Source organism: Melozone crissalis, unplaced genomic scaffold (genome assembly GCF_028551555.1).
Source record: "Melozone crissalis strain CALT ecotype California unplaced genomic scaffold, PUWL_Pcris_2 ptg000042l_1, whole genome shotgun sequence".
NCBI classification, from domain to species: Eukaryota; Metazoa; Chordata; class Aves; order Passeriformes; family Passerellidae; genus Melozone; species Melozone crissalis.
The window spans coordinates 8,652,757-8,724,845 of NW_026535820.1; the positions used below are offsets into that span (position 1 = coordinate 8,652,757).

Here is a 72,089-nt window from a genome sequence, read left to right on the forward strand (position 1 = left end):
AACATGTTCATAATCAAAAAATGACAAAGGAAGGCAGCCCACAGTCTGAAGGAAAGAAAAGGCAAATAAGAGCTTTCTGAAGCAAAGAGAAGGCAAACAAGAACCCCATTGTTTAGATATATTTAACTGACATGAAGATACATGTAGGTAGTGCATGGTTTTCTTTCAGAACTGGGGATCAACTGCCTTCACAATACTAGTAAAAACCAAAAGAACAGCATTCTAGTACACTTGTGTAAAAATTTTATGCAAGCAGAAGGATGCCATTTTTAACAATGGATGTTACTTTGGAATGTCTCAATAAAACATTTTTTGACAATGCTCATCATAACTGCAGACAAAAAGTTTCCCATAAATACCTGAGAACAGAACACACTGCTACTTTAAACTCATATTTCTTCAGCTAGCATTCTCCTTTCTTCCCACTGCTCCTTTTTATCTGCCTAGTCTGACAGTTAGAAAAAGTACTAAAAGGACAAAACACCAATTATTATTTCAGTTATGTCTTCCTGGGTAGCCCTTAAATCTCACTTTTAATATCCTAATTTTTCTAAATAAAGTAATGCAAAATTATTATTGAAAGTCTATCTTTGAAAATTCAGTATTCTAATCAGGACTATACCAGAAAACAGCAAGACATAAACATTTCTTATGGCTATTGGAAGAAAGGGCAGACCACTCAGGAAGACTACAAGGATATTGTGAAGTTATGCTAGGAGAAAATTGGAAAGGCCAAAGCCTAACTAGAATGAAATCTATTAAGTCAGTAAAATGACAAAAAAGAAAAAGCTTAAAAAATGTTTTTAAAAATACATCGTCAACAAAAGGAGGGCTAGGGAGTATCTCCATCTTTATTCTATGCAAGGGGAAACATAGCAGCAAAGGATGAGAAACAGACTGAGATTCTTAATGCCTTCTTTGCCTCAGTCTTTAGTAGTAAAAACTAGTTATCCTCAGGGTATTCAGCCCTCTAAACTGGAAGACAGAGATGGGGAGCAGAATGAAGTCTCCATAATCCAAGGGGAAACGGCCAGTAACCTGCTACACCACTTAAACACACAAAAGTGCACTGAATAAAATCTGGCTGGATAAAACTGATGAAAAACTCTCTGGCCAGGCCCAGAAAGTGGTGGTGAATCGAGTTAAATCCAGCTGGTGGCTGGTCTCTACTGGTGCTCCCCAAGGTTCAGCAGCCAGGCCAGTCCTGTTTAATGCCTTTATCGATAAACTGCATGAGGGGCACTATGCAGCACTACAAGCTGGGGCAGAGTGGCTGGAAAGCAACCCAGCAGAATAGGACCTGGGAGTGTTGGTGAACCGCTGGCTGAAGGCAAGCTATTTTGTGCTCAGGTGGCCAAAGGCATCCTGGCCTGTATCAGCAATAGTGCAGCCAGCAGGACCAGGGCAATGATTGTCCCCCTGTACTTGGCACTGATGAGGCCACACCTTGAATTCTGTGCTCACTTTTGAGCCCCTCTCTAAAAGGAAGACACGGAGAAGGGGAGCAGAGCTGAGGAAGAATCTCTAGCAGAAATCCTGTGAGGAGCGGTTGACAGAACCGGGATTGTTTAGCCTGGAGAAAAGGAGGCTCAGTGGATACTTTCTCGCTCTCTACAACTCCCTGAAAGGAGGTTGTAGCCTATTCTACCAGGTCCAAGCAATCAGACAAGAGAGAATGGTCTCCAGTTTCAACAGGGAGTTTTAGACTAGATATTTGGAAAAAGTTATTTCCTAAAAGGTTGTCAAGCATTGAAACAAGCTACCCAGGGAACAGATGGAATTATCACCCCTGAAGCCTTTAAAGAAAATGGATGTGGCACTTGGGGACATGGTTTGCTGAACAAGGCAGTGCTGGGTTAATGGTCAGACTCAATGATCTTAGAGGTCTTTTCCAAACTGGACCAGTCTGTGATTTTATGATTCTGTAATTCTATAAATATTTCACACAAGACAAAAACTAGCATTATTTTTATTAACAACAAGGTAAACCACTGACAATTTAATTAAGGGAGTACAGAAGACAAAGAAACAAGATATGGGTGTGGCAGAAAGGGAAAAGCCAAAAGCAACTAATTACCATTGGTTTCAAGAAAGGCTAGGGTTTGGAAAATCATAAAGCCTACAGTTCCATGGACATTGGGGCTGCAAAAGGCATGCCAAGGGGGGGTGGCATTGCACCAAAGCAAATTTTGAGGGCTTTTGCCAGGACTGCTAAACCACCCTAGATTTTTAGATTGCCCTCTTCATATACACTGTCTATGGGAAGACCTGGGGTTTATTACTTCCTTTCTAGGTAACCACCCTCAGACATTCAAAGAGCACAAGCTCTTTTCTTGAGGACATTCACACTCTTTTGTGAAGCAATACTGGAGCTGCAGTAAGAAGTACAGGAGGCAGCTTCACAACACAGGACTTTATGGACAATATTTAGGAGCTTTCAAGTGTTCTTAACCCTCACTTTGAGCCCGTGACACAACATGACATCCAGTTCCTTAGGACACAACTTCTAACATGAGAAAAATCAAATTTGCCATCCAAAAGAGCAGTTCAACACTGAACCTGCAGGCTATGCCCAATACACTCTGTTTGCTTTGCTGGGTTAGTTTTCAGACGGATGAGCTCCCCAGTCTGCACGGAGGAGATGGAAACACAGCTGGGGACACATTGCAGAGAGATCAGGCAGATTTTGGCTTGTACCCCTGTATCCCTGTGGGCAGCACCACACAGGGATATAAACCTGCTTTAACTGGCTTGGTTTGCAGAAGAGCTCCATGATTAGCTGCCCTGGAACAACTAGAGGCAGAGGCGTGCAAGGCCAGAAATGAGCAGTCATGTGTGGCAACAGAGAAGCAAAACCTGCCTTCAGCTGTGATTGCCCCCAAACTGCTGAGTAGCTGGCAGCATTCAGTGTCAATTCTGTAGCTTTCTGCAGTGCTGGAAGCAAGAGAATATACTGGCTTGTTTTGGGTGGACAGAAAATCTGTGACCGCTCTGGTGGGAGGTGCCTCTGTTAACCAGCATGGTGTTAAAATGAACTTCTGCCTAGCTGAGATGGTCTTGCAATCACAACCCTTTCTGAAAGGCTCTGTTAGAGTCCATCAGCCATTAAGCCCCTCAGGCAATACATCAGACTTTTAAAGAAGACTCTCCACAAAGCTTTGAAATACAGTTTTTCACTGCCTTGAACTTACATGTCATCAATTCCTTTATAAATGGAATGGATATCTCACACTGATAAATATTTCCAACTCATATGCAAATGCTGTTCTAATTTGATACCATTTTTACTTACTTTATGTACTTTTAACTTTTGCATACAAGACCAGAAATTACTATCACGTCATTTACTATTACTCTTTTTCTTGGACGCTTAATCTTTACTCCATGCTAAGCTAAGTAATTTACTTGATCAAAGTGTAGGCTGTACTTGACAGCTGTCATAAAATCCCTTAATATTCCTGCAGTTTGATGTCTTCTCCACTACTTTATTGTCAGCACAGCAGTTTCCTTGCTGTCACCAGCAGCTTTTTCTGCTTTCCTTGATTTTTATGGCAATCTCCCAGACTGCTCTGTACAGCTTCAGTGCAGTTCACAAGTGCTGGGCATTTCGTAAACTGTGGTTTAGAGTCTCCACAGCCTTGGTGTTCAGTTACCAGTGAAATTACATTTAACTCCCAAGCTGTTTACAATTCAAACAAAAGGATTTCTCTGTACAGCATCCAAACCCGACAAAGTTACAAGCATTTAAGCTTTTTGCACAAAGATCAAATATAAAAACATCTCCCTCCTCATATTTCCTTTGGTTGCAGTCCTCTGCACACCATATAGCTTAGCTTGTATCTACAGAGCCTCTTTTTATGTATCCCATAAGCTTTTACTGATAAGCTCGCTCTTCTAATCCTCTAAGGGCTCCATACAAATTCAGTTTTTTCCCTTCTAAACTTCTTAATTTCTTACTTATTCAGAAGATATTTCTACACTTGACTCCTTAAAGACTTTTTTTTTTTCAGAATAGCTGTTAAGCCTTGTACCTAACTGGCCTATTAACAAATCTATCCAAAAAAGCTAAATTCCACTCTTTCCCATTTTCCTGAACCAGGCTTGACTGTACTCACAAGATGGTGTAAGGTCTTGAAGGAGCACATTAAAAAATCTTCAGTTAGCTAAGTGCCAATCTGATTTATAAACCATGTGTCCATTAAAATTTGTTCCAAACATTTCGGCTAAATGCCTTTCTATCAGATCAAGCAGTAGGTGCCTGTATCAAAATTTCCCAGACCCCCTCCACCGATCCTTTTAGGTATCTTCCCACTCCTTGACTCCTGAGCTCACAGCACCTGGCTGCAGCTGCTCTTCTGCAAATCCAGGCTTGGACCACGCTCCTTTCCAGAGCCTCACCATAGACAGCTCTCTTCCCATCACACTTTGCATCTGTTTTCACCTTGGATGCTCTCTCCTGGATCAGGCTCTTCCGTTTTCCCTTAGGCCTTCTACTGTAACAGAGGTACTGCATTCTGTAATCTTGGCATTGCCACGAAGCCAGATCCGGGCTTGGCACAGAACCAGACTTGCAGCAAGCAGCATTCCCTGGAAACAGCTTAGAGCACTGAGAAACTCGTGAGAGCGAGCAGGCAGGAGGGCAAAGCAGTGTCTCCTGACAATCAGGCAGCATTGCTGTATTGCTGTATTGCTGCTGGCAGAATACCTCAGTATCCATGCTAAGCTGACCTGCAGGAATGCAGGAAACAGGCTCTGCACAGCTCATACTTGGGGACCATGTACACCCATGACAGCTCTAGTTCTGGCGGTGTGACCTCCTGCAAGCTCCAGGACCTGGATTCTCTACTAGTGAGGAACACAGATGTAATTCCCACCTGGACTGCAGATTATAGTCCCTTCCTACATTTATGTTTGACAGAATCACACACTTATTAGGGTTAGAAAGGACCTCTGGAGAACATCTATTCCAACTCCTTCTGCCAAAGCAGAGTCACCTAGAGCAGGTAACACAGGCACAAGTCCAAGTGAGCAAATGTCTCCAGAAAGGGATATTCCTGGGCAGCTTTTTCCACTGCTCTGCCATCCCCAGTGTAAAAAAGTCAAGGTGTAATTTTGTGTATTTAAATTTATGGCCATTGCTCCTTGTCCTGTCACACTCTTTTCACCCACTTTTGGGATACTTATAAATAAGATCCCTTCTCAGTCTTCTCCTTTCTAGACTAAACAGGCCCAGCTCCAGAAGTCTTTCCTCATCTGAGAGATGCTCCAAACCCATAATCATCTTTGTGGACCTCCAATGTAGTGTGTCCAGTAGCTCCTTGTCTTTCCTGAACTTTGGAGGCCAGAACTGAACACAGTAATCCAGGTGTGGCCTCGCTAGGGCCCAGTAGAGGGGGAGGATCACCTCTGTTGACCTGCTGGCCACACTTATCCCAGTGCACCCAGGATATTATTTGTCCTCCTGGCCACAAGAGCACTGCTGGCTCATGGTCCGCTTGCCGTCTACTAAGAGTCCCAGTTCCCTGCAGAGCTGACCTACTGGAGAGCACTTTGAAGAGAATTTGAGAAATTTGTTGAATTTCACTAGTTTCTCTCTGTCCAACTTCCCTGCCAATCAAAATTCTGCTGAATGGCAGCCTAACCTTCATGTGTATTTGGAGCCATCCTTTCTCCACAAAAGAAAAGGAAGCATCCATGAAAAAGGAGCACACTGTGGCAAGAAAACTTTTGAGAAAAGCTGGACTATAGGTACCTAGGAACTCTTCACTGGGATGCACTCTAAAATAGAGACATTTCTTTTTTTTTGCCTTGTTAAGTCCACCTTCCTGCTGCACACATTTTGTAACATTCAGCTTTTATTTTACATAAAATAACATTTTATTTTACATTAAATAAAGGCTTTAATAATACTCTTAGGTTCAGTATATCTTTGCACGATCCTCCCAAGGCTCTCAGCCCTGCATGGTCAGACAGGATATAAAAATGAGTTATCCATAACTGCCACTGCTGCTGCAAACAGGATTGGATGAGGTGGTAGCACAAACAAAATAACCAGAAAGGAACAGGAAATATGAGAAAAGGGAGAGAACTAAGGAAGAACCTGATTGCATAAACCAAACTGCAACTGTGCACAGCTGCCCACACACACACTGCTCCAATCAAATGCCCTGTGCAAAGGAGAGCTATCCCTTGCTGTGAAAGACCTTGGATGGGACTCTGTCATGGACTGCCTCCCAGCACTGACAGGGAAATGTAGTTGCTGCAGCTGGTGCTGGCACTTCCACAGCAGGTTCCCCTCAGGTCCTTCGGTACCACCCGACATCCATCTACTGTCTGTGGGGTTTTCAGAAGCACAGACACAGCAGATCTTCATGTGCTGCAGAGCAAACTCAGCTCTGAACCTGAGGGACTCCTTGTCTTTTCCACAAACACACTGCAACTGCAGGCACAAAAACTGAGCACTCAGGAAGGTTGCCCATGAATGGTTTCATAAAGTGCCAGAGTCACAGAGAAACAAGTGCTGCAGCACAGCACTTCTGTGGCTGCTGACACACCCTGTTAACCGGCTTGTGTGGCTGGAGCTGTGCAAGATGTGGGCATTGCCTGTTTTCCACGAGTCAGCAATGATGCTGGCAAAGCAGGCATGACAATGTACTGCACTGTAAAGTACTGCTGACAAAACACTGCTAGCCTGGACAAGGATGGAGCTCACTAGTTCATACGTTCTTACCATAGGCTCTAAAAGTCAGACACCAAACTCCCTCTGCTCTGGCACACTCCCCATTTTCAAAAGGAATATTTCCATTAAAATTTGTCCTTAGCTCTCATGTAAAGGGATAAATCTGCTTTTGCTAATAACACAGATGTATTTTTTTTCACAAGCTGATTTTATGTCTACAGCATGGTCTCTGGAAACTCATCTTTCAGGTTGAAGCAATAAAGAAACCTTGCCTGAACTATCTTTATACCATCTGCCAAGAGCACTTTGCAAAGATCTCTGGGGTGCTCTGGAGCCTAGGTGAAGCCAACAGCACCCTGGATAACATAGCACCCTGAATAAATATGAAGAACCTGACTTATGGATCTTGGGAAAACAACATGGAAAACGGCCAGACTGCAACCTTTATAATGATAAAGGTAATTACAGAGTAAGATTGCTACAGAGAAACAGGCTGGAAGCATATTGTCTGTTGGTTGTGTGATTGCATTCAGTAATGAACAGTCTCTTGTAAAACCTGGCACAGATGTACATAGAGTATCACAGAAATAAGGAGCCCTCTCTCCACCATCTTCTTCAGTTTACATTACTGTTAATATTTTCTATGTTTACTGCAGGCATAAAAATCTAAGTAGCAAGTAATAAATCCATTCATTTTCTACACCTCTGTAAGATCTTTGCAAACTTCAGTGGGACAAAAAGCCTAGTATTTCACTTTCTTTCCATTAAGAAACCAGTTAATAAAGTTGCAGGTTTTCTTCCTTCTTCTGGGTTTCCTCCCCCACTGTGGAGTTCAAAGTTCCTGTTTACTGAACACATACAAAAACTGTTACTGATAGCATCAGGCAGCATTTGCTGCCTAGCTATATTTCTCATTACTGACACAAGACTACCCTGTCTAAGATTAACCCTGTATTGCTGCACAGCTTCTTACCAGTCATTATTATATGAAATGTTGAACAGTAAAATCAATGTTAAGGAAAATGATCAGTGTATCCTTTCAAGCTCCCATTCTGCCAGAGAAGCAACTGCAGACAAACCCCCCCCCCAATAAAAAAACACACCAAAAAAACCAAAAAGCCCCAAAAAACAAAACAAAACAAAAAAACACAACAAAAATAAATTCAACAATTTGCACCTTAAAAGGAATGGGAAGCTGGAAATCATGGATCTTTTAGTTTTTGCCTAATAGCACATAAAGTTTAACCTCAGCATGGTTGGAGTAAAACCCAACTCCTGAATACAAATGAAATGCTTTCTCATCCTATGATCCTTTAACTTTCACTCCCTGCACATGCACTTGCACTTCAGGGAGGGGGCAATCCTGCAGGACACTGGATATGTAACCATGTACATGTAGATGCCACTACAATGGAAATGCAGAGGAGACTATAGGGCAATTTCAGTTTGCAAGGCTGGTCTCAATTTTGGTCTTTATAGTTTTCGCATTCTTGGTTATGTAAGTTTAACACTTTAAAAAAAATAAAATACCCAAAAAACCTGTTATACTGCATGATCCCTAGTAATCACTTCTTCCCACAGTCACTGCCAAGATCTGTTTCTACAACCTGTGTATCAACAGACAAGAACGCTGCTTGAATTAAAAGCATTCAAACAATGCTGAATTAACACAGTTATTTTGTTTGTAATTTACTGAAAACTAATAAAAGGAATCAGAAATGAGACCAGAAAGAAATCAGAGACTCTTCCTAGTTCCCACTCCAGATGTCCATCCTGGCTATGAAGTTTCACACTCCCCCAAAGCAACTGAGGTGCAAAGAAAAAGTATAAATTAAGCCAGGTAGGCTTTTATCACATCACTTGGCTGAGGAGATAGTTGGATTTACTTCATTTTACTGAATGAGAGGAATTCGTCGAGGAACAGAGGGGTAGAGAGTCAGAACGTCACTATGACAGAAACAAGAATTTCTCAGCAATGATGCTGAGCACCGCTAACAGTGCACCTTCAGAAATTTAGCAGCAGTTTATGCCAACAGCAATTTCCATCAGAAAACTCCCTCCCAGCGTGCCGGGCGGGCTCCGGCTCGGGCTCGGGGTCCTGCCCCGCGGGCGGAGCACCTCCCTCGGCTCCGCCGCTGCGGGCTCCTGGCGCATCTGCTGCCTAGAGGGAGATGAGGGAAAAACCAGCCCAACCCACAGAGCTCAGGAGAACCGGCGGGCGATGACCGTGTGTGCTGCCATGGATGAGCTCGGCAGGTAGCGGCGGGACCCGCCGTGCTCCTGCCGGGAAGCGCAGCGCCCGGGGGCAGCGGGACATGCCCAGTGCGCGGGGCGGGCTCCGCCTCCGCCTGACCCGGATACAGACGGCGCTGCTCCCGGCCGCGAGCGTGGAGCCGGCCCGGCGCCGCCGCAGCAGCAGCAGCCGCGGAGCGGAGCGCCCCGGCCGTGCCATGGGACTGTGGTGACCGCCCGGCCCCGCCGTCCGCCGCCCCGCGGCCATGGCCCCCATGGGCATCCGCCTCTCGCCGCTCGGCATGGCCGTGTTCTGTCTGCTGGGGCTGGGCGTCCTCTACCACCTCTACTCCGGCTTCCTGGCCGGCCGCTTCGCCTTCTTCATGCTGAGCGAGCCGGCGGCCGGCGGGCCCGAGGCGCCCCACGGCTCTGCGCCCGGCGGCGCCGTGGACCTGCGGGAGCTGCTGGCCGTGTCCGTGCTGGCCGCCGTCAGGGGCGGGGAGGAGGTGAAGCGGGTCCGCGAGGGCAACGTCCTCAACGCCAAGGCGAAGGGGAAGACGCGGGAGGGGGCCGAGGAGCAGCTGACCACCGGCGACCTCCTCTCCAACCGCAGGATGTTCTACCTGCTGAAGGGCGCCTTCCCCGCCGTGCAGGTGGGTGCCAGGCGCCCTCCGTGGGGCGGGGGCTGCTGAGGGCCCGCTGTGGAGCCCCGGCGCTGGGAGCCCGCTGTGGAACCCCGGTGTGGGGCTGCTCCGCACCGGCGGCTCTCCGGTCTGTAACAGCCGGCGGGAAGCGCTGCCCTCGTTTGCGCTTTTCCTTCCCCTCCCGCTGAATTTGTGGCAGTTCCACCTCACGCTCCTCGCCGTGGGTGTTGGGTTGCAGGGGAAAGAGTTGCAGCGTGTTGCAAGCGAAGCCACGCTGGTGAAACAGTATCAAACACTGCGGGCATGGAGGGGTGCGGGGAACACCGGGTCGCGCTGTTGCGGATCGTGAGCTCTGTGCTTAGGGATGCAGGTAATTGTGCAGCGCAAATTCCGCCTGCGGTTAAGATGCGGAGATTAGGAACGCCGTTGCTTTGGTAGTTATCCGTCCTGCCAGTTGTCCTTGCTGCCATCAGTTGTGGGGAGAGCCAGGGGCGGGAGCAGCGACTGAGAATTCGAGGTTTAGGAACATAGCGCTACAATAGCCGAGTGATTAGCGCTCGTGGCTGGGGGACAGCTGATAAGCGTAGCTGTGTCAATACTGTGGATCACTGCCTACCTGAGCAAAATGAGTTTGCTTTGCTTTCAGAGGTGCACACCCCTTCCTGCTCTCCTTCGCTCCTGAAGTCTCTGGGTCTATCTCTTAAGGTCACACCCCAAGCTTTGAACTATATTTCGAGGATTTTTGGGGTTTGTTGGCATTGTTTCTGCTTCCACTTCAGTCAATGGGAACTTCTGTCTTTTGGTGTTAAATTCCTTAGCTTTTCATGGCCATTTGAAATGGGTAGAAAGCCCTAAATTTGGATCTCAGAAGTGGTGATTTCTGGAGGGGTTGGGAGAAAAAGTAGCTAAGTCCAGTTTTTGGTTATTGAGTTACTATTCAATTTTCAGTAGCTGTTTTGAAAGTTTCACGGAAAAATATGTAGGTTTTTGTTTGTTGGCTTTTTTGGGTTTTTTGTTTCTTTGTTTTGGTGGGGTTTTAAAGTGTTGTAAAGAACTTATTGAATATGAAATCTAGAGGAAACAATAAATTCTTCAATGTTTGAAATAAACTTGAGATGTGACTAATCTTCCTTTACAGAAAGATTATGCAGGTTTTGTTTTGAAGGTTTCCTAGATTTTGTCTGTTGGTGACAAGGCACCTTCACAGGCCCAGTGTTAAAGGAAGAAAAAATATTGATCCCTGTTCTCTTGCATTATTCAGTGCCCTCAGAGATCTTGGCTTTACAGCTTAGCTGGCTTGAAACCTCTATGCTTTCTCCCCTTTCACCGATGGAGGGACTTAATTAATCTAGATGTAAGAGTTGTCTGTGCTTCTAGAGAAGGCTGTGGGTTCTGTCTGGGCTTGAAGAACACAGTGGACTGTGTATTGCCTGCTCTGTGGTCACATGTAAACTTGCTCTGGAGCCTGGTATTCCTAGCAGTGACAGTCTGACTAGTGTCTTTCTGGCAGAGGGTGTTAACTTTGAACATCTACTTTTTAAATACTTGGGTACTCCCTTTTATTTTTCTCACAGGTGATGTGTGCTGCTAGTCTTTAAGAATAGATGGTACTTTCAAAAGTGCAGATGTGTTCTCAAAGGCAGTATAAAACTGAAAATATGTGCACAGGTCTGTGGAACTAAAATACCAGGCATATGTCTTTTCTTTTTCCTTAGACTGACTGAGCTTGAGCACTGAAGTTATCTAGGATGAGTGTACTTGACAAATTTTTCAGGTGATTTGGAGCTATTCAGTCTGACAGATCAGCTGTGGGACATTAAGTATTCTAAGAACATGATGGGGATAATAACAGCTTACATCATGTGGTGTTTAAAAAATACTCACTAGGCTGTGTATACACTGATAAGCCCATGATGAAAATGTATTCATAAACATTTGCCCAAGCTAAAATCAAAGATTTATTTTACTACTGTGTACATACTATGTGTGCTTCTCAGGTGTGGAGGCAAGGTATCCTCTCAATCTACTAATCCTTCAAGTGTAACTTCAGAGCAACCCATCTAAAACTGCAGCTCTTTCATGGAACAGAGCTGCTGAGTCTTGGTGTGAATATAAGGATTACAGAGGATTTTCTGAGGCAGTATAAATTGCATCATGTAAGAAATATCTTCTTTATATCTGTAATCTTATCCCCCTTGTACAGAGTGACACTCCAGCATAAAAGATGCTGCTGAAGTCAAGTAAACCTCCTCTTCTCTCCTTGCTAGAGAAGATGGTGCTAATAAAAGCTGTCAAACAAAAACAGCAATAATTCCAAGAGTAAGCTTATGCAAAATGCCAATTTTCTCACATCCTGAAGTTCTTGAGTTTAACAGGAGAACCTCAGTGTTTAAATTGTTGCCAAATGCTGCATCCAGGAAGAAGATGAACAAGCACAAAAACTAGGTGCTAAAATATGCCTGTAAAGCGAAGAAAATGGAGTTATTCAGTCTGGACAAGAGAAGGCTCCTGTGAGACATTACAGAGCCTTTCAGTGCCTGCAGGGGGCTGTAGGAGACCTGGAGAGGAGTTTTGTACAAGGACATGTGTTGACAGGACAAGGAAGAATGACTTTCAGTTGGAAGAGAGCAGGTTTAGATTGGACATTAGGACAAAATTTTTTACTGTGGGAGTGGTGAGGCACTGGACCAGGCTGCCCAGAGAAGTTGTGGATGACTGCTCCCTGGAAGTGTTCAGGATCAGGCAGGATAAAGCCTTGAGCAACCTGGTTTAGTGGAAGGTATCCCAACCCATGGCAGGGGGTTGGAGAGAGGTCTGGAAGGTACCTTCCAGCCCAAACCATTCTATTTCTCTGTGATTCTCTAGGAATAACTGTGGCTTTCCAATATTTCAAAATAACCAAGGGGAGTAGTCATTCAACTGAAATAAACTTAAGTCAGTGAACAGTGTTGCATTCCTTGTTTTGTGCTGCTGGACATAAAAAGGGAAAACATGCAAACAGTTTTTGTGAAGCAGACCTGAATCTCATGAAGTGTGGTTATTAAGAGAAGATAGAAGAGTTAGGCTTCTCACATGCAGAAGCTGAAATAAATCTGGAAGAAGCCTTATCATACTAAGAGGTGGGATTTATAAAAAAAGCCCTTTCAAAATCTGAGGGGAAAAAATCCCACAGAAAATGTTTGCCTTTGTTCTCTTGAGTAAAGGTATTGTCTCTACAGAGGAAGAGGAACTCCACTCCTGACATCAACTGCTCTGTTTGATATAAATAGATGCATTTGCATCTGTTCAGACTTCTCAAGGCTGTAGGAGTGGCTCAACACAGTTTTAAGACTGTGTAGATTTAGTTTAGATTTAGAGGTGGTGTTTTTATATCCCTCAGAAACAGGCCTGAGAAAAATAAGGGGCAAGTCACTTACTGCTACCTTGGGTATTACCCAGTGTTGTGTGATTGCACTCAACAGCAGTAAATATTTGCATGTGTATTCCATGAAGCATCTTTGTGCAGTTGATTTTAAAATATACTCAGTGCTAAAACAGATGCATTGCTTTCTCTTGGTGAAGTTCTCAACTGCAGTTACAGGCTTGAGGTGTTACTGCTCCTGCATTACCAACATGTTGTCCTCATTCATTTGTCATGCTAAGAAAGAGTTAAAGGTCTCATCCAGCTATAATCATCCCCTCTGCTGCTTTCATTTTTTATTTATTTTGTTTATCATTTCTGGGTTGCTTCTTTCCTGGTTGGTTCTCCATGCAGCCTTATTTATTCTTGTGCTGGCACAGTGGTGGTGTGATAAGGACTGGGGTGGGAATTAGGTGAGGAGATTAAGGAGATGCTTGACCCAGCCCTGCTGCTGGGATGGGAGTGGACTGGGGAAGCATTCTTTCCAAATTCAATGCTGGTGTGTTCTGCTTAGAAGAGGTTCTGTGAAGAAATGATCTCATGATAGCAGGGTTTCAGCAGCATTACCTGCTAAAAGATCTCTCTCAGATCATGCCTTAGGGTCTTACTCTTTTAATGTGGCCTGTCCAGGGATCAATGTCAGGATCTTGATAACTGATTGTATCCTGAGTAAAAATTTCAAATAAAAGTTATTTAAAAGAAAGGTTATTTAGGAATACCCTGGTTCAGTTCCCACTACAGCCCATCTCCAGCACATCTGAAGGAGCAGCCCTGCTTGATCACAAAGGGAGGAATGACTGACAGACTGTTCCTTAAACTTGCACTTTGACCAGATTACCTCTTATCCTCTGACTGAAAAAGCCAATTTTAAAGTGACCCACACAATTCTGCTAGAGTTATTTTCACAGGATGCAGAATTCAGTCTTTTATTCTGCCCTACGTTTTCATTTTGAGCTCTTTTGGCTTCTTTTTGTTCCAAAGTTGCACCAGCTATATCTGTTGTTTTCTAGTGTAAATACTGAATAGAGTTTCATCTTGTCCCCTCCCTTTTCTTATATTGTGACTGTGGTCTGATAGCACCTCCGTCCCAGTCTTTTTCTTTGAGCATCTTTTTTTGAATCTTGTCACTATTCTAAATCCAAATGTTCTTATGTCTCTTTCCCAGTTATGACTGATGATAAATACCACATTTCAAGCTTATGCCTGATAATGCTGCAATCAGCGCTTGAAATGAAACTTTAAGAACATGTCACTTTTACTTTGAATTTCTTCTAAATTAATCTGACTTTTGAAGATTAATGACTGCAAACATTCCTTTTTATCAGGCTATCTGTCTAGGTTTCAACTCACTGTTTACAGGCTTCTGATCACAGTGCCAGCTACCCTCCGTAAAAAACTGGAATTTCATCTGAGATGGCAAGCTCTGTAAGTGATACTGAGTCTCTGTGAAAGGCAGGTGTATTAAAGTGGGTTTAAAAAAGGAAATACTACTTAAACTTCAGAGGTATTGCATTTTAATGAGTAAGTTCAGTAATTTGTCTTTTCATGTTGTGAGAATGGCCTCCTCAGGTCTTAGGGAGGAGAACTTTTAATAAAGTTTGTGTTCTTCTGACCCAGATGATCTTTGCAGAACCCACTGCCAGTGGGTTTCTAAGTTAAACAAGAAGTGTGCATGTTGATCTGAAATCTCAGTAATAGGTGTTGTCTGGAGGTGATACATCTCCTAACATGGGTTCCAAATGATTCCAGATGACTTATGCCCACTCTCTCTGCATGAAAATAAAGTTAGACTGTAACTTTATGCTAATAAGCTCTGTGATTATCTTTTCAGATGCAATTACAAATAGTTTATTTGGCTTGTTTGTATACTGCGGGTGTTTAATCTATCATCTGAGCGTCTGGAGAGCTGCATTTCTTAGTGTAGCCACTCACAAAGAGTGGACTTTTTTGGGTATTATCTATTTTATTGGTAAATTTCTAATCTGTCCTTATTTGGATGTTTTCTTAAAATGAAGCTCTACAACTCTTGTGACAAAGCAAGTCATCTCTTTCTCTTTGCTAGACATGGGTGTGTATAGCACTGTAATAGAGAATTTTGCCATCTACTGAAACCACTTGTGTGAGCTAATAAGCAAGTGGTTTTATTTTCCTGGTCTAAAGTTCTAGATATTTCTGCAGATTACTGGTGGAAACAGTGAATCCTGTGACCCGTGCTGATTCCCTCAATTCCACTTTGTTGTTTTCACCAAACTCTATTCATTGTAAGTCCATAGAAGCAGAGTTGTCATTGGATGTCTTTATCATTTATTAAATCCTGTTTGTTTCAGTCAGCTTCCTGCTGGCTTAATGGCCAAAGTCACCTAATGAGTGTTGATAAGCACTAATTGAGCTTCTTGACTTTTAGACTTGTCCAGATTCTTCTTTGCATATTCTGTCATCTTGTTCCTGCATTAAGGAACTTCTTGTTGCTAAAATAAACAAAGTTGTAGTTGATGATAGAGGAAAACCTCTGTCTGCTTTGACTTAGGTGCCTTGAAAAAGGCATGTGTCCTTTTTCAGTGTTGTGGTATAATTATAGAAATACTTGTTGTTTTCTGATCAAATCAATGGCAACATGAGACCAGTGGGTTTTATGCCTCTGATTATTTTATACATTTGTATGATTTTATACCTTACACATTTATATACAAATATGCTTTGTAGTTTTAAACTTAAAGTTAGGACTTTAAACTTATAGTTTCTGAACTTAATTACCTTTTAATAAGTTGGTTTTTGGTGTTTTCTTTTAGAAAACCATATGATTCTACAAGGTCTTCTTTCCATTCATAACAAAATCTGCTTTGCTAAAACTATGTAAATTGACTATTGTCAAGAGAAATATTTTTGAGAGGCATGATGATCACCGCTTATTTTTCCTTTCTAATATGTTGCGATAATCTAAGGAGGAAAAGAACCTTTTCGAAAGAAAGCAGCTGGCTTTAAAAATGTCAATGTATTGAATAAAATCTGGGTTGGCTTTTTTTTTACTATGCTGGTAAGGCTACTATTCAAATTTTTTAAAGCTTAAAGGCATTTTACATTTACAAAGAGAAGTGGTACTTTGATTTCCCAGTTTGCATTCTTTTCAGAGTTAATTAACCCAAGAAGCAGTTTTCATTCACCACCCCCGAATTTGCAAGTTGGACAGAAGGGATCATAAATGGTCCTGGATGCAGGTGAGCTAAGTCTTGGCGTGATCTTGTGTGAAAGCCCACCCCTCCCTCTGTAACAGATTCTGGAGCCTTGTTTTGTAACCAGGGGAGGTTAGATATTTTCCTCAGATACTGGAAATAATGGTGCTTTGAGTGCTTTTTGCTCTCCTGGGGAGTGCTCTCCTCTTGAGCATATTGATGTGTCCTGACTTGTCTAGTGGGTGTTTACATTCAGAGGTTTTGGCATCTGATTCCTTCACAGACTTTGTGTATGTACAGATGCTGTGAGAAGCTGAGACAGCTTTCACCTCTGTTACATTTGAGGAGAAAACCAGAGAAGAGCCAGTGGAGGCAGAACAGTCAGTGTGGCACAGTGAGTATAGGGTTGCTCTTTGGTGCAGTGCAGCAGCAGTGGTTGAAGGGGTCTTCAAGTGGGGGAAATCCCAAAGACTGCAGGTTGAACCCCTCTCCTCAGAGTTGGGACATCTTTGAAGCACAGTCACATAAGAGCAAATCAATTACAGTCCCATGAAACTACCTTGTAGGTCAGTATATCTTTCAAGATGTGTAGTTGTGGGTATTGTGGAGTCATAAAAACAACTTGTGTTGGGAGGGACCTTAGAGATCATCTTGTTCCAGCTACCCTGTCATAGGCAGGAATGCCTTCCACTTGACCAAAGCTGCTCAAAGCCCCATCCAGTCTGGTCTTGAACACTTTGAGGGATGAGGCATCCACAGCTTCTCTAGGCAAAATGCTCCAGTGGCTCACTACCCTTAAAATAAAGAATTTCTTCCTAAAATCTAAGCCAAATCTGTCCTCTTTTAGTTTGAAACTATTTCCCCTTGTCCTATCCCTATCTGCCCATGTAAAGAGTTACTCTCCCTCTTTTTTTAGAAGCACCATTTAAGCACTGGAAAGCTGCCTTAAGGTCTCCCAGGGCCCTTCTCTTCTTTCCAGGCTGAATAAACCCAGCTCTCAGCATGTCTTCATAGGAGAGATGTTCATCCTTATCATTATCTTTGTGGCCTTTCTCTGGACCCACTCTAACAGCTCCACATCATTATTGTGCTGAGGACTCCATACCTGGTTGCAGAACTCCAGGTGGGGTCTCACCAGGGCAGAGGAGAGAGGGAGAACCACTTCCCTCCATCTGCTGGCCATGCTGCTTTTTGGATGCGTCCCAGGAGGCTGTCTAGGCTGTGGGCACACATCCATAATAAACCACAAGTGTGTCTCTGTTATGCTGCTCTCAGTGAGTTCCTTCAGTCTGTACTCATGCCTGGGATTACCCCAAATCAGGTGCAGCATCTTGCACTTGGATTTGCTGAACTTAAAGAGGTTCTCATGAGCCAGCTTCTCAGGTTTGTCCAGGCCACTCAGGACAGTATCCCTTCCTTCTGCTGGGTCAAGTGCACTGCTTGGCTTCATGTCCTCTGCAAACTTGCTGAGGGTCCATTTGATCTTAGCATTGTCATTGATGAAGATATAAGAGAGCACCAGTCCCAGAATGGAGCCTTGAGGGAGACCATCACTGACCTCCATGTGGACGTACAAGTTGTTGACCCAAACTTTCTGGCTGTGTCCATCTATCCAATTCCTTATCCACTGAATAATCTTTAAATCCATGTCTCTCCAATTTGGAGATAATGATGTCATGTGAGACCCTATCAAAGGCCTTACAGAAGTCTAGGCAGGTGACACCAGCTTTCATTTTTTATTTATTTTGTAAATATTTTGTTTATTTTTTTTGACCCTTGTCAACTGTTGCAGTCACTCCATCTAGAAGGCCACCAGGTTGGACAGACATGAACATGAACTCTTAGTGGCTGCTCTAGACATTAGTACAGAAGGTATATGTAATTATAAAGTATCTTCCACCATCCACAGAGGACATCTCTCAGTCTCTCAGAAAGATGGTGTTGAAATCACTGTTGGTTTGTTGTTTGCAAATGTTTGCATTTACTTTTGCCTCTCCACTTCTTTCTTCCATCTCATGTCAGGTGGATACAGGTGGCAAAGTTGAGTCTTGGGCATGCATGATCATGATCTTGGGCATGATAATCACTGGTAAAGTGGCTGCATAGGTCATGCAGCAACAAATTGGTCGTGCACCAACAAAACAAAAATAATCACCTATTAATGTTTTACTAATGCTTCCCTGTGCACACTCCAGGCTTGCAGGCCTCCAGGTTTTTAATTTCCTTAGTCCCATTCAAATCAATAGACTTATCTATTGAGTCATAAAATCAGAATAATGTGGGTTGGAAAAGACCTTAAAGGCCATCTAGCCCAACCTCCTTCAATAAGCTGAGACATCTTCAACTCAGTCAGATTGCTCAGAGCCCCATCCAACCTGACCTGGAACACTTGAGGGATAGGGCATCTACTGCCTCTCTGGGCAACCTGTTCCAATCTCTGGTTTTGAAAGGTAATACCTGGAATATTCCTATGTTCATATTCTGACTGGTAAATGTTTACTTTTCTTGTTACCTGAACTCTGTGTGGGGATGTTGTTTTGGGGTTTTTTTGTTTGGTTTGTTTTTTTTTTTTCAGTTTCAGCAGCTTAATTGGTATTTTTATAATACAGGTGTGATAATATTTGTGTTGTGCTTGTTTTATTTTCTAATGAAACAGCACTAAGATTTGGATTTCAGAGGACGTCTGTTTGCATATATTTTTTCACTTTAGCTTACCTTTGATGAGTGAATTCAAAGGCAAAACTACAGTTCCACTCTTTCAGACCAGGAAAAAGCCAGAAGTGGTGCACCATGGACAGCTAGCTAGTATTCAAGCAGGCTTTTTTGGGTGATAAGCTGCCATAAAGACAGCATGAAGTGCTGTTAGGGACTGAGCCAGCACAGGACAGAGAGCCACTGTGAGATTCCCTGAAGTCTTTGAGTGGCCAGGACTGTTGGGTGTTGAGAGCACTGCATTTATCCAGACAAGTTTGTGGTACACTGGAGTTGCTTCCTGTGTTCCTGAGCAGATCTGTGTTCCAATCTCCAGCATGCTGGACAGGAGTGATCTCTGTGCAGAAGTTTCCAAAGGCTGGAAACACCTGACCATATCGGAAGGCACAGCATGGACTGATCCTGGTATTGGTGTTGGACCTCTGCTGCTGGCTTCCATGAGCAGCATCCCTCATTTGTTATGGATTTCCTGCACCTTATGGGCTGGTTTTGGGGAAGCTCTGTACTGGTGAGATGCAGCCAGACTGCCTTGTTTAGGAAATAATGGGTTTTTTTTTGTTGTTTTTGTTTTTTTCTTTTTAACTTTTCAGCAGTATTCCATGCACTGATTTACATATATAATATTAAACCTTTGTGTTTGATGTAGTTCTTTGTGAGGAGGGCTTTTGCTTCAAGCATAAGTGGGGAAGATTTCCAAAATGTAGTTAACCTTCATGTCAGTGCTCAGCTTCCAGAACTTCCCCAGATGGGCTTTTACACCTTACAACTGTTAGGCAATTAACCCCAGAGTGTCTTGCTTAAATAAGATGTAGTGCCTGAAATATCTGGCCTTGTGATTGTCTTTCTACCATAGCTACTCCTAATTTCTGAGTGAGGATTTGGGATTGCAGTGGACTGTATATCCATATTGCTTGAGAAAAGTTTAAAGCGTAAGGTCATGGCTTCTGGAGGCTGCCAGCAAATGAGAATGACAAATAGGAACATGGAGTTAACACAGAGGAATGATTTCCAGGCATGTTCTCATTCATTAACAAAAAAAAAAAAAAAAAGAAAACAGGAGGAATAAAAGAAGTTTGAAGGGTTGGTGAGCCCCTCTCAGGCAAGTATTCAGGCAAAGCTACAGAGTACATGGTCATGGAAATAGAAGAACTAGTGAACCACTTTGGGGTTTTGTTTTTGTGGGTTTTTTACTTTCTCCAGATGTCTTTGCAACCTTATCACTCTTTCCCATACATTTTTCTAGTGAAATAATCATAATTGTTGAGAGAGACTCCTCACAAGCATTATAAATGCTGCAGTGTCACAGCCACTGCTACAAAATCTGAGCTAGCAGGTGATTTCTCTGAAAACAGTACCTTTCAGATAGTTTCAGACTTTGCACTCTAGTGTTCTGTAACAACAGGTTTAACAAGATATTCTTCCTTTTGAGCATTGGTTCCAACCCCTTAACTTTGTGAAGGCCCCTTTCTTCTGTTGAGGAAATGTTTCTTTTATGATGGTATGTCATGTGCTGTAGTGGAACTTAAACTGCCTAGGGGCTATGTTGAGACTGCCAAGTCTGTGGAACTACTCATCTTGACTTTGCAGGACTGTTTTCCCCAGGGGGAAATGCAATCATCAGGTTTATTGTATAGTGACAGATGTTTAATTTGTAAACGTCACGGCAACTTCAAGAGCTCCGTGTTTGGCATATAATGCTTCAAATACTGGTTTTACGTGAGAAGACAGCTATGATGTATGGCTGGAGTTGTTGCAGTTCTGCTTCCTTTTTCATTTGAAGTCCTCTTGGAGAAAATGGCCCCTAACCCTTAGCTAATACCCTGTTACAGTTGAGGTGTGTGTGATGTCTTTTCTTGTCATGATGTGAGTTACGTAAAAATCCTGCTCACATAAGGTCTGTCACAGTCAAATGTAGTCTGATAGCTCCTTCATTTTCATTGTCTTTCCATGTCACTTGCCTACAACTTTTGGGATAACTGTGTCTCTGGTCATCCAAAACTATTGTGCCACTGCAGTCACAAGGACATTGTGTTGGGTTTTGCAGTTTTGGAGTTTTACTCCATTCAACAGATTGGTGCTGTGTGCTCCACTACCTGGCCAAACTCTGCTTGATGTACTGAAATGCCTTCTGGTGTGGAGTAAAGTTCATTAAGCTGGGTAGCAGGTGACAATAGGCTTAAAGATGATTTTTGACTGCTGTTAATAAATGCTCTTCATGGGCCATCTTAGGACCTTACCCCAACCTACCCTAAAAAGGGGTATGGGATGTTATTACTTGTTTGTGAAATAAATTTGTCTAACAGTTGTGTAGTGGTTATATTTAACTGAGCTGCTTAATCTTCTACTTGCAATTCAATGCTTGCAGCAGGAATATGTATACTAAGATTTCTTCTTGTCCAAGTCATGCAGAGTCTGCACAGTATCTGGTGATAGTATATCTACATTTCCATGTGCTACTACTGGTTTGTATAAATTTAATTTTAGACCCCCTACTGTCTGTGTACTGTATGATTTCTCCAGAGTCAAATGTTCTGCCTGTAGTACTTGAAGCAACTGCATTTAAATATTGATTTAAAAAAAATGTGATTCATACTGTGGGAATGTTCAGTAGGGAGACCTGCAGCCAGAGCAACAGTGTCCAGCTGTGGTGTGGTTCACAGTAAAATTCTGGATTGTGGTTTTGCATTGCTTATCACATGACTCTAATAATGAAAAAATGAAAAAAAATTCCTGTAATTGAGGTGAAGGAAGAAAAAGAAAATGTGAGCAAACCTGTAATTTTCACAAGTGCCACAGTTACTGTATTTGCAGTTAATGCAACTACTTCTGTAGTTGCAATGTACTGTATCTATGTTAATGCAACTACTTTTGTTGTTTTACCACAGATAAATTCTGAGGAGCGTGTTGATACAGCTGATCAGGAGACAGTCTCCTGGGATCACAGTATTCCTGAGGACATAAAGCAAAAAATACAGCCGAAAGAGGTGCCAGCAGAAAGTGTCACTGTCTGGATCGATCCATTAGATGCTACACAAGAATACACAGGTAACTGATTCTTGTTGACAAATCATGTGTGTAATTCTGATGTTTGCCTTTTACACTGGAGACAAGATAGTAAGTAAAAGGACATATCTTGTTAAAGTGTCTTATGTCAAAGCTAGCGTGATTTGACTGAACAGATTGCATCATGAAATCTCTGTAGTTCTCATTTTACAACATTTGCTTTTATGTATTCCAACTTTGAAATCACTTTGGTACCTTTACAACTAACTAGTTGCTATAATAAATGGTAACTGTCAACTGTGGATTGTACTGGAATTACACATTTCTTTAATTTAGTCATTACTGTGGTGACTCTAAGTATCTTAGATTTTTGGTTTTGTTTTTTTAAAGGGAATACTAAGTAAGTATCTTATTTAACTTGATATAAGAAATTTTTTGTTGTCATTTTTCAAAAAAGCATACATAATTCAGTCTTCCCCCTTTTCAAATGTTTTAGGATGTCACATAAGCAGTTCAAGGCAATCCAACTAAAATTCTTGCTGAAAAGTACTAAGGAACAACTGGAAAAGTGGGAATTTTTTTTGTGACTATGTAATTGATACAATTATCCTTTCAAGTGGATGTTCTTTGGTCTTTGAATTACCATTTTTGAGCCAATAGAGGATAGGAGGTGAGGCAGAGAAAGGAGAATGGAGGGGCACAGGTTGCCATGAAAAGATATGTGGCATAAGACACAGATGTTAGCATTAGACCTGTAGGAGTATAGGTTACATCTACTGAACAGGAAAAAGTGCTGGAAACCTGAAAAGTCTTCAAAGTCTTTTGAAAACTGAAAGGTTATTTGAAGATATATTAAAGTTATATAACTGCAAGAGGCAGAATATAAACTAGTCTTAAGAGAATAATCTAAATAATCTCCTGTCTATTTTCCTTTTGTGTTCTTGCCATCTGATTGTAAACTTGCTCACTTTCTTGTTTTGCCTGCAGAGGATCTTCGACAGTATGTCACGACCATGGTTTGTGTGGCTGTAAATGGTAAACCAGTAATAGGTGTGATACACAAGCCCTTCTCATCATACACAGGTATCTTCATGCCTTCACCTATTTCTATGATAGTCAGTCATAGGATTAATTGAAATTTGATGTATGAGAGAACATCTTTAGGTATAAATGAGAAAATATACCAGCAGCAAAAGGGCACTGCAGCAGACCACACAATTAGAGCTGTAGGTGTGTTCTGTGCTATGAAACCACAAAGGAAAATGCTGCTCTTGTTTAAAATAAAAATGATGCATTTAGAACAAACAAACTGAAAATATTTTAAAGAGCTAAGATCCCTTCAATTAGAGTGCTTATTGCAAACAAAAAAAAAGTTAAACCTACAAATACTGACTGGTTTGATGTGTGCTTTTAGTTTTTAGCAAAAAGAGCGCTTTGCTCATTTAGCAGAATAGCTTGGATCTGTGATAATATACCCAGGAGCTGCTGTGTATTCAGTGTGAATTAAAAGAAGATTGAATAAAGATCTTAATGGCAACTGTTTGTCTGTAGCAGGCAAGACTGTCTAACATAGCCTTATTGATTATCTGACATGTTTTTAATGTCAGCTGTGAAGTAATTAATTTTTCAGTATTAATGATGTATCAGCAAGCATTGCTGCAAGTTTGACAATTTTCCTGCACTTCTCAAAGCTTCACAGTAGTTTCAGTATTCATGTGTATTTAAAACAGGAATTGCTGTTTACATTTTCCCTTAGGCAATACTGACCTCTAGAGTTCTGAAATTTTGCAGTAGCTCTGGAACAAAAACTAAGTCTGAATAAATGCATTTTGTATTTGTTGTCCTTTTTTGGCCCTAAAACACTAAACACTCAACATTTTGTGCTAAATGTTTTGCTGTCTATAAATATGAATTTAATTACCAGTCACTTAAGTAGGTACTATATTACAATATGCTTCAAGAATCTTGGAGATTTTGGAACATTTGTTTTTAGGTGTCAATATCTATCTAAAGAAATGGGTTTTTAGCATTGTAATGTTGAGAATTTATCTCCTTTGATAAGAGTGAAGTGTGCAATGTTCAGACATGGAATCAGAGGAGATGCAATGAATTCTGTCATTCTGCATGACAAGTATTCATTTTCCAAGCTGGAAATACCAGTATGTTTTGAGTCAGATTGTTCCTAATACTACCACACAAATACAAAGCAATAAAGGGCAGTCAGCATTGTTATTACACAGAGCTCAGTCTGTTGCCAAACAATCTGGTTCTCTGCTGAGATGAAATTGCTGGGTAGTTTACTAAGTAAATGTCAGATGAATGGTTAGGGGATACCACCTACCAAGCTTGGCTTTGAACTTCATGATGAAATAAGTGGGAAGTTGTGGATTCTAAATTCTATTCTCTGAAACACAACATCAAATATTCTTCTTTGTAGCACTATCCTCCTGAGCTATTTCCTTCTTTAGCATTACTATCCTTCTGAACTAAATTACTCCACAGCATTTTAGTATCTGCTTTAAAGGGTAGTGGGGCTTTTTGTTCTTGCATGAAAACATTGTCTAAGGAAATATGGGATGAATTTCTGTCTAGGAGCCATCGTTTTAACTTTGGTGGGTTTCTAATTGCAAATTCTGAATATTAACTACTTGGGATTTTTCCTTCTTATTCTGTGTTTTGGAATTATCACACAAGAACAGCCAGGTTTGGGATAATACCATATGCACCAATGTGTGTATGGCCTGTGTCACTTCCCTTGTACTTACCCCATCCTCTGTCAGCCCTTTCTCTTTTACAGGAGTGAGACATATTCAGTCAGAAGCATCAATTCCATATTGTTAATAAGTACCCTTTTATCCTTACACTTAGATTGTCTTGTAAATCTTAGTAGAACTTTTGTTTCTCTTGTAGCTTGGGCAATGGTGGATGGTGGGGCAAACGTAAAAGCTCGTTCCTCCTACAACGAGAAGACTCCGAGGATTATTGTGTCCCGCTCCCATGCAGGAAAAGTTGAGCAGGTTGCACGGCAGACATTTGGAAATAAAACTGTGATAATCCCCGCTGGTGGAGCAGGTTTGGTTCTTTAAGCCTCCTATCCATTTTGTTGCTTCTGGATATTTTAACGGTGTAGCTCTTACTAGACAAAAGGGTATACTGTAGTGTCTTACCTTTTTCCTTTTGTCTTTTGATCTTCACATCACTGAAAGCAAACACTTGACAATAGGGACAAAGTTTTTTCTGTATTTAGGAGCCTACATGCAAACTTGATTCAGACTTCTGGCTGTTCACAAGTCAGTGTGTTACTGAGTCTAATCCTAGGCCAGCAGTGCTGTGGTGGTCCTTTCATTGAAACACACTGATGTGTGTTCATGGAAGGCACTGATGCCTCAGTGGGAGAAAAAGTGTTGTGTGACCACAGGCACAATCATGGAAGAAAATCTGTTAGTTGTCAGTTAGCTGTTAGTATGGTTGATTTAAAAAAAAATTAAGAAAAGGGCCATTAAAGTTTGGTATTGTTGATTGCATTTATGTTAAAAGAGGAAAATTAGTATCACTAAAGTCCATTTTTATCTGCCTCATACTCAATTTAAAGGAATTTTAAAATACTTTTTATTTATGCAGTGTCCTTGTGCATGTTATTGACAGAACATACATGGGAGACACTAGGCTTTTTTTCCTTATTTTCGCAGAAATGTTATCTTTGTGTCTTTAACGTGAAAAGCCAGAATTCCCTTACAGATTGTTTAGTCAAGAATGTCTTGTAGTGCTTCTTGATAATGACTCTAAATGTCAAAGTGTAACTGATTATAGCAGGTCTTGTCCAGGGCTTGACTCTGTTTAAGAAGATAAAGAAATGAACAGATTAATGAATCAAGAATATTGCTCAAAGAGTTGAAAATCTGAAAAAACACCATAAAAGAATGTATACTAGTTTGAGCAATTACTTTGTAGTGCATAATGAATAATAAAGGGGAATGTCCTGGGCTGATTTACTTTATTAAAGAGTGGTATATGCATCTTCCTTCTATTGCAGTAAAAAGCCAGGGAGAAAAAGATAGACTTGGGCATGATGTAGAGATTGAGAAATGAATGAGTAAACATAAGAGCTGAACTATATTTGAGTGTCTGGTCGTCTTCTTTTAATGTGTTTTGACAGGAAAGCTTGGTTTAATTTTTTTTTTTTTAACCCCTGCCCATTTCTTCCAGGTTATAAAGTGTTGGCCCTCCTTGATGTGCCTGAAAAGAATCAAGAAGAAGCTGATGTGTATATCCATGTCACCTACATTAAGAAGTGGGACATATGTGCTGGAAATGCAGTGTTGAGAGCTTTGGGTGGCCATATGACTACCCTGACTGGTGAAGAAATTAGTTACACTGGCTCAGATGGCAATGAAGGAGGACTTATAGCCAGTATCAACATGAACCATAAAGCGCTAATTGAAAAACTTCCAGATCTGGAAAAAACATCACACAAATAAGCATGACTGGTGGAGAAGTACAAGTTGTGCTTTTGTAGCCTCCAGATGCTCTGTCTGAAGAAGCGGGTGTGAAAACCTGCTGGAAAAGATGCACAACAAAGCAGTTTGGTGTGGGTTTGGGGACTATATCTTGCATTGGGTTTTGTCAGTGGTGGTATTTAAAAAGAATAAAATAATAATAAGAATTGGAAGTAGGAAGGGGACGATGGTCTCGCGCATCAGTTTCCATGTTTTGTTTTTTTCAGACTGTTTTCATGCAATTCTTATACTCAAGGTGCATTTACCATATATATTGGTGAACATAGGTGAACTAAAGAAAAATCCAATTTTTTTGGTAAAATAACCTAAGTATTTCTCACAGGAGTTTCTTGAAACCTTTTACATCTTATTGTAGTTTTAGTGATTCCATAATAAATTAGGTAGAAAAAAAGCTTGATTTTTATAGGCATCTGATAACTGTAAATGGTTTATCAGGAATCATGACCTCATATTTTGTATCCCCTGAATGGAAAGCACAAGAAGGTTAATTCAAATCTATATGCAGCAACAGTTTATCTGTGACAGTGTGGCACTCTCTGCTTTTTAAGAGAAAAAAGGAAATGTTTTTTGACTTCTTTCCTGAAGATGTAAACCAGTTTTAGTTCAGGTGGGTTGTGAATATCGGTGTTTTATTAATCAGTGTAATTATTTCCTTATACCTTTTTAAAAGAAGGCAGCATTTCCTTGTATAGTTTTTAGCAGTTACTTCTTGTCCTTGATTTCTGCAAGCAGTGTTGAAGATGCATGCTAGATTTTTCTCTAATGTAGGGCTTGTTCATCATGTGATGTTTGTGCCTATAGAAGCAGCTTCCTTCAGTACCTCTTATTTTGTTTGTTTGGATTTTCTTTCCATTGGACAGAGTCACAGGGAATGAGTTTTACAGAAATAGTAGGTTGGCTAGTTAGTTCCATTTCCAACACAAGATATAAACCAGCACTTTTTCTACAACTCCAAGAACAGCTTTTTCTTTTTAGCTTGCAGCACACTCTCTCCTGCAGAAAGCTCTTGAGCCATTCCAAACAGCTTGTGCTTATTTGGTTTGTGGTAATTTACAGAGGGAGAAGAAACCGTTTGAACTTGAATCTGCTTAAGCAAGTTTGAAGAATGTGTGGCACGTGAAGTACAGCAGGGTCTGCAAAATTTTGCTGAAAAATGTTCTTTGCAATCCAGTACATACAGAACAGAATGCAGGTCCTTTGATATCAAATGACAATTTGTTGTACCTCTGGAAGTTGTGGACTTCTATCTCCAAACATGTAACCATCTGCATTGTTGTTCTCTGCACCTCCCTGAAAGGTTTCAAAAGGTTAAAGTATATGTGTTATTTGAATTATCAGAAAATAAGCTGCCCATCTCTCCTCCAGAATGCTAAAATTCTGAGTTAATATAGATGGTTTCTGTTCAAAGTTTGTTCAGTAAAGGCTTAGGCTGCTTGATCCAAACCCTTAATTCTTTAATTTTGACTTCTTTCATATTGTTAATGAGAACTGCTGTTCTGATTAAAAAGAGGTTTTTCTCCTTAGGTCAGTAATGGAGAATGTTTAGATACTACTTTAAACTTCTAGCTGAAGTTCACATTTCCAAAAGACTTCCCAGATGTTGCATAACTACAGATACAGACTTTTATTTCTTAAACTAACTGGCAAAGGAGACTGAAGCTTAGTCCTATGAGCCTTTACAGGTAGTTTTTGGAGAACTTCTTTTCCAGCAGACACTATTACAGCTCTTTGAAAATAACTTTTACACATGTAGATAATACACAAAGCAATTTTACTTTCAATTCTTAAATTTAAGAAACTTCTATATGCTATAAGTGATCATACCTTTTTAAAAAGGATTTGATCTATTTCAAAAAGTTGTTGAGCTTCCAAACTTCAGTGAAGACTAAAAGAAACGTATTTATCAAGGTTTTACGATTTTACAAGAAGATTGCAGCTTTTTAAGGCAGATTTAAATGTCTTAAAGCCTAATTTAATAAAAACAGCTGTTTGTATGTTTATTTGTTAAAGAACATGGATTAAAATTTAAATATGAGAAATAGCCATAGTTAGCCTAGTATTAAAACCTGATTGTGTCACAGAGAAGGAATGCACAATATTTAAGTAGGCAATTAAGATAAAATCTGTGGCAAGTTGGGATTTTAGAATCAGCTTGAAATCCTATGTAAACATACTTCTTAAAAATGGGACTGCTTTTATTCTAGGGAATGCTTCTATCACATCCTTGCATAAGCTGTGATCAGACTTCCTGTATGGGAAATTAAAAATGTTATGTAATGTACAAGGGCTTACTTGTATCAGTTGAAGGCATAGACCAGTGAACAAAAGTATTTGCCTACATTATTTTTCCTTAGGAAAACAAAGTACCTTAGGAGAGGCCCTCCTTTCCTTCCTCCCACATGCTGGCTAAAATGCCTAGCCTTCCATTAGGAAGACTTGTGCTTGTTTAGACACATTAATATCCTAAATTGCTTTGTTGCAATGGATCACAGTGTTCAGTACCTTTCACAGGGGACCATTATTGGCCTGACCTCACTCCTGGTGAAATTGAGGAGGAGGTGGGAGTGTGGTGCCCAGTTAATTACTTGTAGTAAAGCCTGAGCTCATTTCCCACAGTTGAGGGCTAAGGTAGTGCTTGTGGTCTCCCAGAGTAATTTAAAGAGCTTTGGTGTGAGAATAGGTGAGCAGCTGGTGAGTATCAGTTTCAGATGTCATTTTGCAATAAATGTAACTCTTATGCAGACCAGCAAGTATTCACAAGTGCTTGCTTAGTGCACGCATCCCGGTGCACTTTGTTTGTATGGTGTTAACACTCAGCTTGTCATTTCTCTGACTGTTTACACTCCATTCTGAAACATTCTGCTTAAATTCTGGCTTGAATATTTGTTTGGTCTCATCAGTGTGGATGTGACTTAACCTTATGCCCAGAGGGTAGGAAATCATCCATACCCAAATCTGATGCTGGGCTCCATCAGTGTTCTTTACATCTTAGCCTTTTCCACATGAAGCTGTCACACACCATTTTTAGGGATGCTACTTCAGACAATTGCATGTTGTAGGTAGGTCCTACAAAAGTATATATTTTAAAAAATCTTAATAAAAAAAATCATAGTAGCATTCTAGCTCCAAATAAGGGAAGTAAGAGAATGTATTATTTTAGCATTGGTTTTCCAATGGTGGATATTTTGAGTGGCTATTATGATTAAGGTGGTTGCAAGTGAAATTATTCTAAAGCTGTATGTATTTTCTCTTTTTCATTCTTCTAAAAAGAGTGTATGATAGCATAGATAATACCTGGTATTGTACCAAGAGCCCTAGCTTTCATTCCTTGAATGAATATTTTTAAATAAATGGAGACAGAAATTAATGGGTTGAATATTGTATTTAACTGGTTTTGAGATTAACCTGTTTGCCAGACTTTTACCGATGGGTTAAAGAGCTGTTTGTTCTGATCTACAGAGCATGTAATGATAATGAAAATACATAGCAGATATGGCATACTTGGAGAGCGAGTTAACCATACAGGTGAAGCTGCAAAGTCATCTAGTGATATTGTTCCATATATTTACTTCATGGTTGTTACAAGGGACAGATTTTCTAAGTGGCTTCAGGTGTGAGAAAAGTTTCGATTTTTTTTTTTTTTTTAAATGGCCAATGGCTGGAGACCATCGGTGAGTAGGGGAGTCAGTACGGGGTTAATCTCTGCTTTTTTGTTTATAAGTAAGTGTATTCCAATGTCTTTCTAGCATCCTGTTACCTATTTGGGTTGCACAATTGTAGTGCAGTGTTGGATACTTCTGATTTAATGTCTAAAACAAGGAGTCCACATCTCCCAAGAGTTGTGGAATGAGAAGTGACCAGGTGTCATTCTGGGCTTCTGCTGTGTTATGCCAGCAGAGAATGGCTGCTTTGTGGTCTCCTGGATGTCATTCCAGTAGCGCTTTCTCTCACAGAAAACTGTTTTTCCAGGCTACTGTCTCCCCAGTTATGCCCAACTTCTTTGTAGATCTGTTTTCTGAAGTAAACAAGCAGTTGAAAGAAGCAGATGGATGTGCAACAGAGGACAATTATTTTTGTTTCTTCGTTTTTAAATTGCAGTAATTGTTTCATGTCTCTTGTCTTTCAGGAGTTAGTTAATGGTACAGGTAAGATTCAGTGGACCACAAATAAATGCCTGTGGGATTTTAATCCCAAGCAGGAGGAGGGAAGGAAGGACTGCCTCTAGCCAAGGCAAACCTCAATGGATGGTTTTCAGTCAGGCCACTCACGCGGAGTCCTTTGTCTCTGCTTTAGCGGTTTAGGCCCTTTCGCACAAACAGTTACAAATTTGACTTTGCCAAAATATCACTGATAGTCTTGTCTTCTAATCTACTGTCCTCAGTGATAAAACTGGACTATATCTGCTTCACTGTAATGTAACTCCTTGAGGCAAGGATGTGGTAACTCTGAGGACCCAATTGTGACCTGTGAGCCACACCTTCCTCGTGGCAGCTCTTGCAGTGATGACCTAGTACTTGCTGCAAGTGTCTTCCCACCCCACAAGCAGGCCATGCATCCCTATTGAGAAGCTGTTGAAGCCTTATATATATTTTGGTTTTCAGGTGCCACAGCAGCTCTTTCAGCTCTTCTGTAAGAAGTGCTCATCCCGTTTCCTCTCTCTGGAGCCATTAATTAGTGGCCACTTTTCCCTCTTTGCTCTTCCTCTCTCTTCCATTCTGATCCTTGATCCTTTTTTAGTCAATGTGCACAAGAAAAATGAGAGACCGGAGATGAAGACAGTCCTAGAATGAGAGGACTCCAGCATTCAGCTATCCAACTTATCCTGGTTTGGGACTAAGGTCTAAAGCAGTGACTGATTCAACCAGAAGTTGCCAATGAAACAATGGGAACATGAAGGGGTTCATGCAATTAGGGGTACTGAACATACAGTTCAGTAGTTAAACACCCAAAAAGAAGGAGAAAGTGGTTGGTCATTATAATGTTATTATAATGTTCCAAGCATTTGTCATTTGTGCCCCCCCAGGTGCAGAGCTTCATTGCTTATGAAAGAGACTGCATTGGTCCTCTGTGAAAGAATTTGTCGATTTTGTTGAACTCAATAGCACTATTCCACAGAACTCAATGTGAGCAGCACCAAGTCAGATAAAACAGGAACAGTAAATAAAACTAAATTCTGAAAAGCTCAACCTCTGTCAATAGAGCAAATAACCTGGGTTGTGCTAAAGTTACCTCTTAACAGCTTCAGTCTGCATTTGGAAATGTCATCCCAGTGTCTGAGGTCTTTCAGGTTTTTTTGTGTTCTACAGCTGATAAAGCCCACTTTCAGGTAACATTGTTTTCTACACCAATTGTTCCTTATTTGCAATACATATTTCATTTATTCTCTCCAAAGAATCAGCAACACTACTGCATTTCTACTCTTGTCCCACCAAATTGTATTGCACAGCATTTTCCAATTGTGTGCCAAATTGAAATAACAATTCTATAAATAAATTCTCTGAAAATACTGGTTTATGAGGGTGTTCATCTATATTTTTTATTTCTAGGGGGTATTTATTCTTTATGCTCCAGATTTTTTTTTTCCAGTAATGCACATCATGTTGCTTCAGTTGCACTGGATCCATCATGTGTGTGAGACTTCCAGCCTGAGGAGTTACTGATAAGTCGAGCCAAGTTTATGGTAAATACAATTCAAGGTCTCCACTGGTTTTGTTTTCATATCTGTGTTGCTGTGAAAGCTGGTCAGTTTGTGAAAGTGAGCGCTTAGAAATCCCCCAGATAATATTGCTCTTTGGATCTAAAGTTTTCTTTCCAGCATCATTTCCACATCTCTTCCTAATTATGCTACACCATTCTGCTCAAATCTCTTTCCATGAGGAGTAGCAGGGTAGTAACTGTACCAGTATTTGCCCTTATTCTATTAGTGTACCACTCTTCATATGTGAAACCATGGAGCAAGTTGAAAGATCCTTTAATGTCTCACATCAATATGGCATTTTGGGCAGTTCTTGGATGCAACTTCAAATATGTTTTTTTTCACCCTTACCAATATGAGCAAGACTGGATGTACAACGCAATCGTCTACCTGGACTTAGGCAACATATGCCTCGGAGTTGTATACAGATGTTTTGAAAACCCTAGGTCATGTGTGATCTATCAAGATCAGGAATTTGGAGTCTGTTGTGATGCTTCAAACCACTTCAGAGAAGATGCAACCTGTTGGAACCCACAAAATTACTCTGGCTGCCCTGGAGGACTGGAGCCCCTGCCCAGGGGGCTCAGAGACCTTGGCACAGAGCCCAAGACCCCTGTGCCTTTGATTTAGCCCTTGGAAAAAGCAATTGCCAACCTTATGTGAAGAATTACCAGCCACAAAAGTTTAAGTAGAATGATAGTGAATTTATCACAGGGTGAAAAATAGATTTTTTGGGGCTTTTAGAATGGGGGTTCAGTGAGCAAGATGGAGGGATCTGGGTGTGTCCAGCCTTTCTCCTTCTTCTTCTTGGCCTCCATCTTCTGCTGTGATGTTGGCACTTTTAGATTGGTTTAGAGTAGAAGCTCACTGTCTAACATAGGTGATAGGTATTGGAAAGTAATTGTAAATATTGTACACGTAGTTTTTAGTGTAAAAAGATAACACTGCCTGGGGGCAGGCAGAGTGCCTCTGACTGTCTTGCTGAGTGGACCTCAGCAGGTTGGGAGAAAGAATTTTACAGATAAGGAACAATAAACAACCTTGAGACCAAGAAATGAAGAATTCTGACTCCTCCTTCAACTGCTGGGCTGGGAAAAGAGACTTTCTAACATATCTCAGGGTCACTCTGACCAGCAAGAGATCCCGAGAGCAATCCAGAGGAGGAGGGATTCTTCCTGCCTTGCACAGTGAGTCAGTGAATGTCTGTGTGCATGTGGTACATGGCTTGTTGTAAACAGCTGTATCCTTTGGGAAGCCTGAAGGGTCCAGATAGAGGCAGATGTGTGCTCTATGCTGTCAGCCCTTTACATGAGGCTCTCAAATGTGCCTTTCTCACACCTGATCTATCATATCCTGCCCCAGGGCCAGCATTTTGCAAGTTTCATTATTTAAAGTAGCGTGAAAGGTAGTATGTAACACTATACAAAAACTGTACAGCCCATGGTGGGATCCTGCTTCTCAACAACATAAACCAAATTTATGTCTCCTGTTTGTCTGTTGGGTCAGCTTCTTGCATTTCTTGTGTTCCATAACTTCTTGGTTTTGTTTATTCTCTTCAGACAATCATGCTGTCCATATTTGATTTATAGATGTTAGCTAAGTTCATTAAAAATGCAATATGTTTAGTTTATGCTGTGCATGCCTGAGAGCCATTTGTATCTTTCTTTCTTTGTACAGTAGCAAGACGATCCTGAGTAGACTTCTCACCTCTTTGCACACAGGCATCCTGCACACTAAGTACAACCTGCACACAGACTATTTTGAGCTGGAAGCAACCCACAAAGAGTCCAGCTCTTAAGTGAACAGCCCATACAGGGACCAAATCCACAAGCTTGGCATCATTTGCAAAACTGCTCTAACCAACTGAGCTGAAGGCTCTTCTGTCACTAAAAGCCCTCCTACAAATGTTGCTTCATCCACACTGCTACAATAGCTAAACTGTTTTCCAGGATAAGGCTGCACAGCACTGTTTTACCTTGGCCTGGGCCCTAACTCAGTTGCTTAAAGGTATTCTAGGAGTCTGTCAGTCGAAGAGAATTTCTGATCCCCAGCAAGGGGTTGAAGTCCTGCTGGAGAGGATGGAAGTTTGGCCTGGCACCAGCAGTGGGTACAGAAGCAGAGACTGTTCAGAGACTGGCTGGGAAAGGGCTGTGGGAATGCTTTGCAATCAGGGCAGACAAAATGGAGTGGCTGCACATCATCTCTGCTGTGGGCATAATCCTGGTGACCCTTTACTTGTCATACATTTTAAGTAAAATTACAGGAATTCTTCCAAATTAACTGCTGTGTTCTAAATAAAAAGCACAACAAACATTGTGCTAATAGGTAATAATTCTGTTATGGTATGGAGAGAAATGAAACTTGACAGATTTGGCTGTTATATTTGAAAACTACTCATTTTTCTTACAAATGAATGTGTTTTTTATAGAATTAAGGATGTGTCAAGTTTGCAGTGCTCTCATCTGAAATCCACCTGGGCTGAGTGGGTATGTTCTGTTTGTATTTGCAGAGGGACAATAACATGGTGTACGTTCTATTTCTGCAAGGGGATAGTGTTCAACTAAAATAAGTAAAGGGGACAAAGTAGATATGAGATCTGTACTAGGGGAAAGGAAAGGGCTTTAACCTGCTTCTGATAATATTCTGGAATCTTAATACTTGAACCTGTTGTAAATATTTGTATCAGCAGTAAAGATTTTAGTTTATCTAAGCAAAAGTAAATATTTCCTGTATGCAACATTTTCTACTGGAACTGAACTGAAGTAACCCAGATCTCTCTTTGCCATTCTGATAAGATAACAATTTTCTCTTACGAAAATAGTTTTAGGCAGGTGGAACAATGGCTTTTGGAGCCTGAATTGCACTCCATCCTGACAGATTTCTACCAAGAACACTATGGCAGAAAAGTTTTAGTGTTGACTCTGGGATCTCTAAAAGGCTTAGAACAGAGGAGAACAGAGGGGAGCAGAGGCCAGTAGAGGGCTCTGTCTTTTCATGAATCCCCTGAAGAGCCAAAATGATCTTGATGCCCATGAGCTTACACTCCTGTTTCATTTTTACAAAGAAAAGTCACCTTTTTTTTTCCTCGCTTGTGACATGTCTTCAGTTAAGCGGGCACAACTGATACAATTAGATCTTCCTTCAAGATAGCAAAGAACAGGTTTCTTTTTGACCTTTCTTAAACATGAGAGCAATTGTACCCATCCTTATCTGGAATTGTTACATCTTGAAGCAACTTCATCACACATTTCCAGGCTCTTTCAGGCCACTGTGCTTGCAAGAACAGTGAACACACTAATATTTTATCAGCTTCTTGCTACTGAAGTTGTTTGGAGTTTATTTTTCTTATCTCTTGCCACTTGCATTTCTTGTCCTTTGTGTTCACTTCTCACATTCAGGAAGAAAACAGAAGTAATTTTCTCTTTCAGCCTTTTGCAGGAAACTAGTTGTGATTTCATCCACAATTGCCTTCCAGTACTGTATTAAAAATGTGATATTACTTCTTTCTTTGCATTGCCTTTAATTTGTACCACATGGACTTCTAGCGACTGTCACCTCCAGGGCTGTGGGACAGAGAAAAAAAAGTAAGGCCCATGTGGCCCTTGCTCCAGCTGCCCAGCTGAAGCAGGAGTGCATTGCTGTCCACAGACTCTCAGTCAGCCAAACCTGAGGCAAGATGAGAGAGAGGAGTAGTTCTGGAGAACATCCATTTGCTACATCCCAAACTTCATTCTCCTGCAGGGATGGTTGCTCTCCTAGTGAAAACAATGTAAATGTGATCTTGTCTGCCAGAGGGATGGTACAGATACCAGAAAATCTAACAACAGCAAAAAGAAGAGCTGGGGAAAGCTAGGCATCCTAACTTTAAATAGAGAGCTTATTTGGGAGTTGTTATTTATGTGTGCAAGTAATTCTTTCTGTTAATTACATAGAACTGCATATGCAATACTTAAAATGTGAAAATGCTTAGCTACTTTGGGAGATGAAAGAGAATTAAGAAAAGAAAGACAGTGTTAACAAAAAAAAAAAAAAAAAAAAAAAAAAAAAAGAGAAAGCATTGTCTGTTTGTTTGAGCAGCTGTCCACACTATAAATTGAAATGCTTTGAATCACTGAGTCTTTCTTGGTCTGTGTTCATCACAGGCACTTTCTGCAGTGCAGTCTCTCTGCATCAGGACTTGGCTGAGCTTCTCTGTGTGTCTGTGGGGATGGTGGTTCATTGTCCTACACATTCACTGGGCTTACCAGAGGCAAGGCCACCTGCAAACTTGCTGAGGGTGCACTCAAGCCCACTGTGCCACTGATGGAGGTATAAAACAGCACTGGTCTCAGTGTGGGCCCCCATGGAGCATCACTGAGCTCCATCTGCCCTCTGGATGGGACCTTCCAGCCAACTCCTCATGCACTGAACACTTCAACTATCAGCTCCACACTTCTGATCCACAGATCCACAACTTGGAGAGAGGCATGATGTAAGCACTATGTCAATGATCACTCAAACCAAATATTTAGTCTGAAAATTTCATGTCAAAATGAGATGAAAAATCATGATGATTACATATTGACAGCCAAGAAGAAAATATCCATCCATGGTATTTAATAAAACTTGCTTTTAAGCCAAAGCAGAAAAAATGCATAGATTAATTACTTAGGTTTTGGTTTGATTTGTAGTTCTTTCTTCTTTTGTTTGTAGGTGTTTCTTACTTGAACTAACATGCATTAAAACCAAAATTTATTAAAAATACAAAGTTCACTCTTTTATGCTTCAATATTTCAGTATGATATTGTAAGTGCCTAACGACAAAGAACAGGGAGTTTGCTTGAAATGGTAATGAATAATTAATGGTTCAAATATGTTTTCCATATTGGAGAACCCACTCATCTGTATTTGTCTGCCATGCCCTAGTTTGTGGATGACACTATTTAAAAATGGGACAAATAATGTAAAAAAAATAGATTTTCAGGTTCAACACTGCAGGCTTTTCAACATCTCTAGAAATATTTTTCTCTTGATGGAAGAACCTTTTATTTTGCTATACTGAATATTAAAATTCCTGACAGTAACAGACTGTTAAGAATTGTCCTCCCTTTTTGAGCCATCAAGGGATTTGGGGGTTTCTTTACATTTTCAAAGGCACAGATCTGAGCAATATTACAAATATCATACTCTGAGCCTTTTGTTAACACTTCTACCTTCACAAGTGTGCAATAAAAATGGCTATAAAAAGGGGTTTTCTCAGATCAGTATGATCATATGCTTCTTGTTTTAAGCGGTTCATTGTAGTAATCCTTCTCCTATGTCACCATTATGGTGCCCTTAGTTACAGAGTGGACAGAACATCTGAGGCTCTTCAGATGATGAATTACATGAATTTCCTGCTGCTTCAGTACAGCCATTTCTCCCTAAAAATTGTGAGCATTAGCCAAAGGGCAAAACTGTATTACTTTAGGTAGAAATTCAGATCATCCTCTGTAAGGATATGAGGTGGATTCATGCTCTGTTTCCTTCTTGTAACCCTAAGTAGAAACCTTTGATTTTTATGCAGAGACAGGAGTTTTGTCTCAGGAGTGTTTCATGTCTTGAAGACTCTCCAAAGCATTTTATGATGGGATTTGACTCAAATCTAAACAGCTTTATTCAGCTGATTGCTGCTGGGGAAGGGTTTGTGAGTCCTTAATCAGAACTGCAAATACTTGAGTACTTTGAAAATCCTCCCAGGGATAAATCCTGCATAACTCTCTCATAAGAAAACTCAGGATGGTAATTAAAAGTAAAACATCACAAAGTTCTAATTTTTGTCTGAGATGTACGATGGTTTTTGGCATGAGTAACTTTTGAGTTTCTCTTCTTTGTGTGGATGTTAAAATAGGTATATTTCTGAGCAGTTTTTATCAAAAAAGCTGTTAGACATCTGAAACATCAGAGACTATTCTGTTTCTCTATTTTCCTTCAGAGCCCTAGGTTGGCTTCAAATACTTTGTATGTAAAAAAGAAAAGGAACAAATCTACAGAACAATTTCTGTGATGGTGGAGGCAGATTTGAAGAAAAAATCTGTTTTCAATTTCTCATTTGTTATAAGGCATTAAATGATTTATAGCTGATTAAAAATCAAAACCTTTCCAAATTGCCACTTCCTTTCTTTCCTTCTCAGTTCCTGGTGCATGACTGTGTCCTAGGAAGCAGAAACTTGTGCTGGGAGATTAACTGGGAAAGGATTGGGGTAATGTTAGGTGAATTTAGGTGAGTAATGTTAGGTGAGCAGTTCCAGGAACTTTCAGCTCCTCTGTGCTATAGACAGTAGAAGCAGAGGCAGGAGTGCATTTATCTAGAGGTACAGAGTGTACCTTTCACTTTGCACTGAAAGGGCTAAATTGTAGGGAATGAGAAATTTCTCTTCTTTGGGCTCTCTATCTGGAGTCTGGGACTTGGCTTGTGAGCTCATAGAGCAATTTGTTCTTCTCTGCCTCCATTTTGATTTAGAAAACACTGAATTAAATTTAGAAAATTTCTTTTAGAATGCAAAATAATGGCAACTGTAAACATGAGCATGAATTTATATCTATGTCAATCTTACTAAGCTCATTGTCTTGGCCTAGCAATGAAGTTAAGGTTTATCTACATTTTTCCTGTTGCGATTTACTCTTTTTAAGAGTGCTAAGGTATCACACAGCTGCTCTATAAGTGCTAAGAGAGATGTCGAAAAATTGATGTTCCAATGTCTTTTTTTTTTTTTTCACTTTTTGTGAGGTGAAAGAATGAACTATTTATAGAAAAATAAGCCTATGGTGGACACCATAAGATGAGCCAGCATCAGTGTCTCATTGCAAAATATCAAAACACATGCAAAGTGTATCATGGCCAGTAGATAAAGAGAAATTATGACTATTAAAAAATTATGACTGTATTTGTTATTATTACTGTAACTTGGGCTTATAGCAGGGAGAAGGGAAAGAGACAATTTCATAGCAGCTTGAGGCATACCTACAGAGATATTAGGGTTACACCCTTCTTGGCAAATGCAGATGGTGTAACAAAAGGCTTTTGCAAAACTTCTCTGTGAGAGTAGGATGTGGTTGTGGAGTTTCCAGGCTTGGAGGTTTTCAACATCAGGCTGGATAAAATTATAAACAACCAGATCTAGGTCTGGTGACAGTTGTGTTTGAACAACCTCTGGGATGGTTGGACTACCGACCTTTAGAAATCCCTTCCTCTCAACATTTCTTGAGCATGTGAGATTAGGTTAATTTTGTTCTGAATAGTTGTGGGGAAAGCCCTCTGGCAGGACTTTTGGGCTCCCTAGTATTGCAGAAGGTTTCACATGGTAAACACATGGGTTTCATTGCCCCCTTTAAGCTCCTCAAGGTGTGAGCACTCGGCATTTCTGCAAATCCTGGTCAGATCATCAGAGGATGACTGTGGAAGTTGGTAGCTCTCATTTAATGCAAGTCAGAAAGCATTCTGAAACAAAACTGTCTTCCAGGATTTGTTAGTGATTTTTTTATTGGGTTATTATTTGCCATGTTTGCTGATATTTTTTATCGCAAATTTCTCATCTGTTATTTAAGCTGTTCATAAAAACTAGGACCAGTGTACATGGACTTCAGCCTCTTTCAGAGGTAAACCCTCTGGTGAGAATCTCTGCAGCACTGAGTTACTTCCATAAACGATAACTAAGCCAAGTCAAGCAGGGCAAAAAAATCAGTGAGAAAGGAGAACAGGCAAAACTGGGACTATTTCCAAATTCAGCTGTTTCTTCATGGTAAAGAATGACACTCAGCAGACTTTTTTGGGTTGTGTAGAAAACATGTCCTGGGCAGAATAACTCCAGTTGTTCAGGCACAGGCTTAAGAAGGAAAATGTCCCTGCAGCTGAGAGGCTGCAAGGCTGACATTCATGGGAATATTTGCTAGATTTTTTCTTACTCCATTTCTATCAGGCAGAGGTAACAGAGAGAACCTTCAGGAAAGTGTCCTCAGACATATCTCCAAATGCTTCAGGTCAGCTCCTAGCCACATGGAGGAAAAGCTGGTTTCAGACTCCCTCTTTTGTTTCTCACTTGTTACCTCCCCTCCCCTACATTCCTCACTCTAGCCTTGGTATCAGGCACTGCCCTGCCATGGATCCCCCTGTTATTGCCACAGCAGAACAAACCCATCTGCTGCTGCTTCCCCCCCTGGCTTCTTGCTGCCTCAAGCACTCTCCTGACCCTGTGCAGAGCTCCTTTAATCTCTCCAAGGCAACACAACAACTCACCTGGCAAAAAAAAAAATAAAAGGAAAACATTTCAGATCTGAGCTAGGTGGTCACTCAGAAGGAGAATGCAGGAGGCAACAGCTGAATTGCACTTGCTTGACACAAAACTGCCTTCACGACACTGACCCACTGTCATCTTGTGCTCTTGAAATGCAATTGTACAAAATTGTATTGTTTTTCTATTTCCAGTGAAGTGAAGAAGCAGTGTATATTCTGGCACCTAGGTTGTGTCAGTCTTGGAAAATATTTCACCTTCATATGTCCAGACGGCAGAATCCAATACACTAAAATTAGAAATGGACCATAGATCATTTTTATAGTTTCATAACTGGTCTCATGAAAAGACTTATGGAAGATGTTTGTGTGAGGAGGCTTCTGCAACCTGCACACAGTGGTGCTTTGGAAAAATCCCAGGTTGACTGTCTGCTGTTGAACGTGCTCTGTTCCAAATTTTGTGATCTGGTTGCATCAGTGTTAGAAGGAACAGAGAAAGAAGCTTGGACTGTCCCTTCTCTCTCAGCTTCAACTGTAACACTGGTATGACCCTGAGTACTGACCAAAATTCTGATTTTCCTAGGGAAATCAAAACATGAATGTGGTGAGTTGCAATTATAGAGACTGAAATTTGTGCCCCTACTTGGTGATTTTGTGCAAGTTTGCTACCCAATACAATCAGTATTCATAGAATTCACAGAATGACTACGTTGGAAGAGATCTTAAAGATCATCCAGTCTAACCCATGCCCTAACACCTCAACTAAACCATGGTACTGAGTGCCACATCCAGTCTTTTTTTAAACACATCCAGAGATGGTGACTCCACCACCTCACTGGGCAGACCATTCCAGAACTTTATCACTCTTTCTGTAAAAAACTTTTCTCCAGTAATAGTTTCCTGCTCACCTCTCCCAACTCTGCAACACTGAGGGTGCCCAGTTTAGTCAGAATATTTTCTACATTTTTCTATTGCTGGTGAGTTCAGATCTTTATTCCCCTGCCCTGTGACAGCCAATTTTGAGTGCTAGTTTTAAATCCATCCATATACCAAGTGTGCAGAATACCAACCTGACCAACTCCTTGTACTCAGGTCTGAACAAACAGGAACTTTGCCACAGGAGAGTAGCCAGGAATCTCCCAAAATGTCACTATTTAGTTAAGAGACTAGAACTAATACTAATACTAATACTAATACTAATATTAATACTAATAAGAAATACTCATTAAACCAGAGTATTTCTGGCATCCTAGACTTGCTAATTTCTGCCTAAGCTGTTCAAACATGTCCACTGTGCTTTCTCAGTCTCATTTCCCAGCACATAGTGATAAAAAACCAGCCTCTCCTCTCCTTTCACATCAGTTAGTGATTTCTTTCACCAAGGATGACAACAGCCTCTCCTGCTGCAATGGCAATGCAAATGTGATCCCCTCTGGTCTGACTGATCCATGGCCTGCCTAGTCTATTCTGGGTTCTCAGGTTATCATTCCACCTGTTCAGATGTGTGTCCACACTGAGATTTAAGCAAGAAATGAAAGTTGTGAGAAATAACAGATGAAACAACATCTATTTTGGAAATATTGAGTCTAGTGCCAATAGGACAAAAATTGGTCAATTACTGGTCAACACAGAAGATTAAGAAATTAAGAAATGTTTTGTAGAGCAACAAAAACCATTTTATAGATCACTGTAATAAATAAAATAACATTTCAGAGATTCACTGGTCAATAGTTTGAAAGCCTAATTTTTAATTCTGTACTTGCATTATTAAAAACACCAACATATTATCTTTTTTGAGATAGTGTAACAATTAGCTTTTAAGATGTGGTCATATGAATTGTCTAGAGATATGGAATGCTTTCAGATTAATAAGAGAAATTTGATTTAATAAATTATAGACAACATGCCCCCCCTCCCAAATTTGAAGAGTCAGAGCTAGAAGACAGCAAAGAAATTAAAATGCCATTTTCCACATTTAAAAGTAAGTAGAGATTACACAAATGCATCATTTATTTACCTAAAGTAATAACACTGCCTTCCAGAAACAGCATAAAATAAGCAGACAGTTGTTGCCTATGTGTTTGTTTGGAGTCCTACTCAATCACAGAATTTTTTTTTCATCAGGTTTTACTCTGCCCTCTGCCTGTGGGTTGCTGGGGATTTCCTTACAAAGAAGAGTTGGTTGTGTGAAAGACTTACCCGTGCCCCTGGAAAACATTGACTCATATTCCTGGGGCTGGGTTTCCTTGTGCAAAAAGGGCACTGCACACCTGGATGGACCCTCTGCTAAACATTTCAGCACAGACACTGAAAGCACCCTCGGGGCTGCCTCCTTTTGGTCTGCTCATGGTTTGGCATTGGGCTGAGCAGGGGAGCAGCTCTGCTGCACCAGGGCATGGAGCCGTCCCAGACCATGGCTGTCCCTTCAGCCCCACACGTGCCTGGGGCAGGGTGGGGATGCTGAACTCCCCCATCCTCAGTGCAAAACCTCCACCACACCTTTCCCCTGGCACACAGCTGCCAGCCTCAGGTCTGGAGGTAAGTACAGTAACAGGGAGATCTTAAGAAGAATACCTTGCATTGCCATCTATGGTGACAAAAGTAGTCTTGAAACAGGTGGAAGATGGAAATGAATAAAAATGAAAATTAAATTATAAAAATGAATGAAAAGATAATGAAAATAATGAAATTTAAAAAATGAAAAGATAAAAATTAATTACTGTAGTGAAAGGATGAACACCATTGAAACTGTTTCTGATAATCATTCCTAATTTCCTTTTTTTGTTCTTTCTAATTCAAGTTCTTCAATACATACAAACCTCCTCCATTCCGTTTATGTTGCTGCACAACTGGTGAGCTACCAAACTCTGCCACAGCGTGGAAGCAGAGTATCATTGTAAATCCATGCTGGTGTAAGCAGCAGCTCCAGCTTTCTGATGGAGTAACAGCTGTGACAGTGAAAGACAAAACGTCAAACTTTTTCCTGCACCAACTTTTTTGCAGCGTTTCCCTCTCATTAGTATTTGTTATGAATGATGACAAAGTACCTGGAAACAGGATGCTCACAGGTTGGCTCCCCTTTTGGACTGTAATGTATTGTTTGGCTGCAGGAAAAACTTCCTTAGCCTTGTGCTAGGATGTCAGGATTGTAGCTTAAAATGAAAACAGTTCTTTTAGAAGGTGCTGATTAACTGTTAAACAGGTTTCCTTTCTGAAATGGCTGATGAGGAACACAGAAGTTTAATGTCAGTGGAATAGAAGTGGGTTTAATGTCACAAACAGGCTGAAATTTGTGACTGCATTACTGGATGGTGTTTTTTATAGTCAGACCTTTGGGTGAGTGCTTGCTAGAACATCTGTCATCTACAGATGTGAACATGACCTAGACCAAGCTATCTCCATGCAGACCTTCTTTTAAATAAATCTTTGAGGTAGTAGATTAACCTAAAAATTCCTTTACTTTGGGTGATGAGTAAAAAGGTTTTAACACTCTTGGGTCCTAGGTATGTGAGAGCTTGTTTATTTTCATAATATTTGTGTGTGCATGTTTCAGAAACATTGAAAACCATCAGGGATGTCTACAGCCTGGAAAGTTACAAAGTGAGTTTACAGAGCTAATTTGCCTTTTCCAAAGAAGAGGAGACTAAAAATACATACATGGTAAGAGGGATGAATAGAAAAGATTAATGTTATTTTTCTTTTAGAATTGCATGTGAATTGACAAGGAAAACTAATCATAGCCCTGTTGCATTTTTAGGAAGCATTGTATGCTCTCAGATAAATACAACAAAATCAGTGCTACAGCCCAAAGAAAATCTCGTGTGTAAAACTGTCCCCTCTGAAGAGAGTGGAAAGGATTGGTTTTGCACAGATGTTAACATGGCAGGACACATCCTCTGATGCAGACAGGCTGCTGAGGGGGGTGCTAATAAGCCTGAAAAGCATGGTCTGAAACTTCTGTTTTATAATATGCTGTCTGGTGAAGGTTAAGGAGAAAAACCCAAATGTTGATCTGGGTAGGGCACTGATTCCTTTGTTTCTTCTTCTTGTTTGATACCAAATTGTGGAGTGCGTTGAGAGTCCAAGGAGAAAGATACTCATCCTAACAGAAAGATACTTACACTAACAGAAAGTTCAGGAGTTAGAGCACAGCACCTGCAATGGTGAGACAGCAGATGGACTGCACTCCAAGCCTTGAGTCTGCCACCTGGACCATCCAGGTGCTTGGTTTGAGCTGCATCCTTTTCCCAGGCAGGACACAGGACAGGGTCTGGTGGCAGATCTGGCCCAGATCCAGCCAGGACTGAGGTTCTTCATTTCAGAGGCAAGAATTAGAGTCTGCCCCTGCAATGCCCAGAGGATCTGAAGAGTGAATTGCCACTGTAGCATTCAGTGAAAACCATCTAGTTTGCTGACCTGTAGGTCTCAGGGATATTAAGTTAACATTTTTAGTTCCCTTTAGCTCCCTCTGCTACTTTCATTGATTGCTGCTTGCCCAAACTCTAATGCAGAACTTAGCAAGAATTCGAAAAAGGATTACAAAATCCCCAAAATCTTCATGAATAGAAATTTGGAGTTCATTTTTTTCAGAAAAGAGTGAAGATTATTTTTAATGGAATAAATTATTTAATGGAATAATTCAGTTATAGCATGGCAAAGTTTTTATTTTGTGGGGTTTTTTTTTTGCATGGCAGTGATCTTTGTTTAAAAAGGAGGGCTTTTATTCAGTGGCACTAAATTCTTTAACTTCACTAGTTTAGTAAATTTTATTTTTTCTTAATGCAGGCAAGCTGATAGAAGAACATTGGTGCAAAAATAAAATATAAAATCAACTCTCTTTACAGTATTGGAAATCCTGTGCACTTCCTAAAGTAATATTACTACAAAGGCCAGAGTTTTAAATGACTGTGAGTGATTCCAAAAGTTTGCACATATTCGTGTTCATTAAGTATTTTATGAAAGTGTTAAAATAGAGGTGACAGTATTTATTCTGAATCTTCTTAGCTTCATTATGATTCTAATTCAAAGTAAAGAAAAATTTCATTCCTGTGTGTCAGTTACTGAGTTTTTGTTACTCTTGCTCGACACCCATTTTTAGCAGAGCAGGTGACAAAATATCCAGATGTCAAATGGATTTGTTCATAGTCAGGGGTGATAAGGGTGCCTTGAAACAGAAATGCCATTCTGTGAGGCATGCCAGACCATGGGATCTCTGTTGGAAAACATCCTTGACATCTAATCTACCTGCCATAAATTACCTCTCTTCGAGTTAGACACACCAGAAAGGTGACTGCACCATTGTTAGAAAGCAAGAGAATAGCTCTGGGGCAGGAAAAAATAATTCTATTTTATCTGTATCTGTTTACTGCATAGAAATATTACTAATTAGTATGTTTGTTTCACCATTGCCTGTCACCTTTGCCCAGGGGCTGCATTAATGCAGAGGTTTCAAACAGATACATTTGTATGTGTGCTTTGTCAAGATTCTGTTTCACAGATAGCATTTCAGCTGGTAATGTTCATTTCTCTGCCACTTAGAGTGACCAATGCAGAAGAGCCCTGGGAGAATAAAATGGTCATATTCAATTACGCATTTTCATTTCTTGGAAAAACAGTAGAAAATTGTCTCTGCAATTTTCATTGCTGCTACAAATTTTCAGGGAAAACTAGCACTGTTTATTTTTGAGATCTCTGTCATGTTTTGTTTGGTCATGAGGATTTTGATATGAGCTCCAAGTTCACAGGTGACAAAGCTTTTACTGAAGGAGTCCAAGAAGAGTGTTACTCCTTGTTCCCTAAAATTCAGCCCCACTATTTTTTTCCAATTCTGTCCTTACTTTTATGAACATTTAAATTTTTTTAAGTGCTACTGGTTTTTATTTGCTTATCTTTCTCTATTTTGGGGTATTTTCAATAGAGGAAACACGATAGGAGTTTTGGGTTCTTTTTGCGCAACATTCATTATTATTGGACAAAAGTGGTCTTTTGTACTCTTGGAGGAAAGTAGCTTATGAACTGAAAAGTAATTTGTGGTATTCGAGGAAGACATTGGACATTCAAGGTAACACAGCAGTGAAGCCTCTCTAATAAGGCAAACCAGTAAGCAGTGCAAAATATCCAATTGATTAATTCAGTCAAGAAAAGGCCAAGAAAAAATGCTGCTGCTTTTTGTACCTGCCCTCAGCACGAGGAGCTGCAGGAAGAGCTCTCTCTGCACTGGATGCTCATCCCAAGCTGTGCAGCAGGACTGCACCAAAGCATGAGGAAGAAGCAAGATTTTTCTGCTGACTTTCAAGGGTGTGGGAGCCTTTTTCAATTGGGTAGAATTTCTAAGAATACAGGGTGGAAATGCTTTTCCTTACACCTCCTGCATAGACCTGAGTCTGCTCTTCAGGGATTTTCTCCTGGTGACCTCTAGGTGAATAGATGCTGCCTCAGGGCCAGAGGAAGTTCTGCTCCCTCCATCTCCAGCCTCAATGCCCAGAAATATATTCCAGCTTTTCCAGGGAGACCACTGCTGTGTAAATTATAACAGGCAGGACTGAACTCTGGTGAGGGCAGACACAAGGGAGGGACATCCAATGCCACATATTGGAACATGCAACTTAGGAGGAAATACCACCCCTTTCCTTTGTCTCATGCTGATGAAGGCTAGCAGAATAACCTATGGCAAGCTTCATTGCCCAGATACAGAGCATCAGTTCAGTGACTTAGAAATGAATGCTAAAAGTGAAAGAAAACCAACCCAAACTTCTCCCCAAAAAACACTCATTAGCCTTTTCCATATCAGGTGCAATTATAGTTCCTGGTCCAAAATTAATCCAGACATTCTTTTAAACTCATGTCATGTCAAGTCACTTATCAATTGAACTAAAGACAATATACATTATTCAGAACTTTATTATTATTAATAATATTGGCATTTTTTATTGTTATTTTTCTCCCTGAGGCCGCAACAGGACTTGGGAAGTATTTCAAACAGAAATTTGAAATCTTGCTCTTTAAACAATCACCAGTATTGTCATTTGCCTGGAAGCATCTATGCAAAAAAAAAGTTTCCATGGGAACAGTAGGTGATTTTGTCATGCCTGTAACCTCTCTAATCCCAGGGGTGGGAGATTGAGCCAGAGTCTTCAGTTTTGGCAATTATACTGGTGGTTTCTAGTCCAGAGGGGAACATATTCAATAAGGCAAAATGGTGATTCACATATATTGGTAATGTAAGGTCTACCTTGAAGTATGATTTCCTGAAAAGCACCACTCTGCTCTACCAAAAATGGCCAAAGACCCACATTACGACCCAGATTAGGAAGTTATTTGAAATATATATATATAAAAGAAAAAAAAATAATAATCCTCTAGAATAAAACAGGCTTCTGTTTCCAACCTGAGCCACTGCTGGTGGATTAGACTCCAATTAGACTCCATCTTGATTAACTGCTGATTAATTACTCTCAGTTAACATTGAGAGAGAACATTTGTCTCCCCCCATTACTTCTGTTTTATTTAGATCTTTTCCTTTATTTAAAGTTTCTGTTTAGGTCCACAGAATTTTGAACTTATTATAGGAATGATATCCAGTGGAATAAAGGCTCATGCTCTAATTTTGTTATTTAGCAATCAAGTGAGAAAACAGAAAGCAGAAAAAACTTACTTTGAAGATAACTGCTTCAGTATCAGCTCCATGTGTGATATAAGAGACATGGCATTTTTGATTTTAATGACAATAAGGAGATCAAATGTGTTATTAAACCTCAGTCACTAGTATTTTCTATAGGTAAAATTTTACAAGGTAAAAATGGGTAAAAATAGAATTTCATCATTGATTTGGAAATATCTTGACTATAATACACATGCAGTTTATTTTAAAGTACTCCGACAAAGAAAAAGCTTCAATTGGATGAAGAAATTCTTGTGTCTTTTTAAACCAGTATGTTAAAACAAAAGAGGTTCTTGGGAAAAAACTCTGTAGAAAAACCCCATGTCACTAAATAACATAAAAAAAGAATCTTCTTTTAATTGCAAAGCCAAAATGAGCATTTGGAAATTATGTTCTTTTTCAATTTCAGTAGCACTTGCAAGACACTCTCTGTGCTCTCTGGCTAATATTGGAAAGTCCAAGTTGCTTATTATTTTCTTTCCTATGAAAGGACACTAAATACATAACCTCTGAGCAGAAAGGAGCTAATCATGCTATGTTTAGTCAGTCCTGAATGAGAGAACAGCTCAGAAGTGTGGAAGATGTATATCTGAAAACACTGAGTGGAAAAAAAGAGAGCTTTCAATGGATCAGTCTTTTTTTTGTTTTTCCTACGTCATTAAGTAAATAATTTTGGTCATTTAAATACTACAGCACGTCTTTTGCCTTTGCACAGACTTTTCTATGGAACTCATATTATTTTGTACCCAATTATTCCCAGGCATCTTGCAGTAAAGTGCCCTGGCAGGAAATATGTATTAAGAGGTGCTAGAAAAATAATTACTGAGGCCCAGACACAAAAGGCTTCGCAGAGCACAGAGACCTCAGGTAGAATGGTTTAATTACAAAAGATGACACAAACAAAGTAGACCAAAGCAGGTCAATTTTAGCTGGAGAAAACGCAGAACAATTTACAACTCAGCTCAGTCAGTCTAGTGGAAACTTCAGAAAAAGTCAGATCTGAGTGAAATCTTGACTCATAGATGGTCCAAAGAATTGCTTGGACATGAAGGTTGAGTTTAGGTTAATGGTGTTTCTCCTGCCTCATCTTCAGCTGTATGGCAAACCTGCTTCACCCGTCTATGCTAGAGGATCAATGTGCTCAGGGGCATGGGCACCTACCAGGGAACAAGGATTTTGGGAAAAAAAATCCCAGGTTCTGTCAGAAATTAAGAATTACCATCAACAAGACCTGTACCTATGTATACATATGTGCACATGTGCATATATATGTGTGTGTATATATATATGTATGTATGTATGTATGTATATAAATCTATGCACACACACATGCATATATATAATCCTAAACTTGAAGATATACAAATTAGGAGCTTAAATGTGAAAAATTAAGAACAAAAAGGCATCCAAGGAAAGCTCACCCTGCTGGTGTCTCCACTACCAGGGCACTTTTAACCTCTCATCATGTTACTTTATGGCACAGGATGGTCTCTACTGACCCCCTGGTCACCTGGCATATCTCTGGCATGTCAGGATTTCCTCCTGTGGCTTCACAACACCCACATTCTGGGCGTGGTTGGAGTCACTTTGCATCCTGCCACCTTACGTATATCTGAGATGCTGCAGCACTAAGCTAAAACCTTCTCTGAATCTTGCTGAAGTCAATAAACCATGATATTCCACAGCAGTCCTGGAGGCTGGGACTATTCCTATGGATACAACATTTCCTGGAAGAAGTAGCATTATTCTCTTTATTTGGGAGTGGGAAAATAAAATAGTGCTCTCTCCTAGTTTTTCAAGGAGCAGATTTTGAAGCTCTCAAATCAGAAAGAAGCAAAACTAAAGTCTAGAAATTGCTTTCCTTTTCTTGATCTTATTTTGCATCGAGTAAGTACATATCATTTGGACACAGAATCCACAAGTTTTCTTGGAGTGCTGATTAGTTATATTTCCCACAAAAGCTTCCAACAGAGAAAGTCATGAACAGTAACAAATAAATATCAATGCAGTGCACTTTGGTTCCATTTATGATCAAAGAATAAAGTGAAGACAAAACTTTGTCCAAGAGAAATAATCATGTTGATACCCTTTGAATAGGAATTTTACTAGAGCTAGTCTGTTCTTTGAGGAAAGGCTGAGAGCTGGGGTTCTTCAGGCTGGAGAAGAGAAGACTTTATTACAGTCTGCTGTAATAACTAACATTCCTGGCTTGCTTTATTTCTCCCTCTATGTGTCCTTGCACAAACAATTTTAAAATATGATTAGTTAAGGACAACACTCTTATTAGTCTCTATTAATGACATTACTTTTTTCTATTCTTTGTCACTGATTTTATTAAATCTTTGAGGAAAAGCTTAATCTCAGTAGCTGTGAGCCCTCTGAGTAAAATAGGCTGGGAAAGTGGTGCTCACAATGTCCTGCATTTATACCATCTTTATAAGGAGAAAAAGCATAATAAGAGAACAGGTCTGAGAGGCTGGGGAAGGACAAGGGAATTTGTTTTTTGGTGTCCAGGCTATTACTGCATTGAAATTCATCCACTGTATTCAGTAACCTTCTGCATGGGCTAATTTTTAGGTCCATCTTGATCACCAATACAAGAACATTTGGAAGGAAAATTTGCATGGCTAATGATGACTGAGCATAAGGGAAGATTCAAATAGGCTTCCCTAAATTAGGCTGACAATCTCTTTGATCAATACCAGGATCAAGAAAATAAATTTTTAATCCTCATTCCTTTCCTCATTCATTCCTTTCATGATTGAATTTGCCAACAATAAATGGACTCATCTTGGGAATGGACTTTATGTGTTCAAAACTGGAAAATTATGCACTTTAAGTCCACAGTTGCAGCTGAGGGTCTGTGTCCACAGTGAGGGGCACAGCAGCAGCTGGCACTTTATCTGAGAATTGTGGGAGTATTTTGAAAGCAAGCTTTATCCCTTCCTTTTGAGAAACAGCTGTCAGGATATGATGGAATGTTCATGAACATTGTTTTAAACTTAAGGTAGGTTTATTAAATAATTTTCGTTGAGAACAGGTTTTGTTGTTTTCTGTGTATGGAGGTTGACAATTTCTGTCACCTATGTCTGCATCTCATCCACAAATCCAAGTAATTTGGATGCTGCAAACTGCAATGATTTCTACGTGAACATGGGAATACATTTTCAGAGATGGGCAGAAGGCTGATATGAGAAACAAAAATTAATAAAACTTTACAGCTCAACCTTGACATTCAAAGCCACTTGCTCTTGCTTCTGTTGTAGAACTATGAAGTACAAATACAGTACAAGTAAAATATGCTAAGAAGAGAAATTTGATGTAATTTTGAACATGTCATTCAAGGGATCATATTAAATGAGGAGTGTCTTGCTCTGTTCTTGATCTGTCTTTCCATTTGAGGGAAGAAGTTGGTGTATCTTTAGAGAAGCAGGATGCAATAGAAAATCCATATATAACTTCCAAATCATTGCAATATTGTATTACAGTTAGTGGTTTCCAAAGGTTACTCATATATGAGTTCAAAATGGGCTCTTGCATCCCAGTTGCACTCTTGGCAGACATTTATCTGCATAGGCACTTGCTTCTCATGAAAAATGTATGATCTGTATTGTGAGAATAAATGAAGAGAAGCGAAGCAAAGAAGTTCCATTTTCAGCTAGTTGCTGCCTGTCAGACAGCACACCATTTCAGCTCTCAATTGTTCTTTGCTCTCTGTCAGTGATAATTTTCATTTTTTCAAACATCCTTAAGCCTCAGTGTGCACATTCAAGCTGTTTCAGATGAACATGATAGAGGTCTTGCCTGCAAAAGTTTTGCTAAAGTCAGCATGACTTTGTGCGGCTAAGGAGGCAGTACTGAGTGACACTATTGTATCTTCTTGAATGTGGTGGGGATTACACTGGGCCAGGTGACACAACAGCCTTTTCACCCTGCCCATCCAGCTCCTCTCTGGGAGGAGCTGCCACCCTAAGGCAGTCAGGCCTCAACAGAAGGTCTGCCAGCTCCAGAGCTGCCCAGGTCATAGTCAGCGATGCCAAACACACTGAAACCATTGACAGCTTGCTTTAGACAACCTCCTACAGGAACACTCATCCCAGAGGAGAAATAGAAATCATAGATGTGAACTACTTCTCTCTTCCAGCTTCCGCCTGTGAGCTCAGGTTCACTGAGGTTGTTAAGAGATAAGAACACAACATGAACGTCAAGCTTGTGCATGAGAAAACACAATGTCTCACTACAGGATAATTTTATCTCCAATTCAGTTATTTGCTTCTTTTTCTCTTCAGTAGGACAGGGGATACCTTTCAACTCAGAATTCTGTTATAAACTCATCTTTATTTAGTTTGTAGTAGTAATAAGAACCTTGGAAAACTAGAGGTAAAACATTGCAACATACTGGAACATGTAAAGTGTTCCCTGTTAAAACAGATATTGAGTAATGGATGTAATGACATATATCTACATAAATCATAGCTGAAACCCTGCCCATTATCCCTATTTTCCATTCCACCACACTGGTGGTTTTGTGGCCCTGACATTCATCTGGGATCACCTTGTGTCACTGTAAAACAGGTGGTGTTTGTACACTTTACAATATAAACATACTCATGATACCACCAGACATCTTAATGTCCACACCCTGTGTGGCACAGGTAAGGACAACATGTCAGGATGTGGCCAGTGACTGGCAAGGAGGGATGCCAGGGGGTGCACAGAGAGACCTCCCATCAGTACGTTACACGTCAGTCAGAAACCTTTCTTTACCTTCAACCCACACAGTTATTTCTTTTAATACCTTTTATTGTTTGAAGGATAAATAGTTTCATATGCCAGGCATTATGTTCACAGACCTGAATGGCCCTTTGTTCAAAAAGAGAACCCAGGCACCCTGCCGCAGCCTTTAATTGCTGCTCAAAGGAGGGAGTTCATTTTCATCTCTTCCCCTTTCAGAGAAAAAAAAAACACCATGAGATTTTTTGAGAATTATGTTCTGCTGTCTTCAAAATGCCCCATGACTTTGGGCAATAGTTATTTTGCATGCAGTTTTCACTCTATATTCCTCAGAAATTGTTGTGAAACTGTGCAGTAGGTTGAGCAGAAACTCTATTCTCATTAAGACAGTCTTCATTATTTTCAAATGTTTTAATGTAAAGAGTTCAACAAAATGCCTTTTCCCCTAGTATGTTCAACAAACAGTTATTCAGGAAAAAAGTTCTTCAAAAAGAAAATATCATGCTCTCGCTTTAGTATCTCTCTGTAGTTCCCAAGCTAAATAATCTTTACTTGGAGGAGAGAAATTATGCAAGGCCTTCTGAATGCTCTCAAGTTCCTAATACTTTCTAGTACAAGAATAGTCCTGGGGGTTTTTTTCTGTTAATTCATCCTACTTCATTTCAATTTCCACACTTAGTCTCTCAAGTAGTTAAATTTTTCATGTGGCTGCAGAAATCTGATCAACATTCTGCTGTAAGACATGCATAAAAATCTGTCACCATTATTACGAACCCTCACAAAGTTATGCAGTCTACTTTGTACATGAGTCATGAAATGCTAAAACTTCAAAAGAAATCTCCCAATGAAGCTCTAATGCTGTTTTACCTGATGCAAGAATTATAAAGAAAATCCTCACCTATGAGTCTTTATGTTTCATCCTTTAAGTGCTTTGTAAAAAATATTGCTCATGTAGTATTATGAAATTCTCTTCTGTGAATTATTAAGCCAATGATATTGGGCAAGTGTATCATTTTCAGTTCTGTTTCTCTCGTTGAACAGTATTTTGAAATATATCACTCAAAACATACAAGCAACAACATGGCATGAAGTTTTGTTATGACCTAAAAAATCAAAACTTTTCTGGGAAAATCTAATTTCTCAGGACATCTCTAAGAAGAAGCAGTCCTTTTATCTAAGGGTATGAATATAAGGCACATGTTAGACTGCTGCTCAGAAAATTTTGCTTGGGATGAAATGGTCTGGATTGTTCAGAAACAAATTTAATTTTCAAAAATGAAATCTGTTTCTGATCATTACCACGCTGAGGTCCAATGCAAATTTTTCTGCATGCTTTAAATTTAAATCATTAGTAAGTCATTTAGCTTTCTTGTCTGCTTCTGTGGAAACAAAATATTAATGGAATAACATTGATTAAGTAAAATGGTATAAACATGATTAAGTAAAATGGTATAAATAAGGAGAGAAACAATTCTCTCTAATTTAGTCTTTTATGACATTAACTGACAACAATGAAGGAAAGAGTGGTGTCCCACAGTTAATCTCATCCATTTGACTTTCAAATTTCTTTCTTTACCTTGCAAGGCTCGCAGTGACCGCTTCACAAAATCCAGAATCCAGGCCTTGGTGCAGGCCATGGTGAGGCATCTGTCACCTGCAGCCCATGGAGGTCCATGGGGATGCAGAGAACCACCCACAGCCTGTGGGAGACCCCACACCAGGTGTGCCTGGAGGACACTGAGACCGTGTAAAGAGTCCATGCTGGAGCAGGCCTCGGGCAGGACCTGTGGCTCCATGGAGAGAGGAGCCCATGCTGGAGCAGGTCTGCTGGCAGGACTTGTAATCCTGCTGGGAAAATGTCCTGAATGCCATTTTGTTCCTGAGGGACTGCACCGTGTCTGTTCCTGAAGGACTGCAGTGCAAGGAAGGGAACCAAGCTGGGGAGGTCACTGAAGAACTGCAGCCCATGGACAGGACTCACCTTGGAGAAGTCCATGGAGGGATCCCACACTGGAGCAGGGCAATACTGTGAGGAATCCTCCCCCTGAGTAGAAGGAGAGGCAGAGACAATGCGTGATGAACTGACTGCAGCTCCCATTCCCTGTCCCCCCATACCACTGAGGAGAGGAGGTAGAGAAAAAGAGCGAAGAAGTTGAGCCTGGGGAGAAAAGAGGAGTAAAGCGAAGGTACTTTATTATTTACTTTTTAATTCTCATTTCTCTTACTCTGAATTGATTGGTAATAAATTAAATAAATTTCCCGAAGTCAAGTCTGTTTTGCCCATGAAGGTAATTGCTGAGTGATCTCTACCTGTCCTTATTTCAACCATGCACCCTTTGTTATATTTTCTCTCCCTTGTTCAGCTGTGGAAGAGAGTGATAAAGTGGCTTTGATGGGCACCTGACATCCAGGTATCCATCACAGTATGTCAAGACCTGATGTGGTTTCAACTAAACAATAAAAAGAAGGGGAGAAAAGCTTCTTGCAACAGTTGAAAACTATGAAAATTCTCACAATGTGTTATATTCTTAAGTATGGACTCAGGACTAGTCCAGTAACTCATTGTGCTGGCAGCTCTATGAATGTGAAGATTGTTTACTTTCTCTGTGAATAGAAGAAAGTCACGAAGACCTCTGTGAAGATACTTTCTTCTGAACAAATTTTGTCCATTTTCTTATAATCCTACAGAGAGGATTTAGAGTGCAGTAGCCTGTGTATCTGCTCTCCAGATGGGAAAGTCAGCAGTATTAGTTATTAGTAGGAAAAAAGTGGGAGAAGGCTTACTAGGCTTTGCTCTATTCAATATCGAGAAGTGTGGATAGCTGAATAACTCTGGGCTAGAAATTCATCTAGAAATATTGTGGAGTAATTTTACTAAGTCAGCTATTTTAGAGGCAAAGGGAATCAAAAATGTTTAATGGAAATGTTTCCAATAATCAAAAAATGTTTTTATATACTTCTTATAAAAATGGGTTTTTATATAATATATAATGTTTCCAATAATCAAAAATAGTTTTTATCTACTTCTTATAAAAATGGGGTTTTATACAATACATAAAATAAAAAATATTTTATCTAGTTGCATTATTATTTTAATGTAATTTTGGGTAATTTTAGGTTTTAATGTGTATAATCTCTTCTACAAAAGCCTCTCTAGAAACATTATTACTCTGTTTGAAGGGCTACTTCTAATATTTTAAATTATTATAAGTTATATTTGTAAATTAGTTTTGTGATATTTTAAGTTGAACACCACGTACTCCATGTTAAATTTAATTTATAGTCATGTCACACATAGTATTACTTGCTGTGAAAAGTAGTAATAAAGTCCATTTGAGGCAGTCTGTATTTACTCTGCAGAAATTACCAGTGATATACAGGGTAGTTAAAGGGCATGTCATTCAGAAATATATTCTGGACAAATTTTTTTGATATTTTGCTGACTATCATATGTGGGATAACCCAAAAGGGGTTGTTACCTCATACTATGCTATAGTTGTACCATTCAAAACTCATTTGGCTGATTCATTAATGACAGCTGACATCAAGAAAGTAATTCTGATGTAATTCTGTGCTGAACAGTCAGAAAGAAAGCATTTTGAAAACAGTTCAGAACCTTTTAAAATGCCATCTGTATCTTCTAAGCCTCAGTAAAATGCCAATGAGTATAACCCTCAGAAAGAATAAACCTGTCTTTCTATTATTGAAAAAAATTTATTAATTTTGTTGAGATTATGAACAAATCACTTCTGTACAAGGCAGTAAGGAAAAATAGGAAACTTAAATCTTTCCAGTGTTTACATTTCCAGGCATATGTGGCTGTGACATTTTCAGATTTTAACTTAGTTATTAGAATTACAGAAAACAGAGCCAGTGGTTAACTAATCTAAAGTAAAATCACAGAGATTTCTCTGCAAAAATAGTCTCAAATTTAAAAGACCAAATAAAATATTTTTGTAATTTTTTATATCTCATTTTTAAGCACTTACCTATCAAATGAAAACTTTAAAATGAAATCTCAAAATGTTTATGTCAGAAAAGAGATGTGCTAACTTCTCTGACATTACTTTGCTCCTTCTTTTTAGCATATTTTTTAACATTGTTTGGGAATTTCTTAAATGTTCATGAATACTTCTGATCATCCAAAAGTATACTTTGGTGAACAAACTTACTGAATGAAATAAACCAGATAAATTAAAGACATCCTCCCATACTGATCTGAATTTTGCTCTTCTGGGTTTCAGGAGTCACGATTTTGAGACAGAAACCTCTTCTGTATCTAATAAACATGCAACATATACCTCTCTCCCAAGCTGTTTATATTTACTGTGCATATATAATCAACATTTTTCTGAGGTGAAATCTGCTAAACAATATTGTTTTGATGACGGCTTTATTTGAACACTTATTGCTTGATGTTTCCATGGCAGCAAAGTGATGGTGAATCTCTAAACCATGTTCTTTAAAATCCCCACGCCTGCAAAAATAAATTATTCATACTCAGAGCTATCTCAGTGCTATCTCTAACTAGTTCTGTCAGAGTTTTCACCTTTTTTTCCCCTCTGTTTTGAATCAGATGTTTTGAATCAGATGAAACTTTCTTGGTTCCTGGGTTTTGACAGGCTGATAGACACACACTCAGTAATCAGTGTAAGTTTTACAAGGTCCTCCCAGAATACTGGTGCTTGCCTCTACCATTACTATTGATTTTGTTCCAGAGATGTGACATTATCAGGAGGTTTTTGGAGTCATTAGTCATCTACCATGGTTTCAGTGGACTTCCAGGAAGTCACATAATAAAAAGCCTCTGATTTTTAGCATTTTTAAAATTACTTTAGGAGTTTGAAATTAACTGAGTGCTTGAACGTTTTAAGGCATTTTTAAAAATTAAATTCTAGCAAATGAAATGAGAAAGAGATCTAAAGCACAGAAATCACAATAAAATCATAAGTAAGGAACTAGGCTGTCCTCCACAGGCTATTCAGACAATGTGTGGTATGGACACTCAGTGGTGCTGCCTGTAAGAGCTTTGCTGGTCATGAAGGAAAACAGTCAGAAGGATGTCTTGTCATAAATGTGCTGCTGAAGCAAAAACAAATATACAGTATTAAAAGTTAGAACAATGCTTCACAATAGTAAATTTAAATAAATTATTCTCCATTTTAAATAAATTTGTCTCTATGTCAGGACAACTTAAAATTGTTGTGATTGCAACAAGGAGGAGAAAGAAGCCTGAGGTGGTAAAAATGTCTTTGATGTCAAAATTGGTTCACTGTGGTGAGAATGTTGAAGTAAGATGAAACAAGAAAAATTTCTCCTATTGAGCAAAGGTTTGAGGTCACAAAACCCTGTAGAATGAGAACAGATTTTGAGGCTGAATCTTGGGAGTTTAAAATTATTAACTAAATAAAAAGTTCTGCCAGTTCAATTTTATTCCACTTCCCTCTTTTATTTGTAGAAATTGCTGAACAGAAGTATTTAAATTACTGCTCCAGAAGGCTAAATAGCTATGTAAGTAGTACCAAAATCTTTCAGTAGGTTCATCCTACTCAGCCATTTAGCTGCAGCAACTGTAAGTTCCTTTGAGAACCCTAATGGTTCCATCCATCTCTTTCTGTCTCTGACTCCAAAATCACTGCAGTGATCAGGATTCATCTCTACCAATAAAAAGGGGCGAGGACAGACTTTTTTTTCTACTTTCATTCTTAACTTTTCAATTCTCCTTTAATTTTACTACATTGAAGTAAAAAGGCTCCTAGAGGTCAGTTCTCACATCAGAGGCTCAGCTGCACAGACTGATGCTGCTCTCACAGGACAAAGCTTGCTGAGACCCAAGGTAAGCCCTCCTATGTGTGTGTGTGAGCTCCCACAGCTCCTGCTGTGCCCCCCAACAAACAAAACTGGCCCTTGTGGTGGAAGAGCTCCTGGCTCTCATCCCAGGGATTCCCAGGGACGGACAATTTCCTGAGAAAACCAACATGTCAGGATAGGGACAGAGCTTGGGCTGGGATGTTCTGATCCTTCCTTGAAGCAGAGTCCATGGCTGAGTTTATCTTTCTCCCATTTACATCCAGACTGCACAGGCTCGTTCCACAACTGTGCACTCATTCTTCTCCCACAAGTTCATTTCACCTCACAGAGTTTTCAGCCATATTAGACTGTAAAGTGCTATAGACTGCACTGATCATTTCACACTTCAAAAGTCTGCTGCACGTTAAGAAACAAACTGCTGTGTTTTGAATTTTAAGGAAAATGTTTTTCCTTTCTTCTATTGTGTGTTATTCACAGGTCAACCTATTTCTATTAAACTTATGAAGATAGAGTGAAGAAGTATATTGCTAACAATAAATAAAATAATCTGCTATCATAAGCACAATGAAACAAACAGACCAACAAATAAGAACTGTGCCCAGCTCATCAAAGTTGCAGTGGCAGTAGCAGCAAAACACCCCCCAAATCTCTACCATATTCCAAGGTAAGACAATGATATAGTGTATGGTAGTTCTATGTCACACTTAAAACTTAAGTTTGTCTCCATTGGCTCTACCATTCCCATGAGTACAGTTTCTCTTTGCGTAAAATATTTTTTGGGTGAGGCTTTTTATTTTGTAACCTGAATGTTTTGTAGGCAATTTATAGCATGGATGGAATTCTGGGGATGTCTGGATACTCTCTTTCAATAACATCCTTTCTCTTGGACCATTCCTAACAGGCTCAGAAGAGACTAACTTGCTTGACCCCTAGTTTGGCACTGAATAGAGAAATATGGACAGTGCCATCTCGGTCCCTATCCCAGGCGCCAAAGTCTCTGGAGGACTAATCCAGGCCTGACCATTTCCTTGGAGAATCCCACTGAACAGCAGAGTGTACCAGCTCATCCTCCCACCCTCTCTGGCCAAGGGATTTCATCTGGAGTTAGGAAGATGTGGAAGTGAGACTGGGCTGAAACAACTGGCTCATCAAAGATGAGGGAAGGAGCAAACCTTCTCTCTGCTCTTGGCCCTCCTGGGATACCTCTGGTAGCCAAAACCTGAGGTCTGATGACAATTGCAGTTGGAGTGATAAGTTGTGACATGACCAGGCTGCAAATGATGTGACTAACTCATCCCCACTACTGCTTGTTAGTCATATTTTATTTTTTGCTCATTTGACGGTGGCATTTCAAATAGCAAATGAAAACAAGCTATCAGTGGGAGTGCACTGAATGCTGTTGGACCAGCTCTTCTGACTTGCAGGAAAATTGGTAGGGCCTTTCCTGTGGAAACATCCAGTGACACACTATCTCTGATAGTTTCTAGGAAAACATATGGGCCATAAATTCCCTAGACTGTTTCCTTTGGTGATGTCCTTTTTTGTGTCATCTCCTTCAAGGAGCAAAATTAGGGAGGAGTTCATCAAGGACAGATGAATGCAACTGTGGAGCTTGATTCAATATCTGAAGAGATCCTCAGAGTCCCCATAATGAACTCAAAATAATTACACTGTTTGCTGACATGGTGCTGTTTTTCTCTTACAGGTTTTTTTCCTAGAAAATATTTTAAAGGAATGTAAGGGCACTGATAAAAGTACACAGAAGAGCAAGGACATTCAACATTAGTGACAAACATCCAAGCTGACACTCCATTATTAACATTTGCCTTTTGTCCCTTGCCTAATGCTGTCAGGAGCAATGAGAGAGTGATGGAGGGCTTTCAACCCTGACTGGGCTTATTTGTGCTTCGACCTTCAAGTGTGTTTTCATTAGGCAGAAATCAAATATTTTCTAATGAGTTAATGGGGAAAGTACTTTACAATTAAAATAGCAACTGAAATTTTACTTTTAAATGCTATCAAGACATAAGTCATGAATATTAAACGGTTGATCAAGACTTTAATTTTTACTAATATAGTGGTCTGAAAAATTGAGGAAAAAGCAAGATAATCTTCACATTTCTGAAAAGTGCATTCCAAAATCTACCAGCTTAAAAGAACATGATACCAGCACTGTCTTTCCTACATAAGAATTTGATTAGTCTCTTGAACTTAGTAAGTTCCAATGGTGGTAAGTTGTGACTGTTTGTCTGCCAAACAGTTTCTATTTTTCAAAGGAAACTATCCCTTGAGATTAAAGTGTTGCTATAAAAATTCACTTTATTTTCAGAGAAGAAAAAAGAAAGAGAAAGAAGGGAAGGGAAGGGAAGGGAAGGGAAGGGAAGGGAAGGGAAGGGAAGGGAAGGGAAGGGAAGGGAAGGGAAGGGAAGGGAGAGAGGGAGAAAGAAAGAAAGAAAGAAAGAAAGAAAGAAAGAAAGAAAGAAAGAAAGAAAGAAAGAAAGAAAGAAAGAAAGAAAGAAAGAAAGAAAGAGAGAAAGAGAGAAAGAGAGAAAGAGAGAAAGAGAGAAAGAAAGAAAGAAAGAAAGAAAGAAAGAAAGAAAGAAAGAAAGAAAGAAAGAAAGAAAGAAAGAAAGAAAGAAAGAAAGAAAGAAATGGGGAGTTTTCTAAGATTTTCAGCTACATAATTTGATACCTGTGCAGCACAAACTAATTGGCTAGTATCTAGGATTACAACACATATATATTCAATATTTTCCTTACTGTGTTGCCCTTGCTTTTCTATTTCACACTTCCATCCATTTCCTAGTATTTTAGAGGCCTCAGTAATTTGAATAAATGAAATCAACGACCTCAGAAAGCCCTCTGAGACCTGAGGTTGTAGACATCAAATTTGAAAATTAAACTGAAACATATGTGATCTGCTCACTAATGTAAGATATTTACAATCCTTTAAACAATAACTGGTGTTGAAAATATGGAAAATAAAGTAGTTCAAAAACAAGAATACAGATTAATTGATTGTAATCTGGGAAAAGATATTTTTAGAACAAAAACCCAATGAAGAATCATTTTCTACTTGCTAAATTTGAACGAGTCAGTGGACAAGCTTCCCTGGATGGTGATTTATATCTGGTTTCATCTGGGTTCAGTAAATATTCACCTTTCCTCTTTACAAATTTAAATAAAAGCTGTCAGTAAATAAAAAGGTCACAAGTGTCTTGCAGAGATTTTCTCCTGCAGCTTGAAAAAAATTCATTGTCTGTGCTACAATCTCTCTTGAGTTCATGGTCCCACCCACACAGAGCTGTACACAGATGTAACTTGCAAGGTCATCTACTCTATGCTGCAATTTCTACATCTGAAGTAATTGCTGTATTTGACTATTCTATTACTTTACAGTTTTTTAATTTGGTGTACTTTCACCAGGTTAAGTCTATTTAGGAATGCATAGCAAGGCATGAAAAGTCAATTGCAGCACTATTTCTGCAGACATATAAAAATAAAATGGTGTGTAAGCCATAATTCAATTACAAAAAACAATTTTCCAAGGAAATGCTTCGACTGAAGGGATGAAAAGCTGGCAGGTGGTGTGCAGTACACCTGGGTGAGTATGAGCCTCTCTGGGCTGAGAGCCTGACTCAGTGACACTAGAAACCACTGTCCTGTTGTCAGAAGTGTGGGGGAGCATTGGGACTGTGCTCCCTAACTTCTGATAACAGCAGAAACCATCAGCCTTGGCATGGGCTGAGCCTGGTTGCAGGAACCTCTGTTCATCAGCAGACAGGATTCTGATGCAGAGAGGTCATGGAAAGAATTTATATATTAGTACACTTATTTTGCATTTGCTGCCAGATGTTTAGCTGAGGTAACAAACCAGTTTAAAGAACTACTGTAAAGTGTCAATTTTAATTGAAGAGCTGGAGGTTTATTTGAACAAGAGTGAAGCAAAGAGTTTGAGCTGATGACGAAGTTAGATGAAATATGTGGAAGGAAAAAATATTTGAATATAATATAAAAATTAAATTTGCCAGTAAATGTCTCATTGAACTGTTGTATTCCCACTGGAGCAAACAATCCAATTCCATAACCCTTGTCCTTTTCCACACAATCAATATTCCAGTGAAAATAAGCTTTTCAGGGATATTTATAGCCAAAGCAGAAATCAGTTCAATTCTGACTGCAGCTGAAAGATAGCCACCAACCTGATGGTGCTTCCTCTACATCTTTCTCTAACAAAAATTTTTGGAAATTCTGGATAAAACCACTGTGCAAAGTACAAAAACAGAGTTGACCATTGTGTGGCCACAGCTACACACACTCACTACATACAGGAGATTTTAAACATAGAATAAATTGATTAATGTATTTAAATACAGAAATACCTAATGCATTTACTAATATATTGACTAGATGGAGAAGCTCATTACATGGTGAGAAATTTTGAATTATCAGGAAAAGCATTTACTTGCAAGTCCCATGTTTGCCTGAGCCAAGGTTTTCACTCTGATATAATTCCTGTGTTCTCAAGTGCTGCTTTATAACAGATCTGGTTGTATGATCAGAAATCATATTAGAAAAGGATTCAAATCAAAACATCCAGTTATGTTGCTTGCCACTTTGCTCTTCACCTACTGTGATGAGAAGTTTCTTCACTGCAAATATGCCAGAAACTGTCCTGTACAGATTCCCTCACTATGAAACAGTGAGGTTTTCTTGTGTGCCTTTTAATACACACATCACAAAATGTTCATGTTTGCATTAAAATTCTTATAGAAGAACAATTCATCCATCAGGCCTTTTTTGCTTTACTTTCTCATTCCAGGGGAGAGAACATCACATGCATTTGCTGCCTCTGTTAAGGGTAACCTTCATCACAGTACTGCTAAGCCACTACTAAGCTCCAGGAAAAACCTCTCACAAAAAATTCTTTACTCCTCTGGTTTTGCTTTTCTGGGAAATTGTTAAACATATGTTGCATTTAATGGTGAAAATACTGCATCTGAGTATTCATACTTTAATCAGAATGGATATTTCTGTTCCACTTCAGTTTTTGCATTGTGACATTAGAGATACTTGCTGACTAATCACCATAGCTAAATAAAACCAACAATTTCTTCTTTATGACTACACAAAACATAAAATTATCTACACACAATGATGTGTCAATAGGTTTATAGGAGGATCTTCCTTTATTCTTTCAGAAACTTCCATGAAAACTTCATGCCTTGGCATGCAGCATGACCCACATGATATAAGTGGGTCCTAGAAAATCAAAAGGTGGAAAAAAACCCGGAAAAATCAGTTCTGCCTATGTGAATGTCTTTATGAGCACTAATGTACTACTGAAGGATAGGACCTGGTGGTAATAATTGATTTCAAATATTTAGACATCAAGAGGGAATTAAAACAGTGGATTATAAGCAAACACACAGGTCCATGAAATCTTGTGGAAGCAGGCTGATGGGATTTTTTTCTGACAACATGGGTTAATTTACCTTTATTCCAGCTAGGAAATGAATAGAGGGTGATTTTCTTGATACCAGATGCTTGTGTGGAAATGATGGTACAACAGAGTTCCCTGGACCTAGTGAACACATGCTGAAATACACTTACCTGACTCTCCTTGACTGTATACACTGTGTAAAGGTGTGGCACACACTGTTTAACAGTATTGGCCCCCAAAATTCTTGACAATTGACTAGAAGAAATTTTCAGAATTTCAGAAAAAAAAGACATCTGAGAGTGACCCCATGGAGCTATGGTGGAAAAATTCTGGTGTTAATAACCTCAGGATATCATAGACTCTTCTGCCTTGGATGCATGTAAGAGTAACCTCCTACACTAGTGCAGCTGTGCTTCAGCTTTTCAGCTAAAATTCCTTAACTTTCTTAGAAGCTCTAGTCAGGAAAGGATAGGGAAAGGCACACTGGGAAAAGGGAGGGACCAGAATGTGAGAGATGAAAAGGTAGAAAGAAAGAGGCCAAACCAGAAGGATGCACTGTGAAATATGGGGTCAGCAGAAAAGGAACTCCACAGTCACTGTTACAGCTGGAATGGATTTACACTGATGGAATCAAAGTTTTACCTTTTCAGTTCAAAATTTTTTAAAATTGATTTCTTTCTTTTGAAATATGAGCAACAGCCAGATGATTACTTAGTTACTTGCCCCTTTTGCTAGTTTTCTTAAAAAATAACAAACAAACAAAAAAAGAAGAGATAATTATTTATTGCTTAAGGAAAAGACCAGCAGAAAACCCCAGCTCTTCTTATGCTAAGTGTGAGTCTTGAAAATGTAGTCATACTGTACAGAATCATAAAATGGCTTTGGTTGAAAGAGACCTTAAAGATCCTCTACTTGTAACCCTCTTTCCAAGGACAGGGCCACCTTCCACTAGACCAGGTTGCTCAAAGTCCCATCCAACCTGGCCTTGAACATTTCCAGGAATGGGGCATCCACTACTTCTCTTGGCAACCTGACCTACTGGCTGACCACCCTTGCAGTGAAGAATTTCTCCCTAATATCTAATCTAAACCTCTATCATTTTGAAGCCATTTCTCTGTGTTGTGTCCCTACAAGGTGCTCTAAATTGTCTCTTTCATATGTGCAGTGCATTTTTCCCTTGCCTTGCAACTTTATATAAAAAGGCATCAGCCACTCCTGTTCTGCTCTAGAAGCACTCCCCACAGGTGGAACTAGGACTGAAAAGAAACAGGGAGCCAAATAAACTGTCTGGATTTCTGTTTCTTTGGGACAGAAAGCAGGTTGTGAGGGACATCTGTTCTCAGAAAATGTAAATTCAAACAAACACAAAGAGAACACACCAGGCAGGCATCTGCCATTTGCAAAGTCATCTTAGCAATCTAGAATGAAGGGACAGTTCTCTAAACACATTCCAGGGAAACAGTATCACGGAAAGAAAAGATTTTATTCCAATTAAAGGACTGTTTTTCTGCAACAGCACATGAATATATGATAAGCATGAGTGAAATTAGCTTGGTATCAGGAAGTTCAAATTACCCTGGTTGTGAAGGCTCTGGAAGAGCTTTTTAATTGGGGTAATAGTAAGAAACATTTTACATTTCAAGATAGAGCTCAGTGAATGCAGTAACACCTTTTGAATAGTTCAACTGACTGCATAAAGCCTTTGCTATCAGGTCTTTGTTGCACTGTCAATACAAATAATTACTGTATATAATTAATTCCATGCTTCAGTGCTCTGCTTCTCAGCTGCAAGCCTAGGAAGGTTTTTTTGCACTCCTGAGGAATAACAAATCTCTTGAGTTTTATTTACTTGCCCTCCTTTGAAGAAGTAGGGATAGAGCACAGTGTGGGCCACTCACTGGTACTGGGAAAGCAGGACTTTGAGTTTGAGGACTTTGTGTCTCTTGTTTGTGATTTACCCTCTGACCAGACATGGGGATTGGAAGGGGCTTTCCTTCTGGATTTCACACTTTTCTGGAGAACAAATCATATCTTGCTCTTTAGGGTAAGTTGAGCATTTTATCTAATAAATTCCAGGGACAATTATAAGGGGATTGACATCCTTCACCTTCTCCTGTTCTCCTTCACATCCTGAAAATTTGTTCATTCTGGTCTTCAGATTTTTGCAGGGAATATCTCTGGCAGTTTCAGACCATTTCCTTTCTAGGCTGTTTGTTGTGCAGCTGTGACTGCTCTGAGCTCAGAGCAAGCTACAAAACCACTCACACAAGTGCATGGTTAAATGTCTTGCTCTGAGCTCTGTGCCACGCTCTTTTACACAGAGGTACAAATCACCAAGGTCTGGGAGGGAGGTATTGCAGGAGAGGATCACAAGAAGTTCAACCTCTTTCTGCAGACACCCACTGCTGTCCTCTACTGAGACTAGGGCACTGGGATACTGCTGTGTGCATTGCAGCCACTGCAGCATCCCACATCTCCTGCCTAGCCTAGGCTTTTCTGGGTCTAGGATCTTAGTGTCTGCCTTAGTAATGAGTCTGCCTTTTCAGAAACAAACTGGGAATGTAGCTCAGGCTTCATCTTCACCTCATCTGTCAGTCCTAACCCTAACAACCTCAGTCTCCCATCCATACTTTGACATTTTTCCCTTTCCATAAGGAAAGAATAGCAAAAAAGTGTGGGGGGGACCTCCTTTTGGTTTCGTACACCTAATTTCCCTTCTAACAAAACTCTGGCCGCCAAAGCCTCCCATGTTATTGCAACTGGACCAATGTATCTGGGGAACAGCATATTCTGATTTCATATTTTCTTTTTTCAAAAGGTGCATCTTCAGAGCTTCTGAAGCCCTGACCAAGCTTGTGGCCAGGATACAAAAGGGTGGGAGAAAGGTGTCCTTCTGAACATACTGGCAATGGGCATGCACTTAAAAACCTGGGTAAGTTCTGCATCCTCCATAAGACAGAATTTGTTCTTCCCCTTCCATGGAATTCAAAGGCTCAAAATAAACCTCAAGGGAAAACCTTATTCAACACGCAACAGTGTTCTGTTCCTTTTCTCTTTGCTCCTCTCCCTAGCTCCCATGCTTAGGAGCTTATTACCTCTCTACATCCATGTTCTCCATCTGAGAAAGTCATGGCCATGGAAAAAAAAATAGGGCAGAAGGAAGCAATGTACTCCCACTTGAATTATTATTAACTAATGAAATATTTGGGATGGTATCTCCAAACACTGTGAAAAAATTAAGGATAACAATAATCATGGCCTATGGGAAAATGTTTTTTAAAAACTCTGATTTGGAGACTCTGATAGAAAGCAACTCTGCAAGCAGTTTCATTAATTGTGGTGATATTCAGCACAGGAAGCAGCAAAACATGATCCTAAATGAGTAGCTACCTGCACGTGTAACACATATCATTCTTACCATACTATCATTCCTTCAAAATTGGCAGAGCTTAACATTTGTACTTTCTTTGAAACATAATTCTTCTGTCATTGTGTCCTGATGACTCATCATTCAAGGTACTCCAATGAATCATATTAGTGTTCTCCCAAAATAAAGGTATAAATAGATATAACTTTGGAGCACAGTATTCTAAACTGTTCCTAGACAAAGTTTGCTCCCTGTATTATAAGCATCTGTTCATGAGATTTTAATAGCTTGAAATTTCATAAAGACAAAAATGACTCAAGCAAAGAGTGGATGGAGAAAAGTATGTGCTCACATACATAGTGATGGGTGAAACTTTTCAAATATTTTATTTTTTGCTGTTTGTTTAGTTTTTGATTTGGTTTTGAATAACGGTTTTACACTGAGTCATCAGAGATCACTGGACAAGTAAGGATCTTCAGATTTTCTGTGTATAAGTATTTTTAAAGTGTTATACCCATCACAGATGTACATGATTTGAATATGAAAATTTACTGTGTTAAAATAGGAACTGAGATAAGAGGCTGGTTTTAAGATACTTTACATCTTAGCTGTGTCTAATTTTGAATCCTGAATTCTTAGATACCACCTGGTAAAACATGTCAAGCATTGAGCTTGAGCAATGTCCCTTACCCACACTTCTATAAGTCTATTCTCCTGTCATTCTTTGACTTTTCACTCATGAATTTGGTTCCAGTATCACACTGCCACAGAAATAGGTTCTTTGATTTTTCTTAATATGGTATTTTTCTTAATTTTTTTTTTAATGGTACTGCTGTAGCTCTCTAAGCTTAGCTTTGGGGGGGTTTATAACAATTTTGCTTTTAAGTGAAAGATATTATTTAATCTAACCTTTGGGCACACTTTAGGATGACTAGTAAGTCCAAGAGAAAAGACCGTAGCTTTTACATCACTTTTTTCTCTTTTGTAACTACATTTGCCCCCTTTCTTTTTTCTACTCCTCCCAAAACTTTCCACCTGGGAAACAGAGACAGCTGAATTTGCACTAAGGCTAGGCTACTTCAAATGGTGCTAATAACATAAAGGCATTTATTGGCATAAAATGGATAATGTGAAATATGAAGTATAATTTCCTTTCAACAGCCCATAGAATAGAAAGTGGTACACAGAAAGGCTAATATTATTTCTCATGGCATATTTTGATTCAGCTTCTCATTCTTTGACCAATAGTCAGAAGAGTTGTTTAAAACTTCATTTTTAACCATCTACTCCTTTTATTTTGAACATTGACTGTTTTCCCAGACTTTCATCCTTGGCTTGATAGTAGACAATTCCCTTTAAGCTTTTATTACAGCATTTGCTACCACTGTGGTTCAAAAATTCTCCTTTGAAATGCTGCAAGCAAGTACTGTGCAGTAGGATTATGCAATCCAGGTCTCATGCCAGGCAAGTTGTTTGTGTTAGACAGATATTTAAAATCCTACTAAAAACCCTGTCTTTGAAAGGACCAGCTAATAATACATAGTGTCACTTAAAGAGAAAAAGCAGTTCTTATCTAAGAGAACATCATAATGCTCTTGCTGCTCTCATGCCCAGAGAGAGAAACACTATGCAGTGTGATTTAATCTAAAACCCTGAGCATGTTTTTGTAGGTCTTTAACCCTTTCAGGTGCATCACTTTAATTCTGATATAACACTGGCTTCCTGCTATGCTGGGACACACTGCAGTGAGATCTTCCACCTCAGTGAGATGCAATGCCAGGCAAAGATGCATGAGATTATCTTGACGTCTCTTCCCATGCACTGAAACAGGAATCAGCCAGAATTAGATTTATCTGTCTTATAAAAAGCTTTATGGCATTCTGGAAAAGTTAAATTTCAGCGTGCTGTAATGCTCAAGATGTATTAAAGATTTTTAGGAAAGGATTTTTTCTTTATGATACTTCCCCCACATGCTGATAAAAAGTTCTCCCTATAGACCACTTTTGTATCTCTGCACTATATTTTATTCTCTAGAGCATTTTTCCTGCAAGTGTAAAATATTGCTTAGCATATAAGTGTCTCCTCCTAGTAAAGTTTAGACTGTTTCTAACACTGCCTTCAGGGTTTATAAAAACATGTGCAATACTATTGAAAAAGATTATATAATTATATGGGAGGAAGAGAAATTGGATACCATGATGAGATAGGATTATTACAACAGCAGAGAGCACTGTGTGAAAACCAAATAGATTGATGGACAGTATTTAAAATTACTGATGAATCTTTAAAATCAAGATTTGCTTCTTCCAGAAGAAAAGTTAATAATAATAATAATAATAATAATAATAATAATAATAATAATAATACCACCTGCAGTACAGACAAATTCAGCAATTTTCCCTCTCCTGTAGCTGCAAGGCCACTTCTAAAAATCCATGAAATGGCTTCATTTTCTAGGTACTTGCTAGTCACAGCTGTCATAACATCCAAGTCCTAGACAAACAGCTAGAGTACAAATAAGCATCAGTTATGGATGGAAAACAGAGGCTGATGCGTTTTGAATATACCCAGCTACTCATGGAGACCTCGTGCAGTCTGACTCCAGGAAAACGCCAGGTCTTCCTGTGCTGGGTTTGCTAAGGTTTGTAATTCTGACTCTAACAAAAAGCTGGACAGGCAAGTTAGTAAGATTTTTTCAGAAAAAGGTGAATTCATCTTGCTTGCAATGAAAGAGGATGATCGGTGAGGTCAGGGAAGACATTCATCCTTGGACTTTCCTATGGAGAGAAACTTCAGTACTGAAACTTCAATACTGAACTTGCTCAAACTGTGACTGACTCGTGCTTGAACTTAGAATCAAATTTTTTGAGCATCTGAAGAAAATTAGGAAAATATAGAAATGTTAATAGACTTTTCAGGAGACAATTACCTAACTCAGGTCACCTCATTATTGGGGAGATTTACAGCCTGACATTGAAAGTCCCTTACTAGTGGTGAGCCAATGAAGCTTGCAATGGAAAACTCAGTGCAAGTATTCTTCTACTCTTTTGAAGGAGCAATCACATTACTGAAAAATTATTAGACACATGGAAATCTGGTAACCATTACTGCGAGCAGGTTTTCTGATGAATCCTAGGAAAACTTCGTAGTGCAACTTTTGGTTACCCTGAAAACAGATCTTAAAATTTCAGGCCCACAGATGAAAGATGACTTAGATGATGTTACTGGAGATACTGAAAAAATATTAGCCCCATTTCATATATAAAAAATATTTTCATACATGAAAGGAATAATAATGAAACTTTTCAAAATAAGCATGAGTGTAGATGCCCAGAGAAAACACGTGACCAAGATTTTGATTGTACTGACAGAGAGTTTTTCAGCACAGCAACTCAATGTTTTCTCTCCATCTTCACAGGAGTCTCTGCAGCCAAAAACCAGAGATTACAAAGGCTTCTCCTTTTGCAAAAGTTGTAGCACAGTTTCACTGCCATTCTCTCTCTCTTTGTGCTCAACAGATCTGACAGACCACTGCTTATCACTGCAGTTATACACTGTAAAACATCTTGCACAGGCATGGAAAATGCATTTTTTCTGTCTCCTCCCAGATGAAAGCAGAGCCCCAGACATGCAATTTTTCATCCTTAGAGAAAGAAGAGAGACATAGGCAACTTCCAGGTCAGAGAAATTTAAAAAAATAGAGCAGACCTTAGAACAGATGCAAGTCTAGGTGGATATTTTGGGTCAAGTCACGTTTAGCTAGTAACACTTCATTACTGATTTCAGCCTTGGAATAGTGGTACTCTGGAATAGTGGAACTCTGCCACCTCCAGACACCATTTCCTTTAAGGGTTAGCTCTGTAAAACTGGGAATTTCTCAAAAGCAAAAAGTAAGCTCAGCATTTCTATACCAAGAGAAAAAATAACACTCTTCTGCATCTTCCTCACTGACATAAGCCTGACAATTTGAATGCCTACATGAGTCTCACGTAGGAAGCATATATTTTCCTGTGTAAGCCACTTAATGCTTCATACCCAACTTCATAATGAAAAATACCCTCTAAGTCCTCTAGATTTTAAACAGAAAAATAAATATATCTCTAGACTAAAATTGTACATGAAAATTAGCACAGATCAATGTATTAGTGTTGCAGAGTGCAAGAAAACATCAACAGTCCAGGCAAAACTGAACTTTCAGAGGAACATTTTTTCTGTTTTCTTTCCCCTCTTTCTTCTCTCTCACTTGACTTCTTCAACATGAGAATCTTGAATAATAAGTTATGAAGTTTCTTCATTTGTCACTGCTTTCTTTAAGTAGTCACATAAGGACACTGAAGGAGGTACAGTAAGCATGTGCCTTACCAAAACATGTAGCCCTTCACGTAACAGTGGTGTGTCTGTTCCCTGTTGATATGCTTTCTACTGCCAGTAGTTGAAGACTTTTAAGATTGGGACAGGTCAGGCTGCAATTTTTAGTACTTGTTTTCCTTTTAATAGAAAACTCCACGTGGATTTTGTTTCAGAGGATTGTAATTCTGTTTTGCAATCAAATTATCCTGGCTATTTAATCTAACGACTGAAGTATGTTCTAGCAAAAAAAAAAAAAAAAAAAAAGTTAAAAACCAATTCAGAGAATTATATCAGAAAGCATTGAATTATTAGATTATTTGGTATACTTGATTCTTTTAAAAACCATCTTCTTTTTCCAAATAGGCTAAACACAATTTATTCCATGACTATAAACTCAATGGACCTGCAAGGTCTGCTTCTCATT

General features: G+C 39.6%; 1 protein-coding gene across 1 annotated transcript; it reads left to right on the forward strand.

The window, feature by feature from the left end:
• The first annotated feature begins 9,123 nt into the window (after positions 1–9,123).
• Positions 9,124–31,176, forward strand: BPNT2 (3'(2'), 5'-bisphosphate nucleotidase 2). The gene is made up of 5 exons (XM_054285085.1): positions 9,124–9,564; positions 21,723–21,882; positions 22,828–22,923; positions 24,751–24,912; positions 26,047–31,176. Exons 1-5 carry the CDS (start codon positions 9,178–9,180, stop codon positions 26,316–26,318), a joined length of 1,077 nt encoding a protein of 358 aa, XP_054141060.1. The 5' UTR covers positions 9,124–9,177; the 3' UTR covers positions 26,319–31,176.
• The last annotated feature ends 40,913 nt before the right edge of the window (positions 31,177–72,089 follow it).

Bases quoted from the DNA above. Each gene is read 5' to 3' on its own strand.
- BPNT2 (XM_054285085.1), top strand. From the start codon at position 9,178: ATGGCCCCCATGGGCATCCGCCTCTCGCCGCTCGGCATGGCCGTGTTC. The intron at 21,883-22,827 runs GTAACTGATTCT...TTTTGCCTGCAG, and splicing joins TGCTACACAAGAATACACAG to AGGATCTTCGACAGTATGTC. The intron at 22,924-24,750 runs GTATCTTCATGC...TTTCTCTTGTAG, and splicing joins GCCCTTCTCATCATACACAG to CTTGGGCAATGGTGGATGGT.